This window comes from Mangifera indica, chromosome 2 (assembly GCF_011075055.1).
Source record: "Mangifera indica cultivar Alphonso chromosome 2, CATAS_Mindica_2.1, whole genome shotgun sequence".
NCBI lineage: Eukaryota > Viridiplantae > Streptophyta > Magnoliopsida > Sapindales > Anacardiaceae > Mangifera > Mangifera indica.
The window spans coordinates 4,624,832-4,696,920 of NC_058138.1; the positions used below are offsets into that span (position 1 = coordinate 4,624,832).

The 72,089-nt window shown below is 30.3% G+C and overlaps 3 protein-coding genes, 1 long non-coding RNA gene and 1 pseudogene across 4 annotated transcripts; 4 read left to right on the forward strand and 1 right to left on the reverse strand.

Annotated features, from left to right (window-relative positions):
• Window positions 1–9,219: 9,219 nt before the first annotated feature.
• LOC123208463 (F-box protein SKIP23-like) lies at window positions 9,220–10,416 on the forward strand. Its single transcript, XM_044625999.1, has one exon. It carries the CDS (start codon window positions 9,220–9,222, stop codon window positions 10,414–10,416), a length of 1,197 nt encoding a protein of 398 aa, XP_044481934.1.
• A 16,180-nt stretch (window positions 10,417–26,596) lies between these two features.
• LOC123198623 (ABC transporter G family member 34-like) lies at window positions 26,597–27,171 on the reverse strand. Its single transcript, XM_044613350.1, has 2 exons — window positions 26,978–27,171; window positions 26,597–26,803 (listed from the first exon to the last, which is right to left on the reverse strand). Exons 1-2 carry the CDS (start codon window positions 27,159–27,161, stop codon window positions 26,712–26,714), a joined length of 276 nt encoding a protein of 91 aa, XP_044469285.1. The 5' UTR covers window positions 27,162–27,171; the 3' UTR covers window positions 26,597–26,711.
• An 18,328-nt stretch (window positions 27,172–45,499) lies between these two features.
• Window positions 45,500–49,301, forward strand: LOC123209035. Its single transcript, XR_006500923.1, has 2 exons — window positions 45,500–46,765; window positions 48,505–49,301. It is a non-coding gene; the product is annotated as an uncharacterized LOC123209035 (long non-coding RNA).
• A 5,515-nt stretch (window positions 49,302–54,816) lies between these two features.
• Window positions 54,817–57,975, forward strand: LOC123208464 (annotated as a pseudogene).
• Window positions 57,976–58,976: 1,001 nt separating this feature from the next.
• LOC123208465 (F-box protein SKIP23-like) lies at window positions 58,977–60,145 on the forward strand. Its single transcript, XM_044626000.1, has 2 exons — window positions 58,977–59,593; window positions 59,659–60,145. Exons 1-2 carry the CDS (start codon window positions 58,977–58,979, stop codon window positions 60,143–60,145), a joined length of 1,104 nt encoding a protein of 367 aa, XP_044481935.1.
• The last annotated feature ends 11,944 nt before the right edge of the window (window positions 60,146–72,089 follow it).

Consider the following 72,089-nt stretch of genomic DNA (forward strand, 5'->3'; position numbering starts at 1 on the left):
TCTAATCATAACATGCACATTGCTTGTGAGGTAGAACCATTGGATATGACTTAGATAGGATGGGAATTGTGACAAAACAAACAGATGGCAGTTTCAGTTTTGTACAACTTGGACCAGCAGCAATGCCTTATTATAGGCCTTATAGGCAGTAGAGAACAACAGTAGAAGCAGTTCCCAACAATACCTAACCATAAGCAGACATTCTATCATCTTCTTATACTCATTCATTCAACAACATAGAGGCACATCTATATAGATATGAACAAAAATTAGACCGCATGAAGCGCAATCTGATGGCATTTTTCAATTCTCAAGGATTCACGCCACCTTATCCCCTATCTCCATAATTTAAAGTGTTGCTCCTTTTCCACAGATCCAAATAAATTTTCTTTCCCTTTTCTTTTAAATTTTAGTTTTCATTATTGTGTATTTTGTTTCAACATTGAGGACAATGTTTGGTTTAAGTGTGGGGGAAGGTTTATTTGTGCTTTATTTTTTTTGTTCCCTTTTCCCCTACACTTAAATTTTTCAAGATAGTAAATTCACCAAGCAACAAAATTTAGTTTAAATGCCCTGCTAACAATCATGGTTGGGTGAAGATTTTTACTTGAAGGCTTTGGTTTGTAATTTGGTTTTAGCACAAAGAATCAAGGCTTTGTAAGGCTCAAGGGGCTAACTAGGGAAATTAAAATAAGTTGGCCTTTTAAGCTAAAAGGTTTAAACAAGAATGCCTTTATCATTTTCATGCATGCATATATTGATGTAGTCTTGAAATAGTTTAAAACAAGTTCTAGAGATATATTCACATAGGAGAATATCACTCATCAAAGAAAACATCGATTGATATGTATGTTTCAATCTTTTTCGGCTCAAAACTCACGGGTTAAATCAATTCACCTCAACTTCAAACAAAGCTCTATCATTTAATTATCAAAATTTGTTTAAGTGTATACCCTTAGTTAATCTAACAAATTAATATGCATTGCTCTCATACTTAATCAGCTAAATCCCATGACATGCATATAATTTAATTCATTCAAAATGAAATTAATGGAACTGTTTGGTTGACTAAAATCAGGGAAGAATACACCAGTTGCCACATCAATGAAAAACAAAAACCAACTTTAACCAGCAACGAACAATAACAAAAACAGAACAAAGCGCAAAATAAGGCAGAACCAGAAGAAACATAACATAAAGAAGACAAAAAAACAGAAAGAAGAACATAATAGGTAGACAGAACAAAATAAAAACAGAACAAAAGGACAAAACATAATAACATATCAGAAAAAAATAGAAGACAAGTAAGGAAAAACAGAAAAAATAAAACACAAATAAACCCTCCCCCACACTTGAACCAAACATTGTCCGTAATGATTAAACAAAACACACAATAATGAAACTGAAATATAAAAGAAAATGGAAAGAAAACTTCTCTGGATCTGAGGAAAAGAAGCAGTAGAATGAATTATAGAGATAAAGGATAATATGGCGTGAATCCTTAAGAATTGAAGAATGCCATTAGATTGCACTCCATGCGGTTTAATTTTTGTTCATATCTATATAGTTGTGCCCCTATGTTGTTGAATGAATGAGCATAGGAAGATGATAGAATGTCTACTCGTGGTTAGGTGCTGCTGGGATCTACTTCTGTCGTTGTTCTTTACTGCCTATTTGGCCTAGAATGAGGCATTACTGCTAATCCAGGTTGCATGAAACTGAAACTGCCATTTGTTTGTTTTGTCACTTTTCTCATCCTATCTAAACAAGTCATATCCAATGGTTCCACCTCACAAGCAATGTGCATGTTATGATTAAAAATATCTAATAAACCCAAATTAATGGCTAATTGAGTGATATAAGAACCAAGGATTAAAGGTTTATTTTTCTTCTAGACCACTGATTGGAATTGAGTGAGTAACCAAAAACCTAAATTAACTTGAATATTATGCTCCATACACCATAAAAAATAAAACTCAACCTTAGAAATAGTACCTGCACTATCCCTCCTTCCAGAAAAATTAAAAGCCAAGAATTACTGTAAATATTTAAACACAAGACTTTTTAAATAAGAGCTCTTGGAAACACTAGGGTTGTATGGAGCAGAATCAACTGACCATTCATGCCATAAATCAGTAGGATTAAAATCAGGACTGTAATCACATTGGGAACGTACATATCACTCACTCTTTGCATCTTTTTTTTTCAGAAACCCCAAAGCAATGTTAAATTCAGAAATTGAAAATGAACATTCTCTCCCCATTATCCTAAACTCAACTATTCCTTCGGTAAACAAATCAACTCTCCATCATCATTAAATTGAAATGTTGTATAAAATACATGGGTTAGCTCAATAAAGGTAAGATAGTTCACATATACATAATTTTTCCAATCTAGCCTATTCATAAGTTTATCAATTTCATTACGAATGCCTAATTGATCAAGAGTTTGAGTATGAACATACTTACAAGGGTAGATTTTGTGCTCACACATAGACCCATACCGTTGTTGGTCTTGTTCATTAATAAAGGTATTGAAGCTACCTAGTTTGAGCTTTAGGCTACTAAAGAGTTCCACTTTCTTCCCTTTTCGAGTGCACGAATATGGACCAGAATGGGCTGAAGTAGTGGCACTTTGTTGTGGCTAAGGTGATGGTGAGGAAGATGATGATTAAGGCATTGAATGTGTAGGAGAGGATGAAAACTACTGAGTTCGATTGACGGGTGATTTGTCTAATTTTGATGACGGCTTTGGTGTGGGGGGTCTCTGATGGGTGGATCTTGCTGGTCTTTGATGCTATGAGCGGGTTCTAACCATGGCATTGTAGAATAGGTGAAAAGGTTACTAGGTTTTTAGTGGGAGAGAAAGTGTGGTGCGTGGGTTTGGCAAGTATGATTTCTAGAAACATATAACCCCAGCCTTATAATTACACTTAATCATATAGGCCCCTTGTATTTAACAAAATAACAAAGCAAGAGCTAGACTTTGACAAAAACGAATGACCCAGTTCCAAAACACCAAAATGCAGATTTCTCCTCTGTGAACATTTACGAAAGGCTAACTGGAACTTGGCAGAAGAAAGAAGATGATTGAATAGTAACATAAAAATAAATTAAAATGAATCTAATTGAAAATCATAAAATAATTGCTAATTAAACATCCAAAAATCCTAGAATTGAAATTTAAAATCAAATTTGAGACACATAACTGAAATTAAAAACAATTGTCCAGAAAAATTAAAATTAAAGTATTAAAATAAGATTGAAAGCTTGGGTTGCCTCCCAAGTAGCGCCTTTGTTTACAGTCATCGGATCGACGTAATGTCTTTGTCTAATTATCAATGTAGATGAGAGCTTTCAGCTCCTCTTCTTTGACATTTGCAATTTGCACTTCTTCGTAAAAAGGTTTGAGTCTGTGGCCATTAACTTTAAACACTTTCGAGGTTGCTAAGCTTTAAATCTCTACTACACCATGAGGAAAAATGTTAGTAATAATAAAATGTCTAATCCAATGAGAATGTAATTTACCTGAAAACAACCGAAGTCTTGAATGATAAAGGAGAACTTTTTGGCCAATTGAAAATTCTTTTCTGAAAATCATTTTGTCATGAAATGCTTTTGTTTTCTCCTTATAGATTCTAAAACTCTTGTAAGCGCCATTGCGAATTTCTTCTAATTTTTGCAACTGTAATTTCCTATGTTCACCACTCTCATCGAACTTCATGTTACATTGCTTGATAGCCCAATATGTTTTATGCTCTAATTCAACTGGAAGATGGCAGGCCTTACCGAATACTAACTTGTATGATGACATACCAATTGACGTTTTGTATGTTGTTCTATATGCCTATAGCGCATCCTCCAAGCGCAAACTCCAATCCTTTCTTATTGGACTAATGGTTTTCTCAATGATAGATTTAATTTCTCAGTTTGAAACCTCAGCTTGTTCGCTGGTTTGCGGATGGTATGACGTAGCAATCTTGTGTGTTACACCATACTTTTTTAGCATCGCCTCCACTATTCGGTTACAAAAATGCTTTTATTAATCACTAATTAAGGCCTTTAGAATGTCGAACCTGCTGAATATGTTAGATTTAAAGAAACCTGAAACAACTTTAGAGTCATCAGTATAGGTAGCTTTCACTTCTACCCATTTTGATACATAATCAACAACTAATAAAATATAAACGTAACCAAACGAATATGAAAAAGGCCCCATGAATCTGTCTATGTGATGCATAGATCTCTTTTGTTTTCGAGCAAAGGAATGGTCAGTCCACCTCTGATTAATTGATGATTTATCATCGTCCGAGAGAGGGAGGATTACCAGTGTGGTGGTTGGCAAACTTCGGTCATCAGAGAAGTAACAACAAGACAAAACCACAAACCCTAGGGGGAAAATGTTTATTTTCAAGCCGTAGGTGGGGGGAAATGATAGTTTTTATACCTAGAGGAAAAATATGATAAAACTTTAATTCAATAAATTTTTTTATTAAATAACACTTTTACCCCTAATCTTAATTAATATTTTTAACAGAAATTGACTTTTAAGTGGGTGTTTGAGTTTTTAAAAGTTGAATGTTGGAAGTTTAGGATTATATCAAGCCTTGGGTGGGAACAAGTCTTTTGGCCATATATGAGTTATACATTTAATTATGATTTTTCAAGTTAAACTTAATTCAACAGCTTCTATTTTAAGTTCAATTCAAGCCTACAGCTCCTCAACTCGTCCAACTCAGACTCAAATCTTACGTAAATCTAATTGAATCGAGCTCAATTTACAGTCTTAGTATTGTGGTAAAGTAGTATCTTTTTTGTAAATATATTATTACTATCCGTAGCACAGGGTTGTAATATTTTCTACAAACCTTGAGGGGTAAATTGTGATATTTCTGATATTTTCTGATACACTCACTCGCACTAACGCTCGGGCCTGGACCTGTCTAGGAAATCCCATTATCTCCATCTCTGTGATTCGTTAAGAAAACTTTCCCTTTCCCTTTCTTCTTCCTCCGTCCGCACTCTGCTGTTCCGACGCTGCTGAGTGATTTTAGCGTTTTAATTTTTTTTTTCTAAATTACCCTCCGTTCATGGCCATCGCCTCTGTAACCCTCGACTGGTGCAGTCTCCCAGACCCCATTCTCTTCAACACCGCGCAACGCCTCCAACCCAAACTGAACTCAGCCGTTTCCGCGCCGTCTGCAGCTCGTTCCGCTTCGCCGTCCCTCTCCCCTCTCCGAAACTTTCTCCCGTTCATTATTACTATGACCCCGGAATCTGCGAACCCCCTTTGCACCTCCTCATTGCCGAATCGACTGTCTATGCCTTTCAACCCCTTTCCCACGGCGCCCCTCCGTGGATAGTCAAAGTTGAAAAATCAAGCCAGGGAGAAACCCGGGTCCAGGACACATACTCTCGCCGTCATTTTGAAGAGCAGGAAATCAGTAAAGGTTATAGAATCGATTGGGTTTTTGATGAACATCCGAGGCAGTTTAGTGGGTGGAAGGATATTTTGTTTCAAAAAGTCGCCGTCTCTGCAGATAATGATGAGTTAGCAGTCATGGTTTTTCTGAATTTGGAGTTGATGGTATGGAGGAGCTGTGATAAGAAATGGGTCGACTTGGGTTTTGGTGAGGATATTGCCTATTATAAGAAGAAGTTTCATGTAGTGATGTCAAATGGGCATATTTTAAGTGTTGATCCGAAGTCTTTGGAGGTTGGTGAAACTTTGCCTCCATTGTTGACTCGTTTTACTTACAAAAGCTTTGTAAATACATCTAGTGAATTGTATTTGATTAAAAATCGTAATAGTAGTGATAAAAAATGGGGAAATAAGAGAAATTTCTCTCTAGCTAAGGCTGAGAAAGTGGTTTTGAATTCTATTTTCTATGTGTTTAGGCTGGATGAAGAAGAGTAAGAGTGGATTGAAGTGAAGGATTTGGAGGGTCGAGGATTGTTTCTGTTTGATGGAGGTAGCTTATTTATTTCAGCTAAAGATTTTTTGGGAATAAAACCAAATTGTGTTTATATGGGTGAAACTGGTTTCTTTGGGGTTGCATATGATTTTCCAGGGATGTATACTTTGATTTTCGACTTCAATGACGGTAGCAATGAGTGGCTCGTATCATTTCCTGAATCTTATGAGATTTTTTTGTCTCCAGCAGCTTGGCTCTTCCCTGAATGTCAGTTTTTTTTTTTCTTTTTAAATTGTGTATTGTATAGCACTTTCTGTGATGAATTCGCTGGAGTGGACTTGTGTTTATGATTCATTTCTTTATTTGTGATAGCAATGCCATATTAAATTCTGATTTGTTTGACTAGATTGAAGACTTTTAACAAGATTATGTAAGAATTGAAAGTGCAGATTTAAAAAGCATATTAAAATAGTATGTTAGTTGCATCTGGGGGAGTTGCTTGTATTTTTAGGTTGTTTCATGATTCTGATAGCAATTCCATAGTATTATTGTAATATCTGTGTATTGATTATTTTTTTTCAATTGAAATCTGATTTGTGTAGCTAGATTGAGGGCATTTTTAACAAGATTATGTAAGCACAGGAAATACTGATTTAGAAGGACATGGTGTGAAACAGTACATATACTGACTTCCTGTATGTAAATTTTCAATGTTCAAATGCTTTTACAGATATTAGTTGTTGTTGCTCGTTTTGAATTGGATATGGATTTGCTTTGCTGTGTTCCTTATTGTCTCCTTTTGCTGCACCATCTTTCTTGATGCTCTCTTTGTCGTAATCCAAGCTTTAGCCAGTTGTGGGTGCGAACTCTTGGATAATCATTCCCCAAGGTTGTTCTGGAGATAGTTAAATTACTCTTTGCTGGATCATCAAGCATGAGATTCAAGCAAATTTGATTTATTTATAGTTGAATGCTATAAGCAGTTTCTCTGTTTATTCCAGTTTCAGATAATCAATTTTAGGGAATGGTTACAAAATTCCATGATCTCTCTTCTCTCAGCCATGATTCATTGTCATAGCGTACTCTGTTTTTCTATTTCAGTTCTTGATAGTCTCTCTATTTTCATATGTCAAAAACAAATATTTATCTGTAAACTAAGTTTCCTTTTTATCGGTTTATTAATTTGTGCCTTGTGGCAGATTCTTAAGTTTCTGTGGCTTCAGTATGTTCAGCCTTTGGTGTTCATGGCACCTTCTATGTGTTTTTTTCGCTTTCACTTTATAATATACAGTAACATTATATCTTTGTGATGCGATTACTGATTGATTGCAGGATTTCTTACTCTATCAAGTCCTTACTAAATTGAATCTTTTTCAACTCGGCTTCCATTGAAGCATTATTTTGTTCTGAGTTTAATGGACAGATCCGTTCTTGTGTTCGCCTAGAAATTTTGCACTACCTTGCCAAGTCTTCTTCATCATAACGTTTTGTTCTCTTTATTATTTTGACAAATGCCTGCATTTGAACTTTATTATTACATGTTAGGTACTGGAACAACTTTTCTGGATCGATGTGAAGACATTTTATCGAAGAAGTTTTTGGGATCAACCACTTGAGTAGTGTTTCATTGTCGATGTGAAGATTTGATTAACATCTTGGTCGGACCATACAGGTATTATTAAGAATTCTTTTTTTATTAGTTGGTAGTTATGCTGGTTTTAATTTCTGAGCATGTATATGTGAATTATGGATCTTAATGTTTTGAAACTAGAGTAAGCTTGGTCATCTACTTCTCCTGTTATGCCCAAGACTCCTGTATATCATTTAGCTTTCCTACACTTTTTGAGCTGCTAATATTGTCCTGCTGAGCTCAAAGTCTTTCAAATTACTTTTGTGATGATAAACGATTGGACTTGGAGGAGTCCTCGAAGCCCAATTAGGGCTGCAAGTGAGGTGAGATGCTTTCAAACTGCTCATGGCACGGTTTATGTCAAGCAGGGTTGAGTTTTGAGTTAGTTTGATTTTAAACATGAGGATAATTGATAAATATATAAGTTATGAGATTTAATTTAAATGTATCGAATTAAGCTCAAGTTGTTTTATTTTGAGCTCAAACTAATAACTTCTTAACTTGGTGAGCACGAACTTGAGATTTGTGTAAATACAATCAAGTCAAACTTGAATCAAATAATACTCGGTTTAGTTTGGTACGATCGTAGTCCTATGTCCAATTGTTTGAACCCTATCCAAAATTATAAATAACTCTAATTTTGTCAACTAATCATACTTATCATGTTATTAAAATCAGCTCAGACAAGACTGATTGGCTCAATCGTGAACTAGCTCTTGGTCCAGTGTGGTTCACCTAAAAAAAGATCGGTTTTTGTTTTTTATATATATATTTATAAAAAAAAGAAAAATAAAAATGATAGTGGATAACATTAAAAAAGGATGGTTGAGTAACTAGTTGGAAATTAAATAGTTGTCATTGAAAATAAACAAATATTAATTAGAAAGAGAAAGTTACTGAAAATAAACAAATATTAATTAAAGAGAATAATTGAATTGAATTGAATTGATTTTGATGGGTTGAAATAAGTTAATTATTTATACAAATATTTTTAATAGAAAAAAACTAGAAAAGTGACACTAGATCATTCTGTTTAAATAAATATTCTTATATTTAAAAAATATGATAAATATTTAATAATATTCAATAAAAACATTATAATTTAGGAATCGATCGATCCATCTAATTGAATTGATCGAATCATGAATCAATAAGACAACTAATTTGATTATCGATATGATTTTAAAAATACTAATACTTATGATAACGAGCCATTGTTTGGTTTATTTCATTTACTAGAATGAGGTTGTGGGCAAATCTCATTGTTGGGCAAATTTATTGATATTATAGAGCTTATGGGTTCACTTATGGTTTTTGAAAGTTTGTCTTAAATGAGTTTAAACTCATGTTTGAATCTAGGAATTTTATGTTAAGTTTGGAGTGTTTGACTTACTAAATTTATTAACATAAAAAATTTTTAATCAAAATAATTAAAATAATATTATTTTGAATAATATATAATTAGGGCAAAAAACTGAGTCTAGCTCAGTCAAACTCTTTGACAGACAGAGCCTGTTCAACTTTGGGCTGCGCCTTTTTTCCTACTTTGTCCTTCCTTCTACGATCTTCCTTCTTCAAGTCTGGACTCTCTCCTTATCTTATCCCCTCTTTCTTCTTTCATATCCTTTCCATAGACTTTTCTCCTTTCTTCTTCATCCTTCATGTCATAGCTCCCATGGAGAACAGTTCCCGTGACTGGTCCAGTTTTCCAGACCACCTACTCGCCACCATTGCAGACCGCCTCCCCACTAGAATCGACACTCTCCGCTTCCGCGCCGTCTGCACCTCATTTCGAGCCGCCCTCCCTCCTCCTCCGCCACCAAACCCATACTCAGACATCCACTATTTCCACCACTCTCCCACCTCCAACTCTCCCATACACTTCTTCATTGCCCAGTCTACCGTTTACGCCATCCAACCCCTCTCACAAATCTCCCATCCTCATCACACCCCAGGAGCCTGGCTAGTCAAAGTCGAAGATTCACCGTCCGGAGATGTCAAACTCCTGGATCCCTTCTCCACATCTCAAGTCAAGAACGTCTCCGATAAGTTACCAGGGTCATTCAACTTACTGGATTATCGCGTTAAGGAGATAAGTAAAGGATACAGACTTGAATTAGCTACAGACCAACAAAGGGAGCTCAGCAGATCGGAACGAAGCTACACTGGCAAAGTAGTGGTTTCTGCTGATGAAGATGACGATGATGATGAATTTGCTATTATGGTGTTGATTCAGGGAAAGGTTGTAGTTTGGAAAAGAAGAGATAACAAATGGCACAATATCGATATCGTTCAAGATCGATCTCATTTTATTTATGACATAATCTATAATAACAGAAGATTCTATGTCTTTAGCTACAAAGATCGTACTGTGTGTGTGGATCCGAAGTCCTTGAACGTTTCGGAACCAGTGGCTCCATTGCGGATTTCGCTAAGCAGGTCAGCCTCTTCCTTCCACTTGGTAAAGTCATCTCCGGATTTGTTCTTAATCCGGAAGAACTACTTAGACTTCCCTGGAAACTGCGACAGCCACTTCTGGGGTAAATCTGGTGACAGAGGTTGCCGGGTTGGGTTGAATATTTTCAAGCTTGATGAGGGGAAGGATGAGTGGGTTGCGGTGAAGGATGGATTCCAGGATAGAGCCTTGTTCATGTTCAAGGAATGTAACTTTTTTCTTTCAGCTCAAGAGTTCTCAGGATTGAAATGGAATTGTGTTTATTTACCTGATAGAGGTCATCCGAATGTTGATTGTGATTGCCCTGGAAGCAATGCTGTGATCTTTAACCTGGAAAATCGTTGTACTGATAAACTCTCAGCTTTTCCTGGTTTTTCCGAAATGTTCTGGCCTCCTCCAAGCTGGCTCTTCTCTTAAGGTAAAGGGTTCTTTTCTTTCATGTTAAAAAAAAGTAAACTCCTGATTTAGTCTGTAAATTGAGGACTCTTTGTTCATAAATGTGAAGTTTCTTTATATTAATACAATAATACTCAAGAATTGCTCTGTTCCATGCCGTCTCCGTGTGCTCCACAATTTCTTCATGCTGCTAAAAGTTTTGGAATTTGAGCTTTAATTGCATAAAATGTATGAGAATCTTCTTGGATATGGTTCATTTTGGTTGTGCTGGGTGGTAAATTACTCTTTTTCAGAATGTCACGCTTGAGATCCAAGTTTTATAAATAGTCAGTACCCTTTTTGTGAGATTAAGCCAAAAAAATAATTGCACAGCTTTCTTATACCTTGTTGATTATTTTGTTTTGAGTAATCATTCTAGAAAACTTGTGGAATCGATAAAACAAACAATTATAGACAATTTATCTTAAATTCTTAGTTCACCCAAAGTAGGTTATACCTAACGTTAATATTTTTGCAATATCTCCTCACCTTACTTGTTACCTATGCGTCAACATAATTCCTTATAGATTAGATGATCACCAATTCCAACATTAAGCTGGCTCTTTGATTTTTCCTTTTCAAATTCTAGCAACATTTTGGTTCACTTTGGATTATTGAAACTGCCAATATAATGGTTTACATATATGAAGCTTCAAGTATGATACCACACTGCCCTCAATGTAAGAATACTTGATGACATTGTGAAACAAATTGGTTAAAGTCATGAGATTGATTGCAATCATTAGTTATATTATGTTTTGGAATAGAAATTTGAAAATTCGCATGAGACTCATCTATCTAATATGGCTTGAATTTACTTTTAATTTGAAAATTTACTCTGTTTTGAATATTAATACAACTTAGCAGCTTAAAGAGTTTAGCATTCGAATAGTTCTAAGAGAAGCTAATAATGTCTATTCTCTGTTTCCTCAAGAACATTAATGAACCCGGATTAGTTAGTAAGATTTATTTATATATATAGTATTGCTCGCTCTAAATATCCGAGTGAACATGAATGAAAAGGTGATGAAGATCATTTACAATTAAATCATAATCAGGCTCTAAATGACTCCCCAATTAGGTTTTATCCGCTGACAATATTTTTAGAAAAAGTTTATAATAACATTATGTTAAGAATACCTAATAACATTTTTTTCCATTGATATAACTAAACTTTGTTCTTTTTTAAGTGAGAGAATTGAACTCTCGGTTTTTCCTATTGGAGAAATTGAATTTAAAAATTTTTCCATTAAAGGGCTAAATTTTTAGTATTTCCTATAAAAGGTATTGAACAAAAACAATTAGATTTGTTTGTTTTATTTTGTTTTGGAAGCGAGTTGATTACTTTGATGTTTCATTATGAAATATTGAAAGTTTGGCCTCTTCACCTTAAATTAAAAAAAATAAAAAGAACTTTTAGTTCCTATAAAATGTATTAACAATTTTAAATTAGTAAGATTTTTAAATTAAAGAGACCGAATTTTATTTTATTTTATTTTTTTTATTATAGCAACTAAACTTTGTATTTTTACTTTTGAATAAATCAAACTTTTAGATTTTCTTATAGAAGAGGTTAAACTATGAAAATTTCTTATTAAAGACAAGACAAACACAATTGGAAGTGATTGTTTTATTTTGTCCTTCAATATCAATTGAAAATCTATTTAATCAGTTGAATTTCTAAAGACAACTTATATATATATATATATTCTTATGAATTAAGTTTAAAAAGAAATGACAATTCATCTATTACCACGCACTTACCCATGACTTTGCTATGTTGATGAACATTAACAATTTGCTGTGACTCACTCTTCTTCTCCTTCTTCCATTCATTCACAAAACTCTAAACAATCTGTAATAGTAAAAGCATTAGCCGTGGAGAGTCAGTTCTACCGTTTAAAATGATCACAATATATCAATTCAACAAGAAGACAGGAATTTCCTCAATAAACACAAAGACACATAAACTTTAATATTTTACCTTCTCCGTCTATGCATAGTTGCCTATAATTGACTCAAAGAAGTCTACGCGAAAGTATATTGTTAATTAGTGAATGAATACGTGCATGTTGTTTTGTAATTGTTGTAGGATTGTATAAAGCCACTCTTCAAAGAATGTCTTGTGTTCACCTCTTGCAACCTTGGTTTGTCTTTCCAATTGTGTATGTCTTGTCTTTTTATTTTTACTTAAATAACCTTTTAAAGGCAAACTATATTATTTTTATTTAAGTTAAATTCAAATTTTCTTTAATTTTATTCAATAAACTTGAATAGAATTACTTTTTATTTTACTTATAATTTACAAGAAAATCAATGAGATAAAAATTTGACTAGATATGGATAAGTGGTGGTTTCCAACTAAAAAGTGAATAAGTGTTTAACATGAAACAAAAGTTTCACCAAATTTAATTGATTTGATCACTCAGCTCATTAATTTGAGGTGAAAATGAGTGAAGTAGTAAAAGTAAATAAAGAATAAAACTCAATTTTTATATATATTAAATAAATTTATTTATATAAATTAAAATGATAAATTTTAATTAAATGATGTAATTATTTTTTATTTTATAATTATTTATTGATATTAAGTTATAAAAAATAAGTTTATATAATTTATATATATTTATAATATTATTAAAAGATAATTAATTAAGGAAAAAAAGCATCTTTGAAAGTTAAAATAAAAATATCTTGATTGAAATATATATATATATATATATATATATATATAGAAAAATTTTCATAAAAAGATTTTGAATAACTCTCATCTATCTTCATCTTCACATGATGAGTCTCCACTGTAATTTTCTTTGCTATAAATGTGATCTGTCTTCTTTGTTTTTTTTTTTATTTCATACCTCATAAACTCATTTGTACCTTTCAGGAAGTAACCACATGACAGAGACTACTCTACCAACCATAAAGATGAAAATGTTTGGACTCAAAATATGAAAAAATCTTTTTTATTGTTTAGGAGGTAAACAAAGTTAATATTAATTGTCATGTCACTATAATATTAGTATAGATTAACAATTAATAAATTATTTTTTAAACATTATCAATTATCATAAGTCATATAATTATAATAATATAGTCAATAACTTATTATATGATTGTGTTAGCATACAATGTAATATTTTTTATCTAAGATTTCATAATCAAATATAATATGAAAACGTGTAGTTATATTTTGTTTGAAAAGACAATATTGATCATGCATCATATGTATGCAAAGTGGAATGATAGTCAAGATGTGATATGTTGATTCGCAGTTATTGAATTCAAAGTATCGCTGGCTCAGGAATTGTCTGCTTTCGTATGGAAAATCACTCTCAAAGGCACGAATAGCAACCACCAGAAAATTAATACTTGCACTGAAATCAGAACTTTATGCAATGTCATTGATAACATTTGTACAACACTTGGCAATGACAAAATCCCTGCAACAATCTCACGCTAAATCTTTTACATGATTTTGTCATTATCCTAATAACAAGCTCACCAGCCCTAATCAAAATTCAGCGATTGAGATAAACTGCCACAAATTGGCTGAAAACAGTTATCGTGGTCTTCCTCCTCTTTCTGTGGATTGGTTGTTAGATCAATGAAGTCTTTGCCTTTGTTGGGGCAGAGCCACTCTACTTATCCATAAACTACAATGTGTTCATCACAAATACAAGGCATTGAAGAAAATAAATTTGTGAGAGCTACTATAGAAATAAAAATAAAATAAAGTTATATATATTTTTTATATATAATTTAGTTATATAGATTATGTGTTATTATTTGATTAGATAGTTTTAAACTAAAAATAAAGTAATATTCAATTTCATGATTATATATTATTTATGTATCTAAATTATGTATAAGAAATATATAGATATAGTATTACTCATAAAAATAATGCAGTTGGGTGTCAAAAGATGTTAATTACAACTTTGGATGGAGAAAAATGGTTAACGGAAATAGAGAATACAAATGTGAGAGTGTAAGTTAATAGATGACTGTAAACAACCCAAAAAAAAACCTAACTAGGAGAAAATTTCAGTTTTTAAAACTATGTTTGGAAAACTAATAAATTTTATTTGTTTAATGTTACTAAGTAACTCTTTTCACTAACAAATTTCACTAATAGTAATAGTTGATGGGTATTAGTCTGAAGTTTTTAAAATTAATGGGTGAGAGTTTAACAATATAACAAATCTTGGAAGAGAATAAGTTTTTTGGATATCAAATCACTATATACATCTATATTTATTTATATATTTAAAATAATAAAATTATATGTATAAATAATATATATAATTTTTTATATAAATAATAATATATGATCATATAATTAAATATTATTTTATTTTAATTTAAAATTATTTAATTTTATAATAATATATTATTATTTATATTATTTGTATATATAATACTTTGTACTCTTTGAATTGTAAAAATGAAAAAATCTCTATTGAAAATATGGAAAAATCTTTCATAATTGTTAAGAAGATAAAACATAAAATTGCGTGTAAAAATGTTTTTCTCTTCCTTTTTAAAGTAAGAAGACAAAATAAAGTTCTAAATTTTGGAAACTAAATTATAATCTCATTCATCTTCATCTTCACATGGTGGGTTTCCACTGTAATAATTATTTTCTACTTTTTCTAATTTTATGTTTTAGAAACTCATTTACATCTTCTAGGAAGCAGTTGCATGACACTGAGTCTACTCTTCAAATTAATATTTGATTAACTCATTTTTTTAACCCTACTTTTTCTTACTTTCATATCTGATCAGCACTAAATTACAATTCCATAAACTATTTGTTAAATTATTTTAAAAAGGGTAATTTTTTAAATTTATAATTATTTATTTTTGTCTACTATTTGAGAAAAAGCATTAGTAAAATTAATCTTATTCAATTTTTTATTCAAACTCCTAATTTATAAGAAAATTGATTAGAAAAATTTTAATTCAAAGCACGTGATTTTCGTACCTGTTTGTGTGAGAAGGGTCCAACCAAAGAGTGAGTTGTGAATGATAGTGTAAGTTAGGACATTGAAGAAAGACTTACACTTAGTCTAATTATTTCAAGTCTTAGTTTTGTACTTACTTTTTCAAATTGTATCATTTTAGCTCACCCCTTTTTCATTAGTAAAACCGACAACACGATACAAAAATATTATAAATAAAAAACTTTAACTAACTCAATTTGACTCATTGATCAATTTAATTTTGAGGGGAATTTAAAATAAAATTTTAATTTAATAATTTAATAATTTAATTTAAGATTAATTTAAAATTATACTTAAGAATATTTTTTATTTGATCAGTAAATTTATTTATTATTGATGTTATTTATTTTATTAATAATAATATTTATTTGTTGGTATTCTTTAATAATATTTTTAATCAATTTAAGAAAATTTAATTTCAAATTAATTATTATAAATTCAAACTAAATTTAAATTAATTTATATTTAAATTTAATTTGACTAAAATATAATTTTAATCATTTTTTTTAATTTATGAATACTTCTATTACAACAATAATTATACTCTTCAAATATATTGATAGAAAATATTTTTAAAAAAAGTACAATAAAAATTTTTGTGTTGAAAGATTTAAAATTTTTTTCTTAAGATTTTGAGGGCTATATTTTACTTTCATCTATGTTGTAATAAATATAATATATGTTCTATTATCTCTAAAACTTTTTTATTTTTATTTAAACTAAATTCAAATTATCTTTAATTTTATTTAATAAACTTGAAGAGAATTACTTTTATTTAACTTGTAATTTACAAGAAAACCGATCAAATAAAAATTTGACTAAGTTTGAATACTTGGTTTTCAACTAAAAAGTGAATAATAGATTAACATAAAAAGAAAATTTCACTAAATTCAATTAATTTGAGGTGGAAAATGAGTGAGCTAGTCGAAATAAATAAAGAATAAAACTCAATTTTTATATAGATTAAATAAATTTACTTATATAAATTAAGATGATAATTTTTAATTACATGATGCAATTATTTTTATTTTATAATTATTTATTGATATTAAATTATGAAAATAAGTTTATATAATTTATTTATATGTATATATAAAAAATATTATTAAAAGATAATTAATTGAGAAAAAGAATCTTTAAAAGTTAAAATAAAAATATTTTGATTGAAAATATATATATAAAAAAATCTTCCTTAATTGTTGAAGGTTTAGAATAGAAAATTTTCTGTAGAGAAATTTTGAATGACTCTCATCAATCTTCATCCTCACATGACCGGTTTCCATTGTAATTTTCTTTTTTTGGTAATTTTCTCTGTCATAAATGTAATCTTTCTTCATTGCTTTTTTTTTTTATTTCATATCTCATAAACTCATTTGCATCTTTCAGACAATCACATGATAAAGACTACTCTTCCAACCGTAAAAATGAAAATATCTTGACTTAAAATATGAAAAAATCTTTTTGATTGTTGAGGAGGTAAACGAAGCTAATATTAATTGTCATGTCACTATGATATTAGTATAGATTAACAATTAATAAATTATTTTTTGAACATGACCAATTAAAATAAGTTATATCATTATGGTAATATAGTCAATGACCTATTGTATGATTGTGCTAATGTATGATATAATTTTTTTTTATCTAAGATTTTATGGCCGAATCCAATATGAATACGTATAGTTTATATGGTGCACAAATACAAAGTCAATCATGTTTTGTTCAGAAAGATTATATTGGCCATGTGTTGTATATATGCAAAGTGGAATGATAATCAAGATCTGATATGTTGATTCGAAGTAATTGGATTCAAAGTATTGCTTACTTAGGAATTATATGATTTCGTATGAAAAATCACTCACAAAGGCACGAATAGCAACCACCGGAAAATTAACACTTGCACTGAAATCAGAACTCTATGCAATGTCTGTCTCGCCATCCAATTAGTAAAACTTAGCCTTAAATGCTAACTGAACATTAAGTGTTATTAATTTCAGCTTCTAATTGAATTGTTTAGTGGATTTTATTTGTTGGATTTGGTCCGTAGATGTATGGCATGTTGAACTTAGCCGAACTATGTTAAAAATTGCTAATATTGGCTACGTGTAAAGATTGGTTTATTACTAACACAATCTTTACAGCTAAATACAAAGTAAACCCATATAATTCACATTCAGTGAATATAAATAGATAAATAAATAATATGAAAGATATATAAAAGCAGAAACAGGAGATGAAAGATGGACCTCTAATCCTCTGGCTTAAACTGAAGCAAATGAAACACAAAATTCACAATTTCAAACAACATTTCAAGCAAATCACGATTTAAAACTATAACATCATATACGTCCAGAGTTCACATAGAGTCCAGGGTTCAAACAAAAATGATGTCAATTTTCAACTTGTAATCTACTCATTTGAGACTAATTTTTCTGATACAAGTTGTCAATCTCATTTGTGAAATTAAAAAATTACAACTTGTAATTTTTCCGATAGCCACCAAGGAAGGAGACACCAAACAGACATGCATCAGCTGCTGCAGATAAGCAATAATCTGATATGCAGTTGAACTGTTTAAACCATTTCATATTTCATCCATAAATAAGTTTTTGTGGACACAACAATCTGCTTCAGGCATCTGTTCCTTTCAAACATTACTACCAATTATACCCAGAAAAACGTAAAATGATAGCAGAGATAAACATTAATTTCCCTTTCGAAACTCAATTATTACTCCGACTGCAAAGTCAAATACGTGTCATTAATAACGAATTACGATTTTGCCCTTCTTTCTATTTTACATTTCTACAACAGGTACCAATGACAAAATCCCTGCAACAATCCCACACTAAATCTTTTACATGATTTTGTCATCATCCTGATAACATCCAAAGTCGATTGATAATAAAGTCTCTGTTACTAGTGTACTGTTCTTAGCTCACCAGCCTTTATCAAAATTCAGCAGTTGAGACAATCTGCTATAAATAGGCTGAAAACAGTCATCGTGATCTTCCTCCTCTTCCTGTGGATTATTCATTAGATCAATGAAGTCTTTGCCTATGTTGGGGCAGAGCCACTCTTATTATCCATAAATTGCAACGTATTAATCACAAATACAAGATATCGAAGAAAATAAATTTGTGAGAGTTATTATAAAAATAAAAATAGAATAAAATTATATGTACATATTTTTAGTATATGATTTAGTTATATAAATTATATATTATTATATAATTTAATAATTTTAAATTAAAAATAAAATAATTTTTTATTTCATAATTATATATCATTTATGTATTTCAATTATGTATAAAAAATATATACATATAGTAGTACTTATAAAAATAATATAATTGGGTGCTGAAATACGTTAATTACAGCATCGGATGGAGAGAAATGGTTAATGGAAATAAATAATACAGATGTCAGGGTGTAAGTTAATTAACGATAGTAAACAACTAAAAAAAAAACCCTAACTAGCAGAAGATATTTGTTTTTAAAATTAGGTTTGGGAAGCTAATAAATTTTATTTGTTTAATATTGTTGAGTATAATGGTAATAATACTCTTATCACTGACAAATTTTACTAACAGAAACAATTGATAGGTGTTACTCTGAATTTTTTAAAATTATCGAGTGAGAGTTTAACAATATAACAAATCTTGGATGGGAATAAGTTTGTTGGATATCAAATAACTATATAAATATGTATTTGTTTATATATTTAAGATAATAAAATTATGTACATAATTTTATACACAAATAATAATATATGACTATATAATTAAATATTATTTTATCTCTAATTTAAAACTACTTAATCATATATGATATATTATTATTTATACATAAAGTTATATATATTATTTCTGTATATAACATTTCCCTTTTTTTGATTTCATGCATCAGAGACTCATTTACATCTTCCAGGAAGCTGCTGCATGACATTGACTCTATTTTTCAAATTACTATCTGATTAACTCATTTTCATAACCTTGTTTTTTCTTATTTTCATACATGATCAATACTAAATTACAATTTCATAAACTGTTTGTTAAATTATTTATAATAATATTTAAAGGATTATTATTATTTTTAAAATATAAAAAAAAATACTCATAATAGATAATATGAGTTGTTTTCAGCCCAGTCGGGCCCAAATGACAAGACAGGTTAACCAATTTAAAACCTACAAATGCCAACGTCTAAAGGCAATAGTTAAAACCTGATTTAAAAGTGAATGATTGAATTGGGGCCAAATTCCATTCCATGTGTTGAACGGCGCTGCATTTACATTGTCAAATCTTGCCGCCTCCCCCCTTTTATCATTGAGTTTTGGAATCATTACAATTTTTAAGCATAAAATCGTTTATGTTTTGTTCACAAAAATGTTGTATTTGCTTCCCTTAATTGGTATTTATTTATATATTTAAAATTATTTAATCGTATTATAATATATTATTTGTATATTCAAAAAATATGCCGACATAATTTTTTTGGGCTAACAATCGATGTGGGCATTTATCTTAATCATTTTTCAAGGACCATCTACCATGTGGGGGCACAGTTAAATTGTACATGAAAAAGGTTCCCACATATGGGCCCAACCTTTCATTGTAATACAGAGAGGAACAAGGACAAATGTGAATGGGGCTAGTGATGAAAATGAATAGCACCCAATTCTTGAATGTTTAATTTATTTATTGCAACATTCCTTTCAATTATGGCATGAATGGTTGAGGGTGTTGCAGAAGGTGAATTTTCCACCACATGTATTTGACTTTGGCCAAAAGATAATGGAAAAACATTAAATACCTTAGAAAATTGGCTCGGAAAATTGTCATATTTGTTGACCGGAGGGGCGACAAAATTTCTTATAAATCCCTCTCTCTTCTCTTCATGTAATACACACTTTATCCAATTAACTTTCTTGCTTCTTCCTTTTGCTTCTTATCTCATTTCAGAAGCCCTCTTTCTATTCCTTTAATAAAATTTTAGTTATAGTTTCTATCATTCAATTAATTCCATTATATTTATAACTGTAGGGAAATTTTATGTAAAATCGAGTTGTATGTCCTCTAAATTATTTATCCTTATCTCAATAAAAGAGGAAAAAAATAATTAATTTTCAATGGTTGGTAAATGCATCCTTATACAAAATTTAATAGGCAGTTTGGCACATATTAAATTACAGTGTTTGATAATTTTAGTTATAACTTGGGTTTACTTTAATTACCCTTAAACCTGTTTAAATTTTCTTTTACGGAAGGTTAGACACCTAATCTCATTTGTGAACACACCTAATCTTGTGGAAGGTTATAATTTAAATATTAATTTGAAGAGTAATTTTTTAAAATTACAATTCTTTGTTCTTGCCTATTATCTGTGAAATGACATCAGTAATATTAATTTTATTCAATTTTTTATTCAGATTCCTAATTTATAAGAAAATCAATTAGAAAAATTTTAATCAAGAACACATGATTTCTGTACCTGTTTGTGTGTGAGTTTCAATTAAAAAGTGAATTGTGAATGATAATGTACGTTATCAGTTAAAAAAAAAAAAAACATTGACACAACATAAAAATATCATAAATCAAAGAACTTTAGCTAACTTAATTTGGCTCATTCATCAGTTTAATTTTGAGTTGAATTTAAAATAAAATTTTAATTTAATAATTTAATTTAAGATTAATTTAAAATTATATTTAATAATTTATTGATGTTATTTATTTTATTAATAATATTATTTATTTGTTGATATTCTTTAATAATATTTTTAAATTAACTATTATAAATTCAAACTAAATTTAAATTAATTTATATTTAAATTTAATTTGACTAAAATATAATTTTAATCGTTTTTTAATTTATTAACACTTCTATTACAACAGTAATTATACTCTTCAAATATATTGATAGAAAATATTTTTTAAAAAAGTATTATAAAAAATTTTGTGTTGAAAGATTTAAAATTTTTTTTCTTAAGATTTTGGGGGCTATATTTTATCTTCATCCATCTTCATCTTCGGATCTCTATTGTAATAAATATAATATATGTCCCATTATCCCTAAAGTCTTTTTATTTTCACTTAAATAACCTTTTAAAGGCAAACTATATTATTTTTATTTAAGTTAAATTCAAATTATCGTTAATTTTATTCAATAAATTTGAATAAAATTACTTTTTATTTTACTTTTAATTTACAAGAAAATCAATGAGATAAAAATTTGACTAAATATGGATAAGTGGTTGTTTTCAACAAAAAAGTGAATAAGTGTTTAACATGAAACAAAAGTTTCACCAAATTTAATTGATTTGATACTCACCTCATTAATTTGAGGTGGAAATGATTGAAGTAGTAAAAGTAAATAAAGAATAAAACTCAATTTTTATATTTATTAAATAAATTTATTTATATAAATTAAAATGATAATTTTTTATTAAATGATGTAATTATTTTTTATTTTATAATTATTTATTGATATTAAGTTATAAAAAATAAGTTTATATAATTTATTTATATATATATATATATATATATATATATATATATATATATATATAATATTATTAAAAGGATAATTAATTAAGGAAAAAAAACATCTTTGAAAGTTAAAATAAAAATATCTTAATTGAAATATATATATATATATATATATATATATATATATATATATGGGTTAAAATAGAAAAATTTTCTATAAAAGGATTTTGAATGACTCTTATCCATGTTCATCCTCATATGGTGAGTCTCTATTGTAATTTTCTTTGCTATAAATGTAATCTTTCTTTCTTGTTTTTTTTTTTATTTCATACCTTATAAACTCATTTGTATCTTTCAAGAATTACCCACATGATAGAGACCACTCTACCAACCAGAAAGATGAAAATGTTTTGACTCAAAATATAAAAAAATCTTTTTGATTATTGAGGAGGTAAACAAAGCTAATATTAATTGTCATGTTACTATGATATTAGTATAGATTAACAATTAATGAATTATTTTTTAAACATGATCAATTACCATAAGTCATATAATTATGATAATATCGTCAATAACTTATTATATGATGTAATATTTTTTATCTAAGATTTCATAATCAGATCTTATATGAATACGTATAGTTTATATGGTATACAAATACAAAGTTAGCCATATTTTGTTTGAAAACACTATATTGATCATGTATTATATATATACAAAGTGGAATGATAATCAAAGATGTGATATATTGATTCGAAGTTATTGGATTCAAAAGTACCACTGGCTCAGGAGTTGTCTGCTTTCGTATGGAAAATCACTCTCAAAGGCACGAATAGCAACCACCAGAAAATTAACACTTGCACTGAAATCAGAACTTTATGCAATGTCATTGATAACATTTGTACAACAGTTAACAATGACAAAATCCCTGCAACAATCTCACGCTAAATCTTTTACATGATTTTGTCATCATCCTAATATCATCCAAAGTCAATTGATAACGAAGCCTCCGTTACTAGTTTACTATTCTTAGCTCACCGGCCTTAATCAAAACTCAGCGATTGAGACAATTTGCCACAAATAGGCTGAAAGCAGTTATCGTGGTCTTCCTCCTCTTCCTGTGGAATGTTCATTAGATCAAAGAAGTCTTTGCCCTTGTTGGGCAGAGCCACTCTACTTATCCATAAATTGCAACGTGTTGATCACAAATACAAGACATTGAAGAAAATAAATTTGTGAGAGTTACTATAGAAATAAAAATAAAATAAAATTATATGTATATATTTTTTTTATATATAATTTAGTTATATAGATGATGTGCTATTATTTGATTAGATAATTTTGAATTAAAAATAAAATAATATTTAATTTTATGATTATATATTATCTATGTATCTAAATTATGTATAAAAAATATATAGACATAATATTGCTCATAAAAATAATGCAATTGGGCGTCAAAAGATGTTAATTATAGCTTCGGACGGAGAAAAATGGTTAACGGAAATAGAGAATACAAGTGTGAGAGTGTAAGTTAATAGATGGTTGTAAACAACCAAAAAAAACACCTAACTAGGAGAAAATTTTAGTTTTTAAAATTATGTTTGGAAAGCTAATCAATTTTATTTGTTTAATATTACTGAGTAACCCTTATCACTAACAGATTTCACTAATAGTAATAGTTGACGGGTATTAGTCTGAATTTTTTAAAATTAACGGGTGAGAGTTTAACAATATAACAAATCTTGGAAGAGAATAAGTTTTTTGGATATCAAATCACTATATACATCTATATTTATTTATATATTTAAAATAGCTATATATAAATAATATATACAACTTTATTATAAATAATAATATATGATCATATAATTAAATATTATTTTATCAACTTTATTATAAATAATAATATATGATCATATAATTAACTATTATTTTATCTTTAATTTAAAATTATTTAATTTTATAATAATATATAATTATTTATATTATTTGTATATATAATACTTTGTACTCTTTGAATTGTAAAAATGAAAAAATCTCGATTGAAAATATGGAAAAATCTTTCATGATTGTTAAGAAGATAAAACATTAAATTTTCTGTAGAAATGTTTTTCTCTTACTTTTCAGAGCGAGAAGACAGAATAAAGTTTTAAATTTTGGAGACTAAATTATAATCTTATTCATCTTTATCTTCACATGGTAGGTCTCTACTGTAATAATTCTTTTCTGCTTTTTCTAATTTCATGTTTCAGAAACTCATTTACATCTTCTAAGAAGCAATCGCATGACACTGACTCTACTCTTCAAATTAATATTTGATTAACTTATTTTCTTAACCTTGCTTTTTCTTACTTTCATATCTGATCTGCACTAAATTACAATTCCATAAATTATTTGTTAAATTATTTTAAAAACAATAATTTTTTAAATTTATAATTCTTTATTTTTGTCTACTATTTGTGAAACAGCATTAGTAAAATTAATCTTATTCAATTTTTTATTCAAACTCCTAATTTATAAGAAAATTGATTGGAAAATTTTTTTATTTAAGAATATTTTTTATTTTACCAGTAAATTTATTTATTATTGATGTTATTTATTTTATTAATAATATTATTTTTTTGTTGGTATTCTTTAATAATATTTTAAATCAATTTAAAAAAATTTAATTTCAAATTAATTATTATAAATTCAAACTAAATTTAAATTAATTTATACTTGAATTTAATTTCACTCAAATATAATTTTAATCATTTTTTTTAAATTTATGAACACTTCTATTACAACAATAATTATACTCTTCAAATATATTGATAGAAAATATTTTTAAAAAAGTACAATAAAAAATTTTGTGTTGAAAGATTTAAAATTTTTGTCTTAAGATTTTGGGGGCTATATTTTACTTTCCTCTACATTGTAATAAATATAATATATGTCCTATTATCCCTAAAACATTTTTATTTTCATTTAAATAACCTTTTAAAGGCAAATTATATCATTTTTATTTAAACTAAATTCAAATTATCTTTAATTTTATTGAATAAACTTGAAGAGAATTACATTTTATTTAACTTGTAATTTACAAGAAAACTGATCAAATAAAAATTTGACTAAGTTGGAATACTTGGTTTTCAACTAAAAAGTGAATAACAGATTAACATGAAAAGAAAATTTCACCAAATTCAATTAATTTGAGATGGAAAATGAGCGAACTAGTAAAAATAAATAAAGAATAAAACTCAGTTTTTATATAGATTAAATAAATTTACTTATATAAATTAAGATGATAATTTTTAATTAAATGATGTAATTATTTTTATTTTATAATTATTTATTGATATTAAGTTATAAAAATAAGTTTATATAATTTATTTATATATAGATATATTATTAAAAGATAATTAATTGAGAAAAAAAAAACATCTTTAAAAGTTAAAATAAAAATATTTTGATTGAAAATATATATATATAAAAATCTTCCTTAATTGTTGAAGGGTTAGAATAGAAAATTCTCTATAGAAAGATTTTGAATGACTCTCATCCATCTTCATCTTCACATGCTCAGTTTCCACTATAATTTTCTTGTTTTGGTCATTTTCTCTGTCATAAATGTAATCTTTTTTCATTACTTTTTTTTATTTCATACTTCATAAACTCATTTGCATCTTTCAGACAATCACATGATAGAGACTATTCTTTCAACCGTAAAAATGAAAATATCTTGACTTAAAATATGAAAAAATCTTTTTGATTGTTGAGGAGGTAAACGAAGCTAATATTAATTGTCATGTCACTATGATATTAGTATAGATTAACAATTAATAAATTATTTTTTGAACATGACCAATTATAATAACTTATATAGTTATGGTAATATAGTCAATGATCTATTGTATGATTGTGCTAATTTATGATGTAATTTTTTATCTAAGATTTCATGATCGAATCCAATATGAATACGTATAGTTTATATGGTGCACAAATACAAAGTTAATAATGTTTTGTTTGGAAAGACTATATTGGTCATGTGTTGTATATATGCAAAGTGAAATGATAATCAAGATGTGATATGTTGATTCGAAGTTATTGGATTCAGAGTATTGCTGACTTAGGAATTATCTGATTTCGTATGAAAAATCACTCACAATGGCACGAATAGCAACCACCGGAAAATTAACACTTGCACTGAAATCAGAACTGCATGCAATGTCTGTCTCGCCATCCAATTAGTAAAACTTAGCCAACACAATCTAAGCTAAATACAAATTAAACCCATATAATTCACATTCAGTGAATATAAATAAATAAATAAATAAATAATATGAAAGATATATAAAAGCAGAAACAGGAGATGAAAGATGGCCCTCTAATCCTGTGGCTTAAACTGAAGCAAATGAAACACAAAACTCACAATTTCAAACAACATTTCAAGCAAATCACGATTTAAAACTATAACATCATACACATTTCAAGCAAATCACATTGCGTCCACTTGTTGCCCAGAGTTCAAACAAAAATGATGTCAATTTTCAACTTGTAATCTACTCATTTGACACTAATTTTTCTGATTGTTGGTAACAAATTTAGCAACAAGTTGCCAATAGCATCTGTGAAATTAGAAAATTAAAGAAAATATTTATACTTATGTTTTATTAGTTTTGTTGATAAGTACTTAAAACGATGAAAATGACCTAAATGCCAGCAATAGAACTAGAAGTACCTCAATGATTTTGAAAAGGTTACAGAAGGGAGAGGGCGCATATGGTTGTTATGGCTCAGTTCAAATTGATCGGTAACTGCAGCCGTGCAGCCGGTTACTAGAGCAGACTCCACTGGAGTCATATCGCCGATAGCCACCAAGGAAGGAGACACCTAACAGACATGCATCAGCTACTGTAGATAAGCAATAATCTTATATGCAGTTGAACGGTCTAAACCATTTCATATTTCATCCATAAATAAATTGCTGCAGGCATCTATTCCTTTCAATCATCTCTACTATAAACATTACTAACAAGTGGAACAGATGCATTTATAAAAAATTACCAGTACTCAGTCTCCTCTTTTGACCTCCAGAGATACCTCTTCTCATCTCATCTCCCACCATTGTGTCACCAAAAATATCAGGTTCAAGGACCTGGGATGTCTGAAGACAGTTAAAACATGATCTGTTTGAAGGGTTGTTTTTGGTCCTTTGCTTGAAATTGGCTGTAATAACTACCATTGCCATGAATATTTCACACATGTAGCAACAACATATAGAACAAAAAATCAGATATAAACAAGACATCAAACATAATGAAGATACCTTCATGAAAGTATCTGCGTCTACATTCGGAACAATTCCTGACTCCTCTCTTTTACTGACTTCCATCATCATATCTGTACAGGCAGAAAAAAAAAAAAAGCTCTGTACATACCAACAACTCATGGGAATTGATAAGGTGGCTATGATTAAAACTTCATTGAATTAAATCTAAGGAAGCCTACTTCCTCAGTTTCCAAAACCAATTGGGCAGCAAATTCAAGTGTTTCCCTCAGTCATTTTAGCAATATGCAGATCCTCTTAGCTTATATAAGCTTGTGTTTTCTGGGGAACAAACTCATCCAACCGGTAACCATTGTAGGAAACTTTTCCCCTGTTACCTTTGAAGAAAGCAGAAGCAAAACTGAATACATTCGGAAAGCAAACTATGATAGCACACCATAGAGAAGTAAATTAGCTGAAGAAAATAGAAGTGAAACTGAGTAAATAAGGAAATCGAACTAAGATAACTGAAACTGTTTTATCTTGCATCAAGCTAAAAGTAAATAAACATATGACCACAAATAGACTTGATATTCTCTCTTCAATATAAAGGAGAAAAACCTTGGGTTTGTGCAGCATAATACAAGAGTACAGTAGAAGAGGTATAATCAAACACTAGAAAATTAGTAAACCTATCAAAGAAGTGTACTTGTGATGCCTTGAGCTTTTCTTTTATGATTCTATCATGTTTAAACAAGTTGAATATACATTTATAGATTCATGCATATGACTGATACTCGTATTTAAAATGATGGTGAGGTACAAAGAAATTCTGAAAGCTTTAGAGATTTGTAAGGAGTTCCTGAGAGACTGTTAGAACGCCAACATCAGTCTGGGAGGTCTACCATATGCCATAGAGTTTCTTTTAAACAATCACAATGCATTCCAAATATTTTTAGAGGCTAAATTCATTTCATGTATTTTGTTAAGCACCTGCAATATAACTTTTAAGACTGCAGATAGCAATACTGTTGTAGAAATACATTCTAACTCAAGAAACTAAAGTGCAATCCAAAAACCAAGACCTTCATGTGCTTGAGTTTCGGTAATAAATTGATTTGAATGCTGAGACAATTTTGGCCATGAGACCAACAAGGTTTAGGCAATCCAATACTGTGTTTGGTTTGGATCATATTTTATTACCAAACCAAAATTAAAATTGAGTATAAATTATTATTATGTTCGATAAAATTTGATAAATATAAATAATTATTGTGTTTAGTTTGAGGTAATAAAATAATATTAAGATATAATTTTACTTAAGTGTCCTTAAATATAATTACTTTTAAAATATATTTTACATCTTTTGTTATATTGATTTAAAATGAGGGAATTTTAGTCTTAAAAGATTTATAACTAAAAGTAAAATTATAATAAAGATGACCTTCCCCTAAGGGGGCATTTGGTTTGGATAATGTTTTATTACCAAAATAGAAAGATTACTTTGAAGATAGATTACTTAGAAGATTATTGGGTATAAATAATTACTATGTTTGATAAAATTTGGTAGTTATAAATAATTATTGTGTTTGGTTAAAGGTAATAAAAGATTATTAGTAAATTATTTTACTTAAATACTCTTGAATATAATTATTTTTAAATATTTTTTATATTATTTTTCTTATTAATTAAAAATAAATTAATTTTTGTCTCAAAAAATTAATAAATAATAATATAATTATAATAAAATCAAGATTACCTCGGTAATTTTTAAATATCTAAGATGAAGGTGGTAATTATATTAGGTATCACGTCAGCATTGGTAATAGAAGATTACCAAGGTAATATTAAAAACCTCAAACCAAACACCCCCTAAATGTAATCTCATCTACCAAACATCCAGACACCGTATTCCATCCCCCTTCACGCCCCCAAAAACAAAAAGCAAAATTAAATTTCTGATTGGCCGAAGGATTAGGAATAATAATGTTAAACACAAAACAGCGGTAATGAACATAAGCAAGGGCCTCCAACCTCTGTGACTCTGCCCAAATATTTACATGCAAAAATACATATATCCACTCAGATGTGAGGCGGATCCTTTGCGCTGCTTTCACTTACAAAGCTTCTCCAAGGTCCATTTAAATAAGCAGGCTTGGCAACTGTTGCGACCGGTTCAGGCTTCATAATAGGACTTGTGTTCCTCTTCGTTGTCGTCTTCTTCTTGGTTGGCATTGGCTGGTGGATCAACAACGCCGTGCATGGCAAGGATGGGAGTTGAATGGGATGGGAGGAGGTGGCATGATTGGGGGTGGAGTGCTGTGAAAGAGTTGCTTTTGGTTGGTGAGGATTCGGGAGGCGGTGGTTGTGAAGAAAATCTCTAGGTTGCAAGTTGAAAGCCTTCTTTTACATTTAAAACTAAAACTACACGTGTGGCCTTTTCATTCAAATCAAAATTTTAAAACAGTTTTAAAACTAAAACTACACATTTATATATGTTATCAAATAATTAGGTGTTACTTTATTCTTAATTTAAAATCATTCAATCATATAAGGACACATATAAATGTACACACATTTATATACCAAAATAGACACATAGTTTTATTGTTTAAATAAAATAATACCTTAGTAATCTAACATAGTAATTTTTTATCAAATTTGATAAAAAATAGTAATAATTTATACCTAATAATCTTCTAAAAAAATTATATTTGTGATAATCTTTTAATTTTGATAATAAAATATTACTCACCCTAAATGGTACATCAAAAATGTATCATAAGCCAAAAAGTCTCATCTCAACTCAAGGTTTTGTATTGCTTTTACAGTTGAATTTAGACCAAGCTAACTTAAGTTGATTCTAATTGAATTCAAATTAAACTTTCAATTTGATAGTTTAGTTTAAGTTTAATTTAAATTTCTATCCAGATAATAATTTTCATTGTATCGATAATACTGTTTGTTTATTATTAAAACTATATATCTTATTGATGACATCATTTATCCCCGCATTTTATCTCTAACAACATTTTTTATCAACTCGAACGAGCTCAATCTCGAGTTGATCATTATGGATTTGGGTCGAACTTGAGTTAATTCATATTCGTGTTCGGTTCGACTCAAGTCTAACCCTAATTGTTTCTAGAAAGTAACAAGACCCACAAAATTTGAGCACAATTTGCAAATTTGCAAGCGATTCAGGGTCTCACAAGCTGACTTATAAGTTAACACGATGTAATATGCAAAAATTTTAAAATAAAAATCCCAACATTTAGAAACAATGACAAAGACATGACATGATTGTTTAACTCCTCACATCCATGAAGATAGTTTCCTATTACATCTTATATCTACATAGGAAAATAATCACTTCTTATCAAACAGAGATTATTTCATTAATATAATTTTCTTAGTTTATAGAGACTTACAATAGGAATTAATCTTTAGAAGTTGATTATATCTCAATTGTGTACATAATTATAATACTACTTTTTGATCCTACGAATATAAAATATTCAACAGATGTGGAAGACCCCAACCAATATTCAAAGATCAGATACATTCTCTTGTACTGCATTACTCTACCAAAATCTCTTTAGTAAGATTTGAATTACACATCCATGGATGCAAACTTCAGAACAATAAGTCAAACCAAGTTAGAAAGTTCTTTTTTCAAGTATTTCACTATATCACACAAACAATAATGAAAATTCATTATGATTAGATCAAATTTAACAAATATTATATTAGAAGAATGGACAACATCGTAACAAACAAGTCAATCGAATTCAATTCGAGCTTGAGCTCTGACAATTTAGATCAAACAAATTAAATTTGAACAATAATAGATCAAACTTGATCCAAGCTTGAGTCAAAGATTAGACTTAATTTCATAAATAAATCAAGTTTTAACTAATTTGAATTTAAATTCCGTTTGAATTGTATTCAAAATTAAAAATCTCAATTGTACAAATCAAATCGAGTTTGTGTTAAGATATTCCAATCTCAAGCCAACCTTTATTCACGTATGACTCGATCTAATTTAGCCCTTGTTATAGATTTATAGATTTGAACCCCAAGATATTCCGATCCAAAACAATATCACAGTGGAAAAAGCAAAAAAAAAAAAATAACAACACGATATACTTTGTTCGGATTTTGTAAATGAAATCCTACATCCAAGGCAGAGGCGTTCCTCTAGTCAAATATACTATTTATCAAGTTCGATTACAGAATACAAGCACATGGATCTCAACCTTTGTACAACCAAAACAATATACAAAGCATATACACGGTAAAACAAAGTCAAAGAGAACCTGACTTCACCAATGAGACACCGCCAATCGAACTCAAGAAGTCGAAACTCCTTCACAACAGCCATAAGATGCAAGAAACCAGAGAAGAATTAAAACCCAATAGCCTCACGCCTTTCCTCTGTATATTCAGTTCACAACCAATGCAAGACTTATATACTTAGGTCAAAAAGTGTGAAAGCCTAATGAAATGACATAATTGCCCTTTTTTAATAAAACTAAAGACTCATGCATCTTAAACTACAATTACAACACTACCCTTATAGTTTTTAAACAAAACATTACAAACTCCACCTTGTTTGAAAACTATAAGATTCAAAAACCATGAATTTAACTAGTAAAAACACCTCTGCAAGACAGACTCACACATTTCCAATATGTAACAAGTCTAAGGCACTCTTAAACTTGTTTATTGGAATAACTTTTGTCAAAATATCAGCATGATTAACCTTTGAAGCAATTTTCTCCAGAATTACCTGATCTTTAGACAAAATTTCCCTTATAAAATGCAACCTAACATCTATATATTTTGTTCTCTCATGAAAAACACTATTTCTAGACAGATGTATTGCACTTTGTGAGTCACAATATATCACAGGAGTGCCACAACTCATCCCCAACTCTTCTGTTATACTTTCAGCCATAAAACTTCTTTAGTAGCCTCTGTTAATGCAACATACTCAGCTTCTGTTGTGGACAAAGCAACAATATGTTGAAGACAACTCTTCTAACTTATCACATTATCATCATATGTGAAAATATATCCAGTTAGAGACCTTCTCTTGTTTAAATCTGCAACATAATCTGAATCACAATATCCTTTAACATGTAAACTGTTAGTATCAGATGCAGTATATACAAGATCAAAATCACATGAACCTTTCAGATATCTTAACACCCATTTAACAGCATTCTAATGTATTTTACAAGGTTTTCCCATGAATCTACTCATCAAACTGATTGCATAAGCAATATCAGGCCTGAATCCTATCATAACATACATTAGACTATCATAGCATATATTCAGATTCATCAGTTAGTAAATCATGTAAAATAGACATCAATTTGGAATGAGCTCTTATAAGAGTATTAACAGATTTAACATCATGCATACCATACAATTCAAGAACCTTTTTAACATACACAGATTAAGATAGAGTTAAAACACCTTTAATCCTATCTCTAGCAATATCATGCCTAAGATTCTTTTTGTAGGTCTTAAATCTTTCATTTCAAATTCATCTTTTAACAATTTTTTCAACTTATTCAGATTACTTATTTTCTTTGAGACAATAAGCATATCATCAACATATATCAACAAGTAAACATAACTGTCTGTTTCAATTTTACAAAAGTAAACACAATTATCAAAGTTATTTATGGAAAAGCCTATAGAGAGCATATTGTCATCAAACCTTTTATACCATTGTCTTGGTGTCTGTTTTAGGTCATATAATGACTTTTTTAGTAAACAAACCATGTCTTCAGATCCCAGTTTCACAAAACCCTTTGGTTACTTCATATAAATCTACTATTCTAGATTACCATGAAGGAAAGCAATAGTAACATCTAGCTATTCAAGTTTTAAATCAAATGACACCACAACTGATAAAATAAGCCTTATTGATGTATGTTTGACTATAGGTGAAAAAATCTCATGATAGTCAATTCCTTCTACTTGGTAAAAACCTTTTGCAACAACTCTAGCCTTAAACCTTCCATTTTCAAAGTCTGAAGCAGTAGGTTTTCTTTTAAAAACCCATTTACAACCTATAATCTTTTTATTTACAAGTCTTTTAATAAGAATCCATATGTTATTTTTATGCAGGGAATCTATCTCTACTTGCATAACATTTAACCATTCATTTATGTGTTTACTCATATGGGCTTGTTTGAAATTTAAAGGTTTATTCAATTCAATACAATCACCTATATTAAATGCATGTGATATGAGATCTACATGAGCATATTTAAATGACAATTTAATAGCTCTTCTAGACCTATCTCTAGCCAATTGATAATCAGAAAGATCAGAATGTACATCACTGTCTAAACTACTTTGACTCTAACTGTGTGATAGTTGTTGGTTCAAACTCCTATTTTCATACTTTGGAGTATGAATTGGATCTGAGCCCAAACCAGGTCTATCACTTGACTCAAAACTGTCAGAATTACTCAAGTTAGAATTCTCCACCTCAATATAAACCTGTTTAGACTGAGATTGGTTAGAGATAAACAGATCTTTATAAAAAATAGATTCATTAAACACATCTCTACTAATCACACATTTTAATTTATCAATTAACCAGACTTTATAACCCTTAGTCCCTATAGGGTATCCTAAGAAAACAACTTTTAAAGCTCTAGGGTTCAATTTACCCTGATTCACATGGATATAGGCAAGGCATCCGAAAGGCCTCAAGTGATTTAATTTTGGTGGTCTGCCAGACCACAACTCAATAGGAGTTTTAAAATTAATAGCAGAAGAGGGTGATTTATTGATTAAATAACAAGCAGTAGCAATTGCTTCAACCCATAATTTCTTACTCAATCTTGAGTCAGCTAACATGCATCTCACCTTATTCAGAATGGTTTTATTCATTCTTTCTGCAAGACCATTCTGCTGAAGAGTGTCTATACAGGTTCTATGTCTCAAGATTCCAAATTGCTTACAAAATTCAGTAAATTGTTTATTATAGAATTCAAGACCATTGTCTGTTATTAAAACTTTTAATTTCTTATTAGTTTGATTTTCAACAAGAGTTCTCCATTCTTTAAATAACTCAAAAGCTTGATCTTTATTTTTTAAGAAATAAACCTATACTCTTCTTGAAAAATCATCCACAAAGGTTGGAAAATATGAGCATTAGACAGAGAACTATGTACCTGAGGAGAACCCTACAGATCTGAATGCACATAATCAAGAATATTCTTTGATCTATGAATAGCAGCTGCAAACTTCAACCTTTGTGATTTCCCTAAGACACAATTCTCACAAAACTCTAACGTAGAAATTCTTTTAGAATTAATCAAGTTTTGTTTACAAAGTTCTTGCAAGCCCAAGAAACTAATGTGTCATAGCCTTTTATGCCACAAAACAGTTTCATCCACTTTATCAAGTTTAGAAGACATTGAGTCACTTACAGTTATTCCCTCTAAAATGTATAACCCATTTATTAGTTTAGCTCTCATTACTACTAAAACTCCTCTCATTATTTTAAGCACACCTTTTTTAGACTTAGAAAAATAGCTATTGGAATCTAACAAACCTAAAGATATTAAGTTTCTTCTCAATTTAGGAACCAATCTAACATCATTGAGAATTTTAATAGAACCATCAACAAGTTTCAGTTTTATTGCACCTATACCAGTTACCTCACATGCGTCATCATTACCCATTAAGACTTTTCCCCCATTGATATGTTTTAAATCTAAAAACCAGTATTTTCTAGGTGTCATATGAAAGGTGCATCCTGAATTTAAAACCCATTCTTCTCTAGACAATCCCTTAGATAATACCAATACTTCAGCACTGTCATAACCATCAAGTAGATTTACAGACTCATGTTTCTCATTATTGGAAGAAAAATTCATTTTTTTCTTTCAGGGCAATTTCTTTTCATATGACCTTCTTTATGACAATTCCAACAAACTTTTTTAGGCCTAGATTTAGATCCATTATCTCTTTTATCTTTTTGTTGAATTTTCTTTTCTGTTCTGCCTCTAACTTGCAAACCTTCACCTATGGTTTTCTTTTCTATCTTCATTTCTAAATCTTTTGACTTAAGAGCCCCTAAGACATCTTCTAAAGAAAGACTCTCTACCATATTTGATAGTAGCTTTTACATCTTTAAAAGTTTTAGGCAATGAGTTCAAAATAATAATGGCTTGATTTTCATTTGAAATTTTTTCTTCTATATTAGCTAGATTAATAGTAATTTTATTGAACTCATCTAAATTTTCTTCCAAAGACTTTCCTGGATCTATTTTAAAACCAAAAAGTTGCTCTTTCAAATAAATTTTATTAGTCAAAGATTTAGTCATATAAAGAGATTCAAGCTTCAACCATAGTTTTGCAGCAGTATTAACATCATCAACTTGTCTTAAAACATTATCAGAAAGATCTAAAATAAGCAAGCTATAGGCAGTTTCAAGTACCTCAGCCTTCTGAGATTCTGTCATATCAAAAGGTACAGCATCCACACCCTTAAAGGCCTTTGCACATTTTTGATGCACCAAAACAACCCTCATCTTTTTCCTCTAAATATTAAAATCATTTTTTCCACTAAATTGTTCTATTTCCAGTCTTGTTGACCCATTATGTTCTTTTTCTTTTTCTTTTAGTTTCTTTAATCCTACATATACCAAAAGAATGCACAACAGTACCAAGAAAGCAAAGTATTAACAACAAGAACACAACCTTTCCAAAATATATTCAAATATATCAAAGAGACATAATAAATATATTTCACCAGAATATACTGAAAAACACGAAAGCCAAATAGATCTCAAGATATAATCAAACAATTGAATATAATTAGAAAAATAGGTCAAAGAACATAGATCGAAAAAATCTTTAGTGGCTCTGATGCCACTTGTTATAGATTTATAGATTTGAATCCTAAGATATTCCGATCCAAAACAATATCACAGCAGAAAAACAGAAAAAAATAACAACACGATATACTTGGTTCAGATTTCATAAAAGAAATCCTACATCCAAGGCAAAAATGTTCCTCTAGTCAAATCCACTATTTATCAAGTTCGATTAAGAATACAAACACACGGATCTCAACCTTTGTACAACCAAAACAATATACAAAGCATATACACAGTAAAACAAAATCAAAGAGAACCTGACTTCACCGATGAGACACCGCCAATCGAACTCAAGAAGTCGAAACTCCTTCACAACAGCTACAAGATGCAAGAACCAGAGAAGAATTAAAACCCAACAGCCTCATGCCTTTCCTCTCTATATTCAGTTCACAACCAATGCAAGACTTACATACTTAGGTAAAAAAGTGTGAAAGCCCAACGAAATGACAGAACTACCCTTTCTTAATAAAACTAAAGACTCATGCATCCTAAACTACAATTATAACACTGCCTTTATGGTTTTTAAACAAAACATTACAACCCTACTTCAATTTTGATTAAATTAACCCTTTGTTTAGATGAGAATGATAAAAGGTACAAGATTTACTCTTAATCACAAACCATTAACATTTTCTTTAATTTTATTATTAGCTCTATTTCAAATAAAGAAAAATAGTGTATACATCTAGAATTTAACAAAAATTAGAGTAAAATAAATCAAATAAAACTAATTTTATGAGAAATAAGAAATAAATTTAAATTCATGCACCAAAACAAAAAAAAACCTGAATAGAATTTATACTCTACAAAATCACGAAGCCTATTGGGAAGAGAAGTGCAAGTATAAATTAAACGTTTTTACAATGGAAAAGCCCAAAATAAATAAAAGAAAAGGTCGATTTTAGTACATAAACAGATAGGCATGCCAACAATGCCGAGAGCAAATTTGGTAGACCGGTTGTCTTTCATCTCACTAAATCACTCTCTTAACAATTGAATTTCAACATTTAAACCATGCCCCCTTCTTGACAAATCTTTTGCCGTCTAATCTAGTCTAGAATGCATTTGGGTGTTCACCATAACCAAGCTCCGAGTGTGGCTCTTAGTCAATTCATTGTTAAATATTGAGGTTATTTTTGTCTTTTACTTATTCAAGGCAGTTGAACTTTAGAATGTGTGATGATCCATAATTTTTGGTACTTTTGCTCAGTCAAGTATGGTTTGCATTTAATGTAAGCATGGCTTCATTGTTTTTGTGATGTTAAAAAGCCTAGTATTATGAACGAAAAGTAGTAGAAAAATACAGAAAAAAAATTCCCTCAAATCTTCCTCTGTTTTTCAAGTTTTTTCTTCACTTTACAACTCTGCTCTGACGTAACTCTCTTAATCTATCAGCTTGATCATTTGTTCAGCATTTTAATACTCTTGATCTTCTTTTATTCTTATTCTTGACAACATGGTATCAGAGCAATATTGTTCTTAAAGGGTTGTGTGGTTGAAGGCTCAAAAAAAAAAAAAAAATTCCTTAAACTGTGTTTTTTTCTAAAAATTCATGGCTTCAAGATCTTTTTCTTCCATGTCACCTTTAGTTTATAATGGAGAAAACTACCATATCTAGGCTATTAAGATGAAAGCTTACTTGAGAGGTGTTGACTTGTGGCAATATGTTGAGGAGGAAAGGGAACCACCTCTTGTAGGATCGAATCCTACTCTGAATCAGTTGAGGATACATGAGGATGAAGTGGCCAAAACACCCAAAGCTTTGTCTGTGATACACCAAGCTATTACAGATGTTGTCTTCTCCAAGATTGTGGCCTATGAGACAGCTAAACAAGTTTGGGATAAGCTAAGGGAAGACTCCATGGGAAGTGAACGTTTAAAACAGATGTTAGTTTTGAACTTAAGAAAAGAATTCGAAGTGTTGAAGATAAAGGAGACAGAAACTATTCAAGAGTATGTTGATAGAGCAATGAAAATTGTCAACCAAATTAGATTGTTTGGAGAGACTTTAACTGATCAGAGGATAATTGAGAAAATACTTGTTAGTATTCCTGAGAGATATGAGTTAAAAATATCCTCACTTGAGAATACAAAAATTTTTTCTGAGCTCACTATATCAGAAGTAATCAATGCTCTAAAAGCTCAGGACCAAAGAAGAGCACTTAGACAAGAGGAGTCAGTCGAAGAAGCCTTTAATGCCAAGTTGTATGAGAATAAGTCTAGATATAATTCCAGTAAGAAAAATTACTTTGAGAAATGAGGAGATAAGGGTAAACACAACAGCGAACTTTCAAAAAGTGGAGAGAAAAAGAGAAAATACAACCCTTGTCCTCATTGCAAAAAAAGGGGTATTTTCCAAATCAGTATTGGTTTCGACCACATGTAAAATGCAGATTATATGGACAGCTGGGTCATATTGATCGTGTGTACAAAAACAAAGCTAGAAATCATCTAGTGCAGCATGCTCAAAATGCAGAAAAGCAGGATAATGAAGGAGATAACCTGTTTGTTGCCTCTAGCTATGCAAAACAAGATGACAAGTTAGTATGGTTGATAGATAATAGCTGTTCAAACCATATGACCTTTAATGCATCAATTTTGCAGGACTTGGATACTTCCTATTCATCTAAAGTGAAGATTGGTAATGGAGAATTGTTGGAAGTTAAAGGAAAGGGTGATTTTTATATTCCAACTCAAACAGGTACTAAAATCATTAATGATATTCTTTATGTTCCTGGAATAAATCATAACTTGCTGAGTGTTGCTCAAATGGTTGATAAGGGTTATTCTTTGCATTTTGCAAAAAAATCATGCCCAATTAAAGATCAAGCAGGAAATGAATTGATGATAGTTGAAATGCATAATAAAAATTTTGAAATAAGTTGGATGCAATTGTGTGACAATGTTTTACATCATGTTGAGCTTAATTCACAATTATGGCACAAAAGATTTGGCCATTTCAGTTACTCAACTTTGAAACAAATGCAGGCCAAGCAAATAGTTTTAAATATGCCAACAGTTGATAAGGTTAAAGATGTGTGTGAAACTTGTCAGTTAGGTAAACAAGTTAGATCTCCTTTTGTAAGCAATAACTCTAGAGCTTCTGAAAGACTGAATTTAGTGCACTCAGATGTGTGTGGACCTATGAGCATTCCTTCCTTAAATGGAAGCAAATACTTCTTGCTATTTGTTGATGACTATTCAAGGTTCTGCTGGATTTATTTTATGAAACAAAAGACTGAAGTTCTGAATTTGTTTAAGAAATTTAAAGTAGAAGTGGAGAAGTAATCCAGTTTCAAGTTGAAAGTATTAAGAACCGATAATGGAGGTGAGAATTCCTCTAAAGAGTTTGCTGATTTCTGTTGTACTGAAGGAGTGGTGTATCAGTTCACTACCCCTTATACTCTACAACAGAATGAAGTTTCTGAAAGAAAGAACAGATCCATCTTGGAAATGGCCAGATGTCTCATGTTTGAGAAAAAACTCCCTAAGGAGTTTTGGGCTGAACTTCAAACACATCAACATATTTGTTAAATCTACTTCCTACTAAGGCTTTAAATTATAGAACTCCTCATGAGTTATGGTATGGAAACAAACCAGAGGTGGATCACTTGAAGGTGTTTGGTTGTCTATGTTATGTGCATGTACCAAAGGAAAAAAGAACAAAACTAGATGAAAAGGCTGAAGTAGGAATTTTTATTGGTTACAACAGCCTTACTAAAGGATTTTGAATTTATAATCCTAAAACAAAAAAGGTTGTGATAAGCAGAGATGTAAAATTCTGTAAGTTTGCAGCTTGGAATTGGGAAGCTGATGAAGAAACAGAACAACCTTATGAAATTAGACCCAACCTTGATAAAAGGTCTGAAGATGAATCTTATTCCAGTGATGATGAAAATGTTCCTGCAACTAGAATGAGATCTCTCGAAGACGTTTACAACAGGTGTAATATGGCACTAGTTGAACCAAGCTCTTATGAAGAAGTTGTCTAAAGTGATGAGTGGAAAACTGCTATAGATGATGAACTTCAAATGATGAATAAAAACTCAACCTGGACTTTGGTAGAAAGGCCTCAAGATCACAAAGTGCTTGGAGTAAAGTGGATTTATAGGACCAAGTACAATCCAGATGGGTCAATTAATAAACACAAGGCCAGATTAGTGGTGAAGGGATATCAACAACAATTTGGAATTGATTTCACTGATACCTTTGCTCCAGTGGCAAGGTATGATACCATCAGACTTTTGATTGCTTTGGCTGTTAATTTAGATTGGAAAATTTACCACCTTGATGTAAAATCGACTTTCCTTAATGGTGTTCTTGATGAAACCATTTATGTTGAGCAACCAGTGGGCTATGTAATGAAAGGTAAAGAAGATGAAGTGTATAAGTTACATAAGGCACTCTATGGCCTCAAGCAAGCTCCAAAAACTTGGTATACCCAAATTCATAATTATCTACTCAGTCAAGGTTTTTTCTGTAGCCTAAATGAATCCACTCTGTATATCAAGTATGGAAAAGGTAAAGTAAAAATGGTTGTGTCCTTGTATGTGGATGACTTACTAATGACAGGAGGAGACTTAAGCCTTATTTCAAAATTTAAAGACAATATGCAATGTGAATTTGAAATGGCAGACTTAGGTGTGATGACATATTTTTTGGGAATAGAGTTTAATCAATTTGAGGATGGCATTTTTATTTCTCAAAGCAAATATGCTTATGATTTGCTTAATAAGTTTAATATGCAGAATTGCAAGACTGTGACCATTCCTCTAGTTGCCAATGAAAAGTTTAAGGACAAGGAATCCAATGATTTTGTAGATGTCACTAGTTACAGAAGCTTAATTGGAAGTCTTTTGTATTTATCATCCACTAGACCTAACATAATGTTCTCTACCTCTTTGCTATCAAGATTCATGCAGTCACCTAAGTTAATTCACATGAGGCCTGCTAACAGAGTCTTGAGATACATTAGAGGGACAACAGAGTTTGGACTGTGGTTTTCGAAATCTCAAAGCTGTGATGTTATTGGTTACTCGGACAGTGACTGGGCTAGAAGTCTTTCAGATTCAAAGAGCACTTCAGGTTATTGTTTTTCATTTGGAAGTGTTGTCTTTTGTTGGAATTCAAAGAAACAAGCTGTAGTTGCCCAATCTTCAGCTGAAGCTGAATACATAGCAACTTCAAATGCCTCAAACCAAGCTATTTGGCTGAAGAAGTTACTCACTAACCTTGGACAAATGCAAAACAATGGGATTGTGCTTCATATTGACAACAATGCTGCCATAGCCATCACTCAAAATCCAGTTTACCATGGCCGAACAAAACATATCAGTGTTAAGTTTCATGCAATCAGAGAGGCTGTTAAATCTGGAGACATTAAAATTACTCACTACTCCTCCAAAGATCAAGTTGCAGATATATTCACCAAAGCCTTGCTAAGCCACAATTTGAGTATTTAAGAACTAAGCTTGGTGTTACTACAATAACCTCAAAGGAGGAGTGTTAAATATTGAGGTTATTTTTGTCTTTTACTTATTCAAGGCAGTTGAACTTTAGAATGTGTGATGATCCATAATTTTTGGTACTTTTGCTCAGTCAAGTATGGTTTGCATTTAATGTAAGCATGGCTTCATTGTTTTTGTGATGTTAAAAAGCCTAGTATTATGAACTAAAAGTAGTAGAAAAATACAGAAAAAAAATTCCCTCAAATCTTCCTCTGTTTTTCAAGTTTTTTCTTCACTTTACAACTCTGCTCCGGCGTAACTCTCTTAATCTGTCAGCTTGATCATTTGTTCAGTATTTTAATACTCCTGATCTTCTTTTATTCTTATTCTTGACAACATTCATGATAAATGGATTACCTCAGTTTAGTTTTCCAAGTGAATGAGCAGAGAGCTCTCGGTATTAATAAACCCTTACTGATTGATTCACAAGGGATTAAAGCAAGAAGCACAATGGCTAATGAGGAGTACCTCAGGGATGTGAACATAACAACATATAGAACAAAACATCAGACATAGACAAGAAAAATATCTTGAAGATAACTTCATGGAAGTATCTGTGCAGATATGATGATGGAAGTCAGTAGAAGAGAAGAGGCAGGGATTGTTCCAGATCCAGATATAGATACTTCCACCGACTTCCATCATCATATCTGCACAGGCAGGAAAAAAATAAAATAAAATATCTCTATACCTATCAACTACTCGTGGAAATTGATAACGAGGCTAAGATTAAAACTTCATTTATGCAAAGTTAAGGAAGCCTACTTACTCGGTTTCCAACACCAAGACATTGGGGACAAAATTCAAGTGTTTCCCTTAGGCATTTCTGTAATACGTAGATCTTCTTGGCTTATATAAGCTGATGTTTTTTGGGGAACAAACTCATCCAACCAGGAACCATTGTAGGAAGCTTTTTCCCTGTTACCTGTGAAGAAAACAGAGACAAAACTGAGTACATTAGGAAATCAAACTAAGTTGGTACACAAATAGAGACGTAAAATAGTTGAAGATAACAGAAGCAAAACTGAGTAAGTTAGGAAATGAAGACGTTAAAAGCAGAACATTTATTGTAAAGAGAGGGTGAAGTTTTTAAACTTAAAAGGTGGAAAATTGTCTCCTCTGCTTAATTAATTATTATCATAATAATGACATTGTTTTCTACATTAATGAATCTTAAAGGATCCCCGAGCTTAGCCTTGAAGCTCCTTACATCTCTAAAAATATATAATTTTCTAGACAAGCAGACTGTAATTGAAGGTAGCACTCCTTAATTGAAATAATGGATAGCGATGTGTCAGTACGAAATAGACATGACAATCAAGGTCATTGGATTGTGTTTGTATCATGTCAGACTAATAGGACGTGTTAAAAATGATCAGATCAAACAAAAAACATAGGATTTTGCTTCATGAATCCAGAGAACAGGGCACCCCTGCAGTAAGTTGCCTGAAGAACATCAGTATCTGTCTGAGTCTGCTTCATTGTGATTGTTGCAACGATAACAACCTGTAATATTGGTTTACATGATTCAAATTTTCCAAGCCCTTGCATCACTGCATATTCTAGTAAAACTTTAAAATTTTGAGATAAAAACCACCTGTAGTCTGTCTCCTTTATGACAACCCTCACCATTTTTTCAGTACAGATATCAAACTAAGATAAGACACAATGGAGAAATAAATAAATGAAAACATCATTCACTTATTTTCATCTTGCATCAAGCCAAAAGCTAACGAATGTATTGGTAGGAATATAAATTGGCTTTGAAAAGACTTGGCTAGTTGCCGTCTTAGATATATAGTTCAGGAACCTTTGGCTTGTGCTGTAGAATACAACTACGTGAGAGTGGTATAATCTAATACTACAAAATTAAGCAACCTATTAGAAATGTGCACTTCTGATGTCCTGGGCTATATTGGACAATGCCATTAACCAGTTCTGTTTTCTCTGTCAAGTTCAGTTCGCTGCATTTTTTCAGGATCAAGAACAAATCCAAAACAACAAATCAATATATTGGCTGCCATGAAACTTCAAACGCCGATGACCACAAGGAGTTAAGTTGAGCATTCACTAAAAACGGTTTGTTCTACAGAATCCAAGTAGGACCAAGGTGCTAAAGTTTAAAAATCTTGAGCTACAAACTTCAATTACTGACTGATGGCATGCAGGAAATCTAAAAAAGTAGCAACATATCAATACTACAAAATGACCTGGATTTATCACGATTAATCAAACAGGATTGTTGATGATTTTGAAAAGGTTATAGAGAACTGAAGGGAGAGGAAGGCGTGGTTGTTATGGCTTGTCTGAAATAATTGTAAACTAAAGCCACAAAACCAAATGTTAAAAGTTGACTTACAAGATTCATCTGTAAAGACAGAGTCATTGCAAGTAGCCACTAAAGACACCTAACTCTTTGATAAATTTATAAGACTGGATAATATTATTAAAGTCCTTCATATATAATATCAGTTAAATTTTGTCACTCTAAATTTTGATTGATATCATATATAACCTCATCTAATACCACACACTTACCATATGATTTTGCAATTTGCTACCAATGCTTCGGAGGGTGTCTTTCCAATAATTTTGAACAATCTGTAATCATATAGAACAATACATTAATTTAATTGTAAAACAAAGAGGGTAGAGAATTAATGTTACTTTAAGGGGGCGTTTGATTTGGGTAATATTTTATTATCAAAATAGAAAAATTACCTTAAAGATAGATTACTGGGTATAAATGATTACTATGTTTGATAAAATTTGGTAGGTATAAATAATTATTGTGTTTGGTTAAAGGTATTAAAAGATTACTAGTAAATTATTTTACTTAAATGTCCTTGAATATAATTATTTTAAAATATTTTTTTATATTATTTGTCATATTAATTAAAAATAAATTTATTTTTGTCTCAAAAAATTAATAAATAATAACATAATTATAACAAAATCAAATATTACTTTGGTAATCTTTAAATACCTGAGGTGAAGGTAGTAATCAGATTATCGCCTATATTACCTGTCATGTCAACATTGGTAATAGAAGATGACTGTAATCTTTTATTACTGACAAACCAAACAAGGGAATAAAAAATAAATTACCAAAGTAATCTTAAAAAACTGGAACCAAACGGCCCCTAAGTGTTATGTCATCTATAAATTATATATCCTCAATTTCATCAATAAACATAATTCAAACTCGAATTCAAATTCAATTGAATTCGCTTCTACATCTAAATAAGCCTTAATATGAAAATTTTAAATTTAAATACTGAAATGTAATATATCATAATTGCTAAAATGTCTTTATATTAGAATAATAATTATAGTAAAAGGTAAAAATGTCTTTATATTATAATAATAATATTTTATGTAAAACGAGTGGTTAGAAATATATTCAAGCAAATTAACATAGTATTATATGATTAAGCATAATTAAATGATTTAATCACATGATAATATTTCAATTTGTTTATTTCGAAGGGTATTCTCAATTTATAATACCATTTAATATTACATATAAATAAAGTTTATTAATTTTAATCACCGGAGAATAAAAGAAACGATAATATCCTAATATATTTGAAGTTGATATTTCATTTTCAAGGTTTTAAAAAAGTATAAAGACATCAAACACAATCGTTTAATTATAATTTTTCAAGTTAAACTTAATTCAATAGTTTCCCACTTTAAGTTCAATTCAAGCTTACAACATCTGAGCTGAGCTCAGCAATAAATCCAAATTGAATTGAGTTCAAATATAATAATGCTCAACTTACAGTCTTGCTTGGTGTCATGGTAAAGTAATATCATTTTTGTAAATATATTATTATTATCCGTAACACTGGGGTGTCCTGTACTTTCCACAAACCTTGAGGAGTAACTTGTCATATTTCTGATATTTTCTGATAGTCATTTGCACCGACACTGGGACCTGGACATCTCTGGGAAATCCCATTATCTTCATCTCTGTGATTCATTAAGACCTTTCCCTTTCTTCTTCCTCCGTCCGCACTCTGCTGAGTGTTTTTAGCGTTTTTTTTTTTACCAAATTACCCTCCATCCATGGCCACCGCCCCTGCAAACCCCGACTGTTGCAGTCTCCTAGACCCCATTCTCTTCAACATCGCGCAATGCCTCCAAACCCTATTCTCTTCAACATCGTTCCGCTTCGCCATCCCTCTCCCCTCTCCGAAACTTTCTCCCGTTCATTATTTCTATGACCCCGGAATCTCCGACCCTCCTTTGCACCTCGTCATTGCCGAATACACTGTCTATGCCTTGCAACCCCCTTTCCCACAAGGCCCATCCGTGGATATTCAAAGTTGAAAAATCAAGCCAGGGGAAAACCCGTCTCGCCGCCATTTTGAAGAACACGTTCTTGAATATCGTGTGCAGGAAATCGGTAAAGGGCATAGAATTGGCTGAGTTCCGGATGAACATTCGAGACAGTTTAGCGGGTGGAAATATATTTTGTTGCAAAAGTTGCCGTCTCTGCAGATAATGATGAGTTAGCAGTTATGGCTTTTCTGAATTTGGAGCTAATGGTTTGGAGGAGCTCTAATTAGAAATGGGTCGACTTGGGTTTTGGCGATGTTGATGTTCAGGATATTGTTTATTATAAGAAGCAGTTTCGTGTAGTGATGTCAAATGGGCATATTTTAAGTGTTGATCTGAAGTCTTTGGAGGTTAGTGAACCTTTGCCTCCATTGTTGACTCGTTTTAATTGCAAAAGCTTTGTAAATACATCTAGTGAATTGTGTTTGATTGAAAATCGTAGTAGTAGTGATAAAAAAGAAAATGGGAAATAAGAGAAATTTCTCTCCAGCTGAGGTTGAGAAAGTGGTTTTGAATTCTATTTTCTATGTGTTTAAGCTTGATGAAGAAGAGTAAGAGTGGATTGAGGTGAAGGATTTGGAGTGTCGAGCATTGTTTCTGTTTGATGGTGGTAGCTTTTTTTTTTCGGCTAAAGATTTTTTGGGAATAAAACCAAATTGTGTTTATATGGGTGAAACTTGTTTCTTTGGGGTTACATATGATTTTCCAGGGATGTATGCTTTGATTTTCGACTTCAATGACGGTAGCAATGAGTGGCTCGTATCATTTCCTGAATCTTAGGAGATTTTTTCGTCTCCACCAGCTTGGCTCTTCCCTGAATGTAAGTTTTTTTTGCTTTTTAAATTGTGTATTGTATAGTACTTTCTGTGATGAATTCGGTGGAGTGGACTTGTGTTTATGGTTCATTTCTTTATTTGTGATAGCAATGCCATATTAAATTCTGATTTGTTTGACTAGATTGAAGATTTTTAATGAGATTATGTAAGCGTTGAAAGTGCAGATTTAAAAAGCATATTAAAATAGTATGTTAGTCGCATCTGGGGGAGTTGCTTGTATTTATAGGTTGTTTCATGATTCTGATAGCAATTCCATAGTATTATTGTAATATATGTGTATTGATTATTATTTTTTAATTGAAATCTGATTTGTGTAGCTAGATTGAGGACATTTTTAACAAGATTATGTAAGCACAGGAAATACTGATTTAGAAGGACATGGTGTAAAACAGTACATATACTGATTTCCTGCATGTAAATTTTCGATGTTCAAATGCTTTTTACAGATATTACTTGTTGTTGCTTGTTTTCAGTCGGATATGGATTTGCTTTGCTGTGTTCCTTATTGTCTCCTTTTGCTACACCGTCTTTCTTGATGCTCCCTTTGTCGTAATCCAAGCTTTACCCAGTTGTGGGTGTGAACTCTTGGATAATCATTCCTCAAGGTTGTTCTGGAGATAGTTAAATTACTCTTTGTAGGATCATCTGTTAGGATTGAGACACTTGTTCTCAATCCAACGGTCACTCTTTATTATAAATATGTGTTTTAAGTTTCAAAAGGGGAAAAGAAAAAATGTATTAGGGTTTTGGTTTGAGATTTAGGGAGGTCTTCGACTCCTTGAATAGTGGAGGCATTGCTGAAAAAGTATAGTGTAACACACAATATTGGTACATCGTACCATCTACAAACTAGCGGACAAGCTGAGGTTTCAAACCGAGAAATTAAATCTATCATTAAGAAAACCGTTGGTCCAACTAGAAAAGATTGGAGTTTGCGTTTGGAGGATGCACTATAGACGTATAGAACAACGTACAAAATGCCAATTGGTATGTCACTGTACAGGTTAGTATTTGGTAAAGCCTGCTATCTTCCAGTGGAATTAGAGCATAAAACATATCGGGTTATTAAGCATTGTAACATAAAGTTGGATGAGAGTGGTGAACATAGGAAATTACAGTTGCAAGAATTAAAAAAATTCACAATGACGCTTATGAGAGTTCTAGAATTTATAAGGAGAAAACAAAAACATTTCATGACAAAATGATCTCCAGAAAAGAATTTTCAATTGGCTAAAAAGTTCTCCTTTATCATTCAAGACTTCGGTTGTTTCCAGGTAAATTGCGATCTCGTTGGATTGGACCTTTTGTTGTTACTAATGTTTTTCCTCATGGTGCAATAGAGATATAAAGCTTAGCGACATTGAAAGTGTTTAAAGTTAATAACCACAAACTCAAACCTTTTTATGAAGGAGTGCAAATTACAAATGCTGAACAAGTGGAGCTGAGAGATCCCGTCTATATTGATAAATAGATGGAGGCATTACGTCAAGTCAATGATAGTAAACAAATGCGCTACTTAGGAGGCAACCCAAGTTTTCAATCTTATTTTAATTCATACCTTAATTTTAAATTTTCTGGACTTTGCTTTTAATTTCAGTTTATGTGATTCAATTTTGATTTTAAAATTAATTTTTAGGATCTTTGATGTTTAATTAGTAATTATTTTTTCGTTTTAATTAATTAATTATTTTTTACTGTTCAATCATCATTTTTCTTCTGTCAGGTTCCAATTAGCCTTCTGTAAATGTTCACGAGGGAGCAATCTGCATTTTAGTGTTTTGGAAGTGGGGCATGTCTTTCTGTCAAAGTCTAGCTCTTGCTTTGTTATTCTGTTAAACATAAGGGGCACATATACTTAAGTGCAAGTATAATGCTGGGTTATATGAAATCATATTTGCCACCACCGTCAAACTGCACTTTCTCTCCCACTTAAGCCTTAACAGCCACTATCCTCATTCTGCAACGCCATGGTCAGAACCTGCTCATAGTATCAAAGATCAGCAAGATCCACCTATCGGAAACCCCCTACACCAGAGCCATCATCGGAATTCGAAGAATCCCCCATTAATCAAACTTAATAGTCTTCACCCTTTCCTACATATTCGACGCCTCAATCATCATCTTTCTCACCATCACCTTGGCCACGACAAAATGCCACTACTTCAGCCTATTTTGGTCTACATTCGGGCACTTGAAAAAGGAAAAAAGTGGAACTCTCTAGTAGCCTAAAGCTTAAACTAGGCGACTTCAATACCTTTATTGATGAACAAGACCAACAACGGTATGGGTCTATATGTGAGCGAAAAATCTACCCCTATAAGTATGTTCATATTCAAACTCTTGATCAATTGGGCATTCGTAATGAAATTGATGAGCTTGTGAATAGGCTGGATTGAAAAAATTATGTATATGTGAATTGCTCTGCCTTTATTGAGCTAACCCGTGAATTTTATACAACATTTCAATTTAATGATAATGAAGAGTTTGATTTGTTTACTAAATGAATAGTTGAGTTTAGGATAATGGGGAGAGAATGGTCATTTTCAATTTTTGAATTTAACATGGCTTTGAGGTTTTTGAAAAAAGAGGATGCAAAGAGTGAGCGATATGTACATTCACAATGTGATTACAGTCCTGAATTTAATCCTGCTGATTTGTGGAATGAATGGTCAATTGATTCTGCTCCGTACAATCCTAGTGCTTTCAAGAGTTCTTATTTAAAAAGTCCTGTGTTTAAATATTTACAACGTTTATTGGCTTTTAATTTTTTCGGAAGAAGGGATAGTACATGTACTATTTTTAAGGTTGAGTTTTATTTTTTATGGTGTATGAAGCATATTATTCGAGTTAATTTAGGTTTTTGGTTCTTCACTCAATTCCAATCAGTGGTCCAGAAGAAAAATAAACCTTTAATCCTTGGTTCTTATATCATTTAATTAGCTATTAATTTGGGTTTGTTAGATATTTCTAATCATAACATGCACATTGCTTGTGAGGTAGAACCATTGGATATGACTTGCTTAGATAGGATGGGAATTGTGACAAAACAAGTGGATGGCAGTTTCAGTTTTGTGCAACTTGGACCAACAACAATGCCTCATTATAGGCCTAATAGGCAGTAGAGAACAACAACAGAAGCAGTTCCCAACAATACCCAACCATGAGTAGACATTCTATCATCTTCTTATGCTCATTCATTCAACAACATAGAGGCACATTTGCATAGATATGAACAAAAATTAGACTGTATAGAACGCAATCTGATGGATTCTTCAATTCTCAAGGATTCACGCCGCCTTATCCCCTATCTCCATAATTTAAAGTGTTACTCCTTTTCCACAGATCCAGAGAAGTTTTCTTTCCCTTTTCTTTTAAATTTTAGTTTTCATTATTGTGTATTTTGTTTCAACATTGAGGACAATGTTTGGTTTAAGTGTGGGGGAAGGTTTATTTGTGTTTTATTTTTTTTTTGTTCCCTTTTCCCCTACGCTTAAATTTTTCAAGATAGTAAATTCACCAAGCAACAAAATTTAGTTTAAATGCCCTACTAACAATCATGGTTGGGTAAAGATTTTTACTTGAAGGCTTTGGTTTGTAATTTGGTTTTAGCACAAAGAATCAAGGCTTTGTAAGGCTTAAGGGGCTAACTAGGGAAATTAAAATAGGTTGGCTTTTTAAACTAAAGGGTTTAAACAAGAATGCGTTTATCATTTTCGTGCATGCATATATTGATGCAATCTTGAAATGGTTCAAACCAAGTTCTAGAGATATATTTCCATAGAAGAATATCACTTATCAAAGAAAACATCGATTGATATATATGTTTCAATCTTTTTCGGCTCAAAACTCACGGGTTAAATCAATTCACCTCAGCTTCAAACAAAGCTCTATCATTTAATTATCAAAATTTGTTTAAGTGTATACCCTTAGTTAATCTAACAAATTAGTATGCATTGCTCTCATACTTAATCAGCTAAATCCCATGACATGCATATAATTTAATTCATTCAAAATGAAATTGATGGAACTATTTGGTTGACTAAAATCAGGGAAGAATACACCAACTGCCACATCAATGAAAAACAAAAACCAACTTTAACCAGTAACAAACAACAACAAAAATAAAACAAAGCTCAAAATAAGGCATAACCAGAATAAACATAACACAAAGAAGATAGAAAAACAGACAAAAGAACAGAATAGGTAGACATAATAGAATAAAAACAGAATAAAAGGACAAAACATAAGACCATATTAGAAAAAAAATAGAAGACAGGTAAAGAAAACAGAAAAAATAAAACACAAATAAACCCTCCCCCACACTTGAACCAAACATTGTCCGTAATGTTTAAACAAAACACATAATAATGAAACTGAAATATAAAAGAAAATGGAAAGAAAACTTCTCTGGATCTGAGGAAAAGAAGCAGTAGTATGAATTATGGATAATGTGGCATGAATCCTTAAGAATTGATGAATGCCATCAGATTGCATTTCATGCGGTTTAATTTTTGTTTACATGTATGTAGTTGTGCCCCTATGTTGTTGAATGAATGAGCATAGGAAGATGATAAAATCTCTACTCGTGGTTGGGTGCTACTGGGATATGCTTCTGTCGTTGTTCTTTGTTGTCTATTTAGCCTAGAATGAGGCATTACTACTAGTCCAGGTTGCACGAAACTGAAATTGCCATTTGTTTGTTTTGTCACTTTTCTCATCCTATCTAAACAAGTCATATCCAATGGTTCCACCTCACAAGCAATGTGCATGTTATGATTAAAAATGTCTAATAAACCCAAATTAATGGTTAATTGAGTGATATAAGAACCAAGGATTAAAAGTTTATTTTTCTTCTAGACCACTGATTGGAATTGAGTGAGTAACCAAAAACCTAAATTAACTTGAATATTATGCTCCATACATCATAAAAAATAAAACTCAACCTTAGAAATAGTACATGCACTATCCTTCATTCCAGAAAAATTAAAAGCCAAGAATTACTGTAAATATTTAAGCACAAGACTTTTTAAATAAGAGCTCTTGGAAGCACTAGGGTTGTACAGAGCTGAATCAATCGACCATTCATGCCACAAATCAGTAGGATTAAAATCAAGACTGTAATCACATTGGGAACGTACATATCACTCACTCTTTGCATCCTCTTTTTTCAGAAACCCCAAAGCAATGTTAAATTCAGAAATTGAAAATGAATATTCTCTCCCCATTATCCTAAACTCAACTATTTCCTTGGTAAACAAATGAAACTCTCCATCATCATTAAATTGAAATGTTGTATACAATTCATGGGTTAGCTCAATAAAGGTAGGACAGTTCACATATACATAATTTTTCCAATCCAGTCTATTCACAAGTTTATCAATTTCATTACGAATGCCTAATTGATCAAGAGTTTGAGTATGAACATACTTACAAGGGTAGATTTTGCACTCACACATAGACCCATACCGTTTTTGGTCTTGTTTATCAATGAAGGTATTGAAGCTGCCTAGTTTAAGCTTTAGGCTACTGGAGAGTTCCACTTTCTTCCCTTTTCGAGTGCACGAACGTGGACCAGAATGGGCTAAAGTAGTGACACTTTGTCGTGGTTGAGGTGATGGTGAGGAAGATGATGATTGAGGCGTTGAATGTACAGGAGAGGATGAAAACTGCTGAGTTTGATTGACGGGTGATTTGTCTAATTCTGATGACGGCTCTGGTGTGAGGGGGTCTCTGATGGGTGGATCTTACTAGTCTTTAATGTTGTGAGCGGGTTCTAACCATGGCGTTGTAGAATAAGTGAAGAGGCTGTTAGGTTTTTAATGGAGAGAAAGTGTGGTGCGTCGGTTTGGCAAATATGATTTCTGGAAACCTATAACCCCAGCCTTATAATTACACTTAATCATATAAACCCCATGTATTTAATAAAATAACAAAACAAGAGCTAGACTTTGACAAAAACGAATGACCCAGTTCCAAAACACCAAAATGCAGATTTCTCCTCTGTGAACATTTACGAAAGGCTAATGGAACTTGGCAGAAGGAAGAAGATGCTTGAACAGTAACATAAAAATAAATTAAAATGAACCTAATTGAAAATCATAAAATAATTGCTAATTAAACATAAAAAATTCCTAGAACTGAAATTTAAAATCAAATTTGAGACACACAACTGAAATTAAAAACAATTGTCCAGAAAAATTAAAATTAAAGTATTAAAATAAGATTGAAAGCTTGGGTTGCCTCCCAAGTAGCGCCTTTGTTTACAGTCATCGGCTCGATGTAATGTCTTCGTCTATTTATCAATGTAAATGGGAGTTTTCAACTCCTCTTCTTCGACATTTGCAATTTGCACTCCTTCGTAAAAAGGTTTGAGTCTGTGGCCATTAACTTTAAATACTTTCGAGGTTGCTAAGCTTTGAATCTCTACTACACCATAAGGATAAACGTTAGTAACAACAAAAGGTCTAATCCAACGAGAATATAATTTACCTGGAAACAACCGAAGTCTTGAATGATAAAGGAGAACTTTTTGGCCAATTGAAAATTTTTTTCTGGAAATCATTTTGTCATGAAATGCTTTTGTTTTCTCCTTATAAATTCTAAAACTCTTGTAAGTGCCATTGCGAATTTCTTCTAATTTTTGCAATTGTAATTTCCTATGTTCACCACTTTTATCAAACTTCATGTTGCATTGCTTGATAGCCCCAATATGTTTTATGCTCTGATTCAACTGGAAAATGACAGGCGTTACCCAATACTAACTTGTACGATGACATACCAATTGGCGTTTTGTATGCTGTTTTATATGGCCATAGCACATCCTCCAATCCTTTCTTATTGGACCAATGGTTTTCTCAATGATAGATTTAATTTCTCAGTTTGAAACCTCAGCTTGTTCGTTGGTTTGCGGATGGTATGGCGTAGCAATCTTGTGTGTTATACCATACTTTTTTAGCATCGCCTCCACTGTTCGGTTACAAAAATGCTTTTATTAATCACTAATTAAGGCCTTCAGAATGTCGAACCTGCTGAATATGTTAGATTTAAAGAAACCTGAAACAACTTTAGAGTCATCAGTACAGGTAGCTTTCGCTTCTACCCATTTTGAGACATAATCAACAATTAATAAAATATAAACGTAACCAAACAAATATGAAAAAAGCCTCATGAAATCTGTCTATGTGATGCATAGATCTCTTTTGTCTTCGAGCAAAGGAATGGTCAGTCCACCTCTGATTAATTGATGATTCATCATCGTCTGGGAGAGGGAGGATCACCAGTGTGGTGGTTGGCAGACTTTGGTCATCAGAGAAGTAACAACAAGACAAAACCACAAACCCTAAGGGGAAAATATTTATTTTCAAGCCTTAGGTGGGGGGAAATGATAGTTTTTAGACCTAGAGGAAAAATGTGATAAAACTTTAATTTAATAAAATTTTTTATTAAATAATATTTTTACCCCTAATCTTAATTAATATTTTTAACAGAAATTAACTTTTAGGTAGATGTTTGAGTTTTTAAAAATTGAATGTTGGAAGTTTAGGATTATATCAAGCCTTGGGTGGGAACAAGTCTTTTGGCCATATACATTTAATTATGATTTTTCAAGTTAAACTTAATTCAACAGCTTCTATTTTAAGTTCAATTCAAGCGTACAGCTCCTCAACTCGCCCAACTCAGACTCAAATCTTACATAAATCTAATTGAATCAAGCTCAATTTACAGTCTTAGTATTGTGGTAAAGTAATATCTTTTTTGTAAATATATTTTACTATCCGTAGCACAGGGTTGTACTTTCTACAAACCTTGAGGGGTAAATTGTTATATTTCTGATATTTTCTGATATTTTCTGATACACTCACTCGCACTAACGCTCGGGCCTGGACCTGTCTGGGAAATCCCATTGTCTTCATCTCTGTGGTTCGTTAAGAAAACTTTCCCTTTCCCTTTCTTCTTCCTCCGTCCGCACTCTGCTGTTCCGACGCTGCTGAGTGTTTTTAGCGTTTTAATTTTTTGTCTAAATTACCCTCCGTTCATGGCCATCGCCTCTGTAACCCTCGACTGGTGCAGTCTCCCAGACCCCATTCTCTTCAACATCGTGCAACGCCTCCAACCCAAACTGAACTCAGCCGTTTCCGCGCCGTCTGCAGCTCGTTCCGCTTCGCCGTCCCTCTCCCCTCCGAAACTTTCTCCCGTTCATTATTACTATGACCCCGGAATCTGCGAACCCCCTTTGCACCTCGTCATTGCCGAATCCACTGTCTATGCCTTTCAACCCCTTTCCCACGGCGCCCCTCCGTGGATAGTCAAAGTTGAAAAATCAAGCCAGGGAGAAACCCGGGTCCAGGACACCTACTTTCGCCGTCATTTTGAAGAGCACGTTCTTGAAATGTTGCCTAAGTGAATTTGCTGGAATATCGTGTGCAGGAAATCAGTAAAGGTTATAGAATCGATTGGGTTTTTGATGAACATCCGAGGCAGTTTAGTGGGTGGAAGGATATTTTGTTTCAAAAAGTCGCCGTCTCTGCAGATAATGATGAGTTAGCAGTCATGGTTTTTCTGAATTTGGAGTTGATGGTTTGGAGGAGCTGTGATAAGAAATGGGTCGACTTGGGTTTTGGTGAGGATATTGCCTATTATAAGAAGAAGTTTCATGTAGTGATGTCAAATGGGCATATTTTAAGTGTTGATCCGAAGTCTTTGGAGGCTGGTGAAACTTTGCCTCTATTGTTGACTCGTTTTACTTACAAAAGCTTTGTAAATACATCTAGTGAATTGTATTTGATTGAAAATCGTAATAATAGTGATAAAAAATTGGGAAATAACAGAAATTTCTCTCTAGCTAAGGCTGAGAAAGTGGTTTTGAATTCTATTTTCTATGTGTTTAGGCTGGATGAAGAAGAGTAAGAGTGGATTGAAGTGAAGGATTTGGAGGGTCGAGGATTGTTTCTGTTTGATGGAGGTAGCTTATTTATTTCAGCTAAAGATTTTTTGGGAATAAAACCAAATTGTGTTTATATGGGTGAAACTGGTTTCTTTGGGCTTACATATGATTTTCCAGGGATGCATACTTTGATTCTCGACTTCAATGATGGTAGCAATGAGTGGCTCGTATCATTTCCTGAATCTTATGAGATTTTTTCGTCTCCACCAGCTTGGCTCTTCCCTGAATGTCAGTTTTTTTTTTTTTCTTTTTAAATTGTGTATTGTATAGCACTTTCTGTGATGAATTCGCTGGAGTGGACTTGTGTTTATGATTCATTTCTTTCTTTGTGATAGCAATGCCATATTAAATTCTGATTTGTTTGACTAGATTGAAGACTTTTAACAAGATTATGTAAGAATTGAAATTGCAGATTTAAAAAGCATATTAAAATAGTATGTTAGTTGCATCTGGGGGAGTTGCTTGTATTTATAGGTTGTTTCATGATTCTGATAGCAATTCCATAGTATTATTGTAATATCTGTGTACTGATTATTTTTTTTCAATTGAAATCTGATTTGTGTAGCTAGATTGAGGACATTTTTAACAAGATTATGTAAGCACAGGAAATACTGATTTAGAAGGACATGGTGTAAAACAGTACATAAACTGACTTCCTGTATGTAAATTTTCAATGTTCAAATGCTTTTACAGATATTAGTTGTTGTTGCTTGTTTTGAATTGGATATGGATTTGCTTTGCTGTGTTCCTTATTGTCTCCTTTTGCTGCACCATCTTTCTTGATGCTCTCTTTGTCGTAATCCAAGCTTTAGCCAGTTGTGGGTGCGAACTCTTGGATAATCATTCCCCAAGGTTGTTCTGGAGATAGTTAAATTACTCTTTGCTGGATCATCAAGCATGAGATTCAAGCAAATTTGATTTATTTATAGTTGACTGCTATATGCAGTTTCTGTGTTTATTCCAGTTTCAGATAATCAATTTTAGGGAATGGTTACAAAATTCCATGATCTCTCGTCTCTCAGCCATGATTCATTGTCATAGGGTACTCTGTTTTTCTATTTCAGTTCTTGATAGTCTCTCTATTTTCATATGTCAAAAACAAATATTTATCTGTAAACTAAGTTTCCTTTTTATTGGTTTATTAATTTGTGCCTTGTGGCAGATTCTTAAGTTTCTGTGGCTTCGGTATGTTCAGCCTTTGGTGTTCATGGTACCTTCTATGTGTTTTTTTACTTTCACTTCATAATATACAGTAACATTATATCTTTGTGATGCGATTACTGATTGATCCCTGGATTTCTTACTCTATCAAATTCTTACTAAATTGAACCTTTTTCAACTCAGCTTCATATGAAGCATTATTTTGTTCTGAGTTTAACGGATCCGTTCTTGTGTTCGCCTAGAAATTTTGCACTACCTTGCCAAGTCTTCTTCATCATAAGGTTTTGTTCTCTTTAGTATTTTGACAAATGCCTGCTTTTGAACTTTATTATTACATGTTAGGTACTTGAACAACTTTTATGGATCAATGCGAAGACATTTTATTGAAGAAGTTTTTGGGATAAACCGCTTGAGTAGTGTTTCATTGTCAATGTGAAGATTTGATTAACATCTTGGTTGGACTATGAACGAATTATAAAGATTTTTTTTTTTTTATTAGTTGGTAGTTATGCTGGTTTTAATTTCTGAGCATGTATATATGCATTATGGATGTTAATGTTATGAAACTAGATTAAGCTTGGTCATTTACTTCTGTTATGCCCAGACTCCTGTGTATCAACTAGCTTTCCTACACATTTTGAGCTGCTAATATTGTCCTGATGAGCTCAGAGTCTTTCAGATTACTTTTGTGATGATAATCTGGCATTAAACGATTGGAGTTGGAGGAGTCCCAGAAGCCCAATTAGGGCTGCCAGTGAGATGAGATGCTTTCAAACTGCTCATGGCACGGTTTATATCGGGCAGAGTTGAGTTTTGAGTTGGTTTGATTTTAAATATGAGGATAATTGATGAATATATAAGTTAGGAGATTTAATTCAAATGTATCGAATTAAGCTCAAGTTAGTTGTTTTATCTTGAGCTCAAGCGAAAAACTTTTTAACTTGGTGAGCATGAACTTGAGATTTGTGTAAATATAATCAAGTCAAAACTTGAATCAAACAATACTTGGTTTAGTTTGGTACGATTGTAGTCCTATGTCCAATTGTTTGAACCCTATCCAAAATTATAAATGACTCTAATTTTGTCAACTAATCATACTTATCATGTTATTAAAATTAGCTCAGACAAGGCTGATTGGTTCAACCGTGAACTAGCAGCTGGTCTAGTGTGGCTCACCTAAAAAAAGATCGGTTTTTGTCTTTTATATATATTTATAAAATGAAAAAATCAAAACTGTAGTGGATAATATTAAAAAAGTATGGTTGACTAACTGGTTGAAAGTTAAATAGTTGTCATTGAAAAAGAAACAGAAAGTTTTTAAAAATAAACAAATATTAATTAAAAAGAATAATTAAATTGAATTAATTTTGGTGGTTTGAAATAAGTTAATTATTTATACAAATGTTTTTAATAGAAAAAAGTTAGAAAAGTGACATTAGGCCATTCTGTTTAAATAAATATTTTTATATTTAAAAAATATAATAAATATTTAATAATATTCAATAAAAACATTATAATTTAGGAATCGATTGATTTATCTGATTGAATCGATCGAAACATGAATTAGTAAGACAACTGATTTGATTATCGATTTGATTTTAAAAATACTAATACTTATGATAACTAGCCATTGTTTGGTTTATTTCATTTACTAGAATGAGGTTGTGGGCAAATCTCATTGCTGGGCAAATTTATTGATATTATAGAGCTTATGGGTTCACTTATGGTTTTTGAAAGTTTGTCTTAAATGAGTTTAAACTCATGTTTGAATCTAGGAATTTTATGTTAAGTTTGGAGTGTTTGACTTACTAAATTTATTAACATAAAAAATTTTTAATCAAAATAATAAAATAATATTATTTTGAATAATATATAATTAGGGCAACAAACTGAGTCTAGCTCAGTCAAACTCTTTGACAGACAGAGCCTGTTCAACTTTGGGCTGCGCCTTTTTTCCTACTTTGTCCTTCCTTCTACGATCTTCCTTCTCCAAGTCTGGACTCTCTCCTTATCTTATCCCCTCTTTCTTCTTTCATATCCTTTCCATAGACTTTTCTCCTTTCTTCTTCATCCTTCATGTCATAGCTCCCATGGAGAACAGTTCCCGTGACTGGTCCAGTTTTCCAGACCACCTACTCGCCACCATTGCAGACCGCCTCCCCACTAGAATCGACACTCTCCGCTTCCGCGCCGTCTGCACCTCATTTCGAGCCGCCCTCCCTCCTCCTCCGCCACCAAACCCATACTCAGACATCCACTATTTCCACCACTCTCCCACCTCCAACTCTCCCATACACTTCTTCATTGCCCAGTCTACCGTTTACGCCATCCAACCCCTCTCACAAATCTCCCATCCTCATCACACCCCAGGAGCCTGGCTAGTCAAAGTCGAAGATTCACCGTCCGGAGATGTCAAACTCCTGGATCCCTTCTACACATCTCAAGTCAAGAACGTCTCCGACAAGTTACCTGGGTCATTCAACTTACTGGATTATCGCGTTAAGGAGATAAGTAAAGGATACAGACTTGAATTAGCTACAGACCAACAAAGGGAGCTCAGCAGATCGGAACGATGCTACACTGGCAAAGTAGTGGTTTCTGCTGATGAAGATGACGATGATGATGAATTTGCTATTATGGTGTTGATTCAGGAAAAGGTTGTAGTATATGGAAAAGAAGAGATAACAAATGGCACAATATCGATATCGTTCAAGATCGATTTCATTTTATTTACGACATAATCTATCATAACAGAAGATTCTATGCCTTTAGCTACAAAGATCGTACTCTGTGTGTGGATCCGAAGTCCTTGAACGTTTCGGAACCAGTGGCTCCATTGCGGATTTCGCGAATCAGGGCAGCCTCTTCCTTCCACTTGGTAAAGTCATCTCCGGATTTGTTCTTAATCCGGAAGAACTACTTCTCGGGTAAATCTGGTGACAGAGGTTGCCGGGTTGGGTTGAATATTTTCAAGCTTGATGAGGGGAAGGATGAGTGGGTTACGGTGAAGGATGAATTACAGGATAGAGCCTTGTTCATGTTCAAGGAATGTAACTTTTTTCTTTCAGCTCAAGAGTTCTCAGGATTGAAATGGAATTGTGTTTATTTGCCTGATAGAGTTCGTCCAAATGTTGATGGTGATTACCCTGGAAGCAATGCTGTGATCTTTAGCCTGGAAAATGGCTGTGCTGATAAACTCTCAGCTTTTCCTGGTTTTTCCGAAATTTTCTGGCCTCCTCCAAGCTGGCTCTTCTCTTAAGGTAAAGGGTTCTTTTCTTTCATGTTAAAAAATGTAAAATCCTGATTTAGTCTGTAAATTGAGGACTCTTTGTTCATAAATGTGAAGTTTCTTTATATTAATACAACAATACTCAAGAATTGCTCTGTTCCATGCCGTCTCCGTGTGCTGCACAATTTCTTCTTGCTGCTAAAATTTTTGGAATTTGAGCTTTAATTGCATAAAATGTATGAGAATCTTCTTGGATATGGTTCATTTTGGTTGTGCTGGGTGGTAAATTACTCTTTTCAGAATGTCACGCTTGAGATTCAAGTTTTATAAATAGTTAGTACCCTTTTTGTGAGATTAAGCCAAAAAAATAATTGCACAGCTTTCTTATACCTTGTTGATTATTTTGTTTTGAATCATCAAACTAGAAAACTTGTGGAATCAATCAAACAAACAATTACAGACAATGTATCTTAAATTCTTAATTCACCCAAAGTAGGTTATACCTAACGTTAATATTATTGCAATATCTCCTCACCTCACTTGTTACCTATGTGTCAACATAACTCCTTATAGATTAGATGATCACCAATTCCAACATTAAGCTGGCTCTTTTGATTTTTCCTTTTCAAATTCTAGCAACATTTTGGTTCCCTTTGGATTGTTGAAACTGCCAATATAATGGTTTACATATACGAAGCCTCAAGTATGATACCACACTGCCCCCTCAATGTAAGAATACTTGATGACATTGTGAAACAAATTGGTTAAAGTCATGAGATTGATTGTAATCATTAGTTATATTATGTTTTGGAATAGAAATTTGAAAATTAGCATGAGACTCATCTATCTAATATGGCTTGAATTTACTTTTAATTTGAAAATTTACTCTGTTCAGCTTGAAGAGTCTAGCATTCGAATACTTCTAAGAGAAGCTAATAATGTCTATTCTTTGTTTCCTCAAGAACATTAATGAACCCGGATTAGTTAGTAAGATTTATTTGTATATATAGTATTGCTCACTCTAAATATCCCAGTGAACATGAATGAAAAGGTGATGAAGATCATTTACAATTAAATCAGAATCAGACTCTAAATGACTCCCCAATTAGGTTTTATCCACTGGCAATATTTTTAGAAAAAGTTTATAATAACTTTATATTAAGAATATTTATATTTGTATGAAGATCAACATGATTTTTCCTAAAATAATTTTAACATCAAAATATGGATAACAATACCTAATAGTATTAAACTATTACATTGTTTTTCTATTGACATAACTAAACTTTGTTCTTTTTTAACCGAGGGAATTGAACTCTCAGTTTTCCCTATTGGAGAAATTGAATTTTTAAAATTTTCTATTAAAGGGCTAAATTTTTAGTATTTTCTATAAAAGGTATTGAACAAAAACAATTAGATTTGTTTGTTTTATTTTGTTTTGGAAGCGAGTTGATTACTTTGATGTTTCATTATAAAATACTGAAAGTTTGGCCTCTTCACCTAAAATAAAAAACAAACAAAAAAAAAAAAGAACTTTTAGTTCCTATAAAAGGTATTAACATTTTTAAACCAGTAATATTTTTAAATTAAAGAGACCGAATTTTATTTTATTTTTTCTCTTATAGTTACTAAACTTTGTATTTTTACTTTTGAATAAATTAAACTTTTAGATTTTCTTATAGAAAGAGGTTAAACTAGGAATATTTCTTATTAAAGATAAGACATACAAAATTGGAAGTGATTGTTTTATTTTGTCCTTCAATATCTATTGAAAATCTATTTAATCAGTTGAATTTCTAAAGACAACTTATATATATATATATATATATATATATATATATATATATATATTCTTATGAATTAAGTATAAAAAGAAATGACAATTCTTCTAATACCACACACTTACCCATGACTTTACTATGTGTTGATGAACATTAACAATTTGCTGTGACTCACTCTTCTTCTGCTTCTTCCATTCATTCACAAAACTCTAAACAATCTGTAATGGTAAAAGCATTAACCGTGGAGAATCAATTCTACCGTTTAAAATGATCACAATATATCAATTTAACAAGAAGACAGGATTCCCTCAATAACCACTTCAATACTTCAAAAACACAAAGACACATAAACTATAATATTTTACCTTCTCCATCTATGCATAGTTGCCTATAATTGACTCAGAAAAATTTAATTAAACACAAAATCAATACTAAAGACAATTGAGAATTGATTAGTATTATGCGAAAGTATATTGTTAATTAGTGAATGAATACATGCATGCTGTTTTGTAATTGTTTTACGATTGTATACTCTTCAAAGAATGTCTTGTGTTCACCTCTTGCAACCTTGGCTTGTCTTTCCAATTGTGTATGTCTTGTCTTTTTATTTTTACTTAAATAACCTTTTAAAGGCAAACTATATTATTTTTATTTAAGTTAAATTCAAATTATCTTTAATTTTATTTAATAGACTTGAATAGGATTACTTTTTATATATATTAAATAAATTTATTTATATAAATTAAAATGATAATTTTTAATTAAATGATGTAATTATTTTTTATTTTATAATTATTTATTGATATTAAGTTATAAAAAATAAGTTTATATATATATATATATTTATAAAATATTATTAAAAGATAATTAGTTAAGTAAAAGAAAACATCTTTGAAAGTTAAAATAAAAATACCTTGATTGAAATATATATATATATAAGGGTTAAAAGAGAAAAAATTTCTATAAAAAGATTTTGAATGACTATCATCCATCTTTATTCTCACATGATGAGTCTCTATTGTAATTTTCTCCGTTATAAATGTAATCTTTTTTTTTTTTTTTTTATTTTATATCTCATAAAGTCATTTGTATCTTTCAGGAAGCACCCACATAACAGAGACCACTCTACCAACTATAAAGATCAAAATGTCTTGACTTAAAATATGAAAAAATCTTTTTAATTATTGAGGAGGTAAACAAAGCTAATATTAATTATTATGTCACTATGATATTAGTATAGATTAACAATTAATGAATTATTTTTTAAATATAATCAATTATCATAAGTCATATAATTATGATAATATAGTCAATAACTTATTATATAATTGTGTTAGTATACGATGTAATATTTTTTATCTAAGATTTCATAATCAGATTTAATATGAATACATATAGTTCATATGATGTATTAATACAGAGTTAGGCATATTTTGTTTGAAAATACTATATTGATCATGTATCATATGTATGCAAAGTGGAATGATAATCAAGATGTCATATGTTGATTCGAAGTTATTGGATTCAAAGTACCACTGGCTCAGGAATTGTCTGCTTTCGTATGGAAAATCACTCTCACAAGGCACGAATAGCAACCACCAGAAAATTAACACTTGCACCGAAATCAGAACTTTAGGCAATGTCATTGATAACATTTGTACAACAGTTATCAATGACAAAATCCCTGCAACAATCTCACGCTAAATCTTTTAGATGATTTTGTCATCATCCTCATTACAAGCTCACCAGCCTTAATCAAAATTCAGCGATTGAGATAATCTGCCACAAATAGTCTGAAAACAGTTATCGTGGTCTTCCTCCTCTTCCTGTGGATTGGCCGTCAGATCAATGAAGTCTTTGCCTTTGTTGGGCCAGAGCCACTCTACTTATCCATAAACTGCAACGTGTTCATCACAAATACAAGGCATTGAAGAAAATAAATTTGTGAGAGTTACTATAGAAATAAAAATAAAATAAAGTTATATATATTTTTTATATATAATTTAGTTATATAGATTATGTGTCATTATTTGATTAGATAGTTTTGAATTAAAAATGAAACAATATTCAATTTCATAATTACATATTATCTATATACCTAAATTATGTATAAGAAATATATAGACATAGTATTGCTAATAAAAATAATGCAATTGGGTGTCAAAAGATGTTAATTATAACTTCGGATGAAGAAAAATGGTTAACGGAAATAGAGAATAAGTTTGGAAAGCTTTTAAAACCATGTTTGGAAAGCTAATAAATTTTATTTGTTTAATATTACTGAGTAAGTCTTATCACTAACAGATTTCACTAATAGTAATAGTTGACGGGTATTAGTGTGAATTTTTTAAAATTAATGGGTGAGAGTTTAACAATATAACAAATCTTGGAAGAGAATAAGTTTTTTGGATATCAAATCACTATATACATCTATATTTATTTATATATTTAAAATAATAAAATTATATATAAAAATAATATATAAAACTTTATATATAAATAATAATATATGATTATATAATTAAATATTATTTTATCTTTAATTTAAAATTATTTAATTTTATAATAATATATTATTATTTATATTATCTGTATATATAATACTTCGTACTCTTTGAATTGTAAAAATGAAAAAATCTCGATTGAAAATATGCAAAAATCTCTCATGATTGTTAAGAAGATAAAACATGAAATTTTGTATAGAAATGTTTTTCTCTTCCTTTTCAGAGCGAGAAGACAGAATAAAGTTTTAAATTTTGGAGACTAAATTATAATCTCATTCATCTTCATCTTCACATGGTGGGTCTCCATCGTAATTATTCTTTTCTACTTTTTCTAATTTCATGTTTCAGAAACTCATTTACATCTTCTAAGAAGCAGTCGCATAACACTGACTCTACTCTTCAAATTAATATTTGATTAACTTATTTTCTTAACCTTGTTTTTTCTTACTTTCATATTTTATCAACACTAAATTACAATTCCATAAATTATTTGTTAAATTATTTTAAAAACAGTAATTTTTAAATTTATAATTCTTTATTTTTGTCTACTATTTGCGAAACAACATCAGTGTAATTAATCTTATTCAATTTTTTATTCAAACTCCTAATTTATAAGAAAATTGATTAGAAATTTTTTTTATTTAAGAATATTTTTTATTTTATCAGTAATTTTATTTATTATTGATGTTATTTATTTTATTAATAATATTATTTATTTGTTGGTATTCTTTAATAATATTTTTAATCAATTTAATTTCAAATTAATTATTATAAATTCAAACTAAATTTAAATTAATTTATATTTGAATTTAATTTGACTCAAATATAATTTTAATAATTTTTTTTTTAATTTATGAACACTTTTATTACAACAATAATTATACTCTTCAAATATATTGATAGAAAATATTTTTAAGAAAAGTACAATAAAAATTTTTGTGTTGAAAGATTTAAAATTTTTTTCTTAAGATTTTGAAGACTATATTTTACTTTCATCTACATTGTAATAAATATAATATATGTCCTATTATCCCTAAAACTTTTTTATTTTCACTTAAATAACTTTTTAAAGGCAAATTATATCATTTTTATTTAAACTAAATTCAAATTATCTTTAATTTTATTTAATAAACTTGAAGAGAATTACTTTTTATTTAACATGCAATTTACAAGAAAACCGGTCAAATAAAAATTTTACTAAATTTGAATACTTGGTTTTCAATTAAAAAGCGAATAACAGATTAACATGAAAAGAAAATTTCACCAAATTCAATTAATTTGAGGTGAAAATGAGTGAACTAGTAGGAATAAATAAAGGATAAAACTCAGTTTTTATATAGATTAAATAAATTTACTTCTATAAATTAAGATGATAATTTTTAATTAAATGATGCAATTATTTTTATTTTATAATTATTTATTGATATTAAGTTATAAAAATAAGTTTATATAATTTATATATATATACATATAAATATTATTAAAAGATAATTAATTGAGAAAAAAAACATCTTTAAAAGCTAAAATAAAAATATTTTGATTGAAATATATATAAAAAAATTCTTCCTTAATTGTTGAAGGGTTAGAATAGAAAATTTTCTGTAGAAAGATTTTGAATGACTCTCATCCATCTTCATCTTCACATGCTCAGTTTCCATTATAATTTTCTTTTTTTGGTAATTTTCTCTGTCATAAATGTAATCTTTCTTCATTGCTTTTTTTATTTCATACCTCATAAACCCATTTGCATCTTTCAGACAATCACATGATGGAGGCTACTCTTCCAACCATAAAAGTGAAAATATCTTAACTTAAAATATGAAAAAATCTTTTTCATTGTTGAGGAGGTAAACAAAGCTAATAGTAATTGTCATGTCACTATAATATTAGTATAGATTAACAATTAATAAATTATTTTTTGAATAAGTTATATTGTATTGTATGATTGTGCTAATGTATGATATACTAATTATAATAAGTTATATTGTTATGGTAATATAGTCAATGACCTATTGTATGATTGTGCTAATGTATGATATACTTTTTTTTTATCTAAGATTTCATGGCTGAATCCAATATGAATACGTATAGTTTATAATATGGTGCACAAATACAAAGTTAATCATGTTTTGTTCGGAAAGAGTATATTGGTCATGTGTTGTATATATGCAAAGTGGAATGATAACCAAGATGTGATATGTTGATTTGAAGTAATTGGATTCAGAGTATTGCTGACTTAGGAATTATCTGATTTCGTATGAAAAATCACTCACAAAGGCACGAATAGCAACCGCCGGAAAATTAACACTTGCACTGAAATCAGAACTTTATGCAATGTCTGTCTCGCCATCCAATTAGCAAAACTTAGCCTTAGATGTTAACTGAACATTAAGTTTTATTAATTTCAGCTTCTAATTGAATTGTTTAGTGGATTTTATTTGTTGGATTTGGTCCGTAGATGTATGGCATGTTGAACTTAGCCGAACTATGTTAAAAATTGCTAATTTTGGCTACGTGTAAATATTGGTTTATTACTAACACAATCTAAGCTAAATACAAAGTAAACCCATATAATTCACATTCAGTGAATATAAATAAATAAATAAATAATATGAAAGATATATAAAAGCAGAAACAGGAGATGAAAGATGGACCTCTAATCCTCTGGCTTAAACTGAAGCAAATGAAACACAAAATTCACAATTTCAAACAACATTTCAAGCAAATCACGATTTAAAACTATAACATCATATACATCCTCGGCAAAAATTTCCTCAGATCACATTGCGTCCACTTGTTGCTCAGAGTTCAAACAAAAATGATGTCAATTTTCAACTTGTAATCTACTCATTTGAGACTAATTTTTCCGATACAAGTTGCCAATCTCATTTGTGAAATTAAAAAATTACAGCTTGTAATTTTTCCGATAGCCACCAAGGAAGGAGACACCAAACAGACATGCATCAGCTGCTGCGGATAAGCAATAATCTGATATGCAGTTGAACTGTCTAAACCATTTCATATTTCATCCATAAATAAGTTTTTGTGGACACAACAATCTGCTGCAGGCATCTGTTCCTTTCAATCATCTACACTATAAACATTACTACCAATTATACCCAGAAAAAGGGCCAATGATAGCAGAGATAAACATTAATTTCCCTTTCGAAACTCAATTATTACTCCGACTGCAAAGGCAAATACGTGTCATTAATAACGAATTACGATTTTACCCTTCTTTCTATTTTACATTTGTACAACAGGTATTAATGACAAAATCCCTGCAACAATCCCACGCTAAATCTTTTGCATGATTTTGTCATCGTCCTGATAACATCCAAAGTCGATTGATAATAAAGTCTCTGTTACTAGTGTACTGTTCTTAGCTCACCAGCCTTAATCAAAATTCAGCGATTGAGATAATCTGCCACAAATAGGCTGAAAACAGTTATCGCGGTCTTCCTCTCTTCCTGTGGATTGGCCGTTAGATCAATGAAGTCTTTGCCTATGTTGGGGCAGAGCCACTCTTATTATCCATAAATTGCAACGTATTCATCACAAATACAAGATATCCAAGAAAATAAATTTGTGAGAGTTGTTATAAAAATAAAAATAGAATAAAATTATACGTACATATTTTTAGTATATGATTTAGTTATATAAATTATATATTATTATGTGATTTAATAATTTTAAATTAAAAATAAAATAATATTTAATTTCATAATTACACATCATTTATGTATTTCAATTATATATAAAAAATATATACATATAATAGTACTTATAAAAATAATATAATTACGTGCTGAAAGATGTTAATTACAACATTGGATTGAGAGAAATGGTTAATGGAAATAAAGAATATAGATGTCAGGGTGTAAGTTAATTAATGGCAGTAAACAACACAAAAAAAAAAACCCCTAATTAGTAGAAGATATCTATTTTTAAAATTAGGTTTGGGAAGCTAATAAATTTTATTTGTTTAATGTTATTGAGTATAATGGTAATAATACTCTTATCACTCACAAATTTTACTAACAGAAACAGTTGATAGGTGTTACTCTGAATTTTTTAAAATTATCGAGTGAGAGTTTAACAATATAACAAATCTTGGATGAGAATAAGTTTGTTAGATATCAAATCACTATATAAATATGTATTTGTTTATATATTTAAAATAATAAAATTATATACATAATTTTATACACAAATAATAATATATGATTATATAATTAAATATTGTTTTATCTCTAATTTAAAACTATTTAATCATATATGATACATTATTATTTATATATAAAGTTATATATATTATTTCTATATATAACATTTCCCTTTTTTTGATTTCATGCATCAAAGACTCATTTACATCTTTCAGGAAGCTGCTGTACGGCATTGACTCTACTCTTCAAATTACTATCTGATTAACTCATTTTCTTACCTTGTTTTTTCTTACTTTCATACATGATCAATACTAAATTACAATTCCACAAGCTGTTCGTTAAATTATTTATAATAATATTTAAAGGATTATTATAATTTTTAAAATATAAAAAAAAATACTCATAATAGATAATATGAGTTGTTTTCAGCCCAGTCGGGCCCAAATGACAAGACGGGTTAACCAATTTAAAACCTACAAATGCCAACGTCTAAAGGCAATAGTTAAAACATGATTTAAAAGTGAATGATTGAATTGGGGCCAAATTCCATTCCATGTGTTGAACGGCGCTGCATTTACATTGTCAAATCTTGCTGCCTCCCCCCTTTTATCATTGAGTTCTGAATCATTACAATTTTTAAACATAAAATCGTTTTTGTAATGTTCACAAAAATGTTGTATTTGCTTCCCCTGATGGTATCTATATATATTATGTGTATATATTTTAAATATTTAAAATTATTTAATCATATTATAATATATTATTTGTATACTCAAAAATTATGTCGAACATAGTTTTATTGGGCTAACAATTGATGTGAGCATTTATCTTAATCATTTCAAAGACCATCTACCATGTGGGGCACAGTTAAATTGTACATGAAAAAGGTTACCACATATGGGCCCAACCTTTCATTGTAATACAGAGGAGAACAAGGACACATGTGAATGGGGCTAGTGATGAAAATGAATAACACCCAATTCTTGAATGTTTAATTTATTTATTTAGTGCAACATTCCTTTCAATTATGGCATTATTTGTGAACACACCTAATCTTATGGAAGGTTATAATTTAAATATTAATTTGAAGAGTAAATTTTTAAATTTACAATTATTTGTTTTTGCCTATTATTTGTGAAATGGTATCAATAAGATCAATCTTATTCAATTTTTTATTTAGATTCCTAATTTATAAGAAAATCAGTTAGAAAAATTTTAATTAAGAATGCATGATTTCCATACCTGTTTGTGTGTGGGTTCCACCAAAAGTTATCATTCACAAAAAAAAAAAAAGACATTGACAAGACATTTTTTAAACTCTAGAGAAAGACTTATATTTGGTTCAATTATTTCAAGTCTTATTTTTGTACCTACTTTTTAAAATTGTTATCATTTTAGTCTAATCCCTTTTCCATTAGTAAAACGAACAATATGACACAAAAATATCATAAATAAAAAAACTTTAGCTAACTCAATTTGACTCATCAATCAATTTAATTTTGAGTTGAATTTAAAATAAAATTTTAATTTAAGTTTAATTTAAAATTACATTTAATAATATTATTGATGTTATTTATTTTATTAATAATATTATTTATTTGTTGATATTCTTTAATAATATTTTAAATCAATTTAAAAAAATTTAATTTCAAATTAACTATTATTAATTCAAATTAAATTTAAATTAATTTATATTTAAATTTAATTTAACTCAAATATAATTTTAATGGTTTTTTTTAAATTTATACTCTTCAAATATATTGATAGAAAATATTTTTAAAAAAAGTACAATCAAATAATTTTGTGTTGAAAGATTAAAAATTTTTTTCTTAAGATTTTGGAGGCTATATTTTACCTTCATCCATCTTTGATCTTCGGATCTCCATTGTAATAAATATAATATATAACCCATTATCCCTAAAGTCTTTTTATTTTCACTTAAATAACCTTTTTAAGACAAACTATATCATTTTTATTTAAATTAAAATTAAATTATCTTTAATTTTATTCAATAAACTTAAATAGAATTACTTTTTATTTTACTTGTAATTTACATGAAAATTAATGAGATAAAAATTTGGCTAAATTTGGATAAGTGATGGTTTCTGAATAAAAAGTGAATTAAAATAAAAGTTTCATTAAATTTAATTGATTTGATCACTCGCCTCATTAATTTGAGGTGGAAATGAGTGATATTAAGTTATAAAAAATAAGTTTATATTTTTTTTTTTATGTATATACATATAATATTATTAAAAAATAATTAATTAAGGGAAAAAAAAAGCATATTCGAAAGTTAAAATAAAAATATCTTGATTGATATATATATATATATATATATATATATATATATATATATATATATATATATATATATATATATATATATATATATATATATATATATATATATAAAAGGGTTAAAATAGAAAAATTTTCCATAAAAAGATTTTGAATAACTCTCATTCATCTTCATCTTCATATGATGAGTCTCCATTGTAATTTTCTTCGCTATAAATGTAATTTTTTTCTTTGTTTTTTTATTTATTTCATATCTCATAAACTTATTTGTATCTTTCAGGGAGTTGTCACATGATAGAGACTACTCTACCAACCATAAAGATGAAAATGTTTGGACTCAAAATGTGAAAAAATCTTTTTTATTGCTGAGGAGGTAAACAAAGTTAATATTAATTGTCATATCACTATAAGATTAGTATAGATTAACAATTAATGAATTATTTTTCAAATTTGATCAATTACCATAAGTCATATAATTATGATAATATAGTCAATAACTTATTATATGATTGTATTAGTATGCGATGTAATATTTTTTATCTAAGATTTCATAATCAAATCTAATATAAGTACATATAATTCATATGGTATACAAATACAGTGTTAGTCATATTTTGTTTGAAAAGACTATACTGATAATGTATCATATGTATGCAAAGTGGAATGATAATCAAAATGTGATATGTTGATTCAAAGTTATTGGATTCAAAAGTACCACTGGCTCAGGAATTGTCTGCTTTCGTATGGAAAATCACTCTCAAAGGCGCGAATAGACCACCAGAAAATTAACACTTGCACTGAAATCAGAACTTTATGTAAAGTCACTGATAACATTTGTACAACAGTTATCAATGACAAAATCCCTGCAACAATCTCACGCTAAATCTTTTACATGATTTTGTCATCATCCTGATAGCATCCAAAGTCAATTGATAATAAAGTCTCTGTTGCTAGTGTACTGTTCTTCGCTCACCATCCTTAATCAGAATTCAACGATTGAGACAATTTGCCACAAATAGGCTGAAAACAGCTATCGTGGTCTTCCTCCTCTTCCTGTGGAATGTTCATTAGATCAACGAAGTCTTTGCCTTGTTGGGGCAGAGCCACTCTACTTATCTATAAACTGTAATGTGTTCATCACAAACACAAGGCATTGAAGAAAATAAATTTGTGAGTGTTACTATAGAAATAAAAATAAAATAAAATTATTTTTATATATTTT

Excerpts from the sequence above, each read along its gene's own strand:
- LOC123198623 (XM_044613350.1), bottom strand. The coding sequence starts at position 27,161 with ATGGCAATGGTAGTTATTACAGCCAATTTCAAGCAAAGGACCAAAAAC. Across the intron at positions 26,804-26,977 it reads AAAGAGGAGACTGAGTACTG|GTGTCTCCTTCCTTGGTGGC; the intron begins GTAATTTTTTAT and ends CATGTCTGTTAG.
- LOC123208465 (XM_044626000.1), top strand. The coding sequence starts at position 58,977 with ATGGAGAACAGTTCCCGTGACTGGTCCAGTTTTCCAGACCACCTACTC. Across the intron at positions 59,594-59,658 it reads AATGGCACAATATCGATATC|CTACAAAGATCGTACTCTGT; the intron begins GTTCAAGATCGA and ends CTATGCCTTTAG.
- LOC123208463 (XM_044625999.1), top strand. The coding sequence starts at position 9,220 with ATGGAGAACAGTTCCCGTGACTGGTCCAGTTTTCCAGACCACCTACTC.